The sequence below is a fragment of the Osmerus mordax genome, chromosome 2 (genome assembly GCF_038355195.1).
Source record: "Osmerus mordax isolate fOsmMor3 chromosome 2, fOsmMor3.pri, whole genome shotgun sequence".
NCBI lineage: Eukaryota > Metazoa > Chordata > Actinopteri > Osmeriformes > Osmeridae > Osmerus > Osmerus mordax.
The window spans coordinates 10102513-10174601 of NC_090051.1; the positions used below are offsets into that span (position 1 = coordinate 10102513).

Genomic DNA, 72089 nt, shown 5'->3' on the forward strand with positions numbered 1-72089 from the left:
TAAAGTTATGAACTTAGAAGTGTGCTCAGGCTTAAACATTGGGTCTCACACTGGGTGTGGGAAGCAGGCTGTTCTTTGTGTCTCTTCATTTTCAGAAACAACCTTGAAACCGGGTGGAGACGGCACCCGAGCAGGTGGGACGCGTAGGCAAGAACAACTCCCTGATGCACGAGAGAACAAGCTCAACCCTTTTTTAATACTTGTGTTTAAATTGCACTGTATAAATATATGCTGGGGAGGGACAGATAGCCAGTTGGACTTCGTGAACCAGCCCAAACTCTGTTGCGGGTAGGGAAACGTAGACAACCCCAGAGCTCTGTGCTTGTTGATTTCCAACTGCTGCATTAAAGCTGATATTATCGGACCTCTGCGACTCCAGACCACTCTTTCTAGAACACAGATGTGTGTCATTGAATACCATCATTACATATTGGAATAGACACATAGATTTTGAATCCTTCATAGTCTACTATTTCACTGAAGCATTAGCATCATGACATTAGCCTCTGTTGCCCGGGCAACACATACTACAGTGGTCTATGATGCATTTTTTTTCAATCGTTAAAATAAACATTCCTCACAAATAAATTTTCGTTGTAGGATTTATTATGACATTACATTACAAGTAAACGATTTGTGGGTGAAATTATCATTACCTGTGGTTTCAAACCAGTGTTGCTCACTGCAACGCTGTAGCCTATGTGAGACACTGCAAAAACATCTACACAGCTGTAGGAAGTCAAACGGCGACAGAACATGTTCGGCACTCCCCTTACTTAAATCAAAAGTCTATCTAACTACTAACCTTAACTTCATTACCACAGCCTAAACTTTGTCAATCTGTTCATGAAAATAAATAATTTCAGCCTAAACCGTACAACGGAATGTTAAATCCAATTCAACCAACGCAATCGCTACCAAGACGAACACAGCAGTAGTCTACTGTACTGTGGTAGTACAATTTAGCGGGGCAGCTTCTCCACACAGGGCTATATCGCACTTTGAGTTGTTACTGACAATGATCGCTACCAGTGAGCTTTTTATGAAAGCAATTTTCCACTAAATAAATGTCCAGCTTATTTACGTTTTTGGGGGCATATTTTCAGTTAGCAGATGGTACTGTTTGAATCGCGATTCCATCTTCTACTGCCGGTAACGTCGTAGAATAATCATCAAAGGGGGTTCTTTATTAATGAATGCAATATGAGTAGGCTAAATGCCTGAAAATATCACGAGAAGGGAAAAACTTTAAGGACGTTTAAGTCATAGAGATTAGGTCAATTTTTACACCGGTCTGCCAAATTTATTCCTTTTGATCCAACTATGGGGCTGCCTCTTGCAGGGGAAATGAGAAGACATCTATTTCATTCTACACTTCACTCGTATTTTGAGTTGTACTTGAGCAGCAAAAAAATATGCTTTTAAATCTATGTAATATTTATAAATAATAAGTATGCATTTTTATATAAAATATACAGAAATATCAGTTTCATAAAAAAACGGACCACCCTGTGCAACCGACGCAAGCCAGCACACCCTACAATTTCCCCAAAAATTGTACCCTCTCTAGTTCCCCATTGAAGTTCCACAAAAATCTTGTGTTTGCATTTTCAATGCGTTTTTAGGTGAATTTTCAGTGTAAGACAGAATTTTTTTTTTTTTTACATTTCGCACCCATGCAGTGCATGTTCTGAAATGAAAATAAACATTGCCCTGATGTACACACAGCGTTGTTTAGTTTTTTTTAGTCAGAGAAGCTACGTAGGCAGTGTATTTTCTTTTGTTCCGTTACCTCCAACCCCCGTTTTGAGTCGTCGGATCCACCCCCCCCTCTGCGCTCCGGGACCTCCCACTTTACAAATTAGGCATTGCTTATGAATATGTTCTAAACCATAGGACAGGCTTTTTTGTCAGTGACTTATAATATAGGTACTCATCAAGTTCAAGGCTTTAGCGAAGGCTTGGTCAAGTTTTTCAGAGATATTAGATTTGGACTGGTTGATCTTGTGTGTATTCGCCAGGTTCAGACAGGGTATCTTTTTTGGGTATACCAAAAGTGGTATGCATGGTTGTTGTCAAGGTAATTGAATAATTAAAACTGAGTAGCATAGAGATCTAGCCCAAAACACTCACCGCCATCACGTGAACCCATCTTTTCATTTATCATTAATAAAACTGTCATGTATAGAATTATTTTAAAAATTACATAAATTATTCACAAGTATGTTGAATGTAGTTTAACATACTTTGATCTGAAAACAGAAACTGTCCCCGAATAACTACCAGCTGCCATAAGACTAACTTCTGCCCAGCTTGCCCCACTCCCCTCCCCCCACATTTCTTTCCCTGGTTCTGTTACAACCTCACACACACTCTGTGTGTAACCCTAGCCCTGGTGAGACCTGATCACCCTGTGTCCTAGTGGCAGTGCTTATCAGGAGTCACCTGCTCAGGTGTCCCTATGTGCCTACGGGCAAGGCAAACACAGTAGAAGGGGTTATAAGATCTCAATTCATGTAGTCTAGGGGATCGGAAGAAAGCAGGGAGAAAGAAAAAGAGACAGACAGACAAAGAGTGGCAGGTGGACTTGCAAGGGACATGATTGGGGACCTGGCGCATGTAGGAGGAATTGGCCACAAACTGGACACACACTCCAAAAACGCATTGGATGCTTAAAGATGCTCCTCGTTGGCATCTAAGGAATTCTGTAAGGGCTACTCCTGATCTCAGGACCACCTTTCCTTGAATATCCACTTTTTAACTTCTCTCTTTCAAACCATCTTCTCTCTTCTCCATTCTCATCTCCTCTGGCCTACCCAACTCCATTCCCTTTATCTCTATGTCGTCCCTCTCCTTTCTCTCGCTCCTTTCTCTCGCTCCTTTCTATTCAGCGTCAGATGGCTGACCGGTTAGGGAATCGGGCTAGTAATCTGAAGGTTGCCAGTTTGATTCCCGGCTGTGTCAAATGATGTTGTGTCCTTGGGCAAGGCACTTCACCCTACTTGCCTCAGGGGGAATGTCCCTGTACTTACTGTAAGTCACTCTGGATAAGAGAGTCTGCTAAATGTATTCAATTTTGATTGCTGATGTGCTTTTCTTGGTATGGGTAGTAGATGACAGTGTGTGAGAGAGAGACATGGCTGCCCTAAGATCCACTGAGATCCAGGTAGCACCCACTGCTGAGAACACAGTAAGTCTAACATTGTTTTCCTGTTCTTCTAAAGAAAAAAAGCTTTCTCATAGTTGGATCTAGGTTCTCTGAACTGAACAGGTGAAAAAGACAGGGAACAATCCAAATTATTACTGTCAAAAAAAAAGTTGTGCTGTTTAATCATTTGGGCCTGTATAGTTAATTGAAAGTCATGGTCAAATATTATAGCTCCAATGCATCTTTATAACCTCACAGGAGCCTCAGGAAGACAAGACAGACCCAAGCAGAATAGAGGTGGTCTCTGTGACTGACGAGGACCTCCCAACGGTTGAGACCCCTACCACCATCAATGTCAGCCCCCTGACTAGCCGTAGTAACACTCCTCCACCTGACAGTAGTTTTGAAAAACACTCTGATCAAGTTCGAAACCCCATCTATGACCCCCAAACGCAAGTCCCACCAAGCCCAACCATGCCAATCACCAAGGTGCAGCCTTTCATGAATGGTAAAGTACAATAGAGCTTTTAATAGCACTGTTTGATTCATGTGAACAAGCATTAGTAAACCAAGGTAGCTAATCGATGAGAATATATACATAAATGTGTTAAGTAAGGATTATTATAGTACTCAATTAAATTGAAAGGGTTTTTTCCGAAGGGGTAAGTGAATAAATTGCAGGAAAATGTATTTTGTCTCAATACTACAGAAGTCGCAGAGGAAAAAACCTGGCATGGTAGGTTGTTTGCGTGCCGAATGGAGCTGCTGTTTGGAGGGTGCGTGCTAGTGGTAGTCACTCTCACGCTTGGTATCGGCCTGGGAGGTAAGTGCAAACTAGGCCATGTGGTCTATAGTAATTCAAGCGCTAACCAACTCTACTTCGAAATATTTTATGAGCCCTATCCAGTTTTACAATTTGGGCCTTCACGCTAGTGTAATTTCATTTCTCAAAAGCCTTTTATGCAGAGGACACAGCCTCACCTTGGTATGGTGTTAGTTTACAATACGTCGAATAGCACTAAGCTCATAGCTAACATGGGTGGCTGAAAAGATGATTAGGCTGTAACCTCTGATTCAGTAGGCTGTAACCAAATTATGCCATGTGTGGTCCCACACAAGCAATATATATTTTTTATGTGTTACACAGCTGTAGCGGGGTGTGGGTGTTAAGAATGAGATACTTACTTTAGAAGGACGTATCGTTTTAATAGGGCACCACCTTAATATTACCTTATGGCAAATTAAGGAAAACATATACCGTATTTCTTCAAATAAACGCTGCGGCAATTATTAAATAACGTTAATTTTTGGTGCAGCGTTTATTAGAGGGCAGCGTTTATTCGAGGGCGGCGTTTAATTAGTAAGGGTGATCTCGTGAATTGTAGCTGCAGTGCAGCCATAGACAACTTCGTTGCTGGCATTGTGACAAATGAATCATTCTGCTAACAATGCAGGTTTCATTTACTACCGCTGACCTCCTTGTCTATTCTTTGTTTGTCTATGAGTGCGGCAACTCCCTTTCTCATTGGCTATCAATTAGGTGTGCATTGGTAGTACAACTGTTTCAAATACAGGTGTTCTACATTGTGTAGAAATCTGAAGCAGCATGCCTAAATGTTCATACACGTTAGCTTTCAAACAGAAAGTTATGTACATGTGTAATAAATACTGGGGTTGAATTTAACCAATTAAATAACCGTTTTCAGATTTTTTTGGTGCAGCGTTTATTCAAGGGCGGCGTTTATTACACAACGTTCATTTTTGGTGCAGCGTTTATTCGAGGGCGGTGTTTATTCAAAGAAATACGGTATTTAATATGTACAAATCAGTCTTCCAAAGGAATTAATTATTATATAAGAGTAGGGCATATCATAGCAATGGTGAACACACACACATCAAATTTACATTTAGTCATTTAGCAGACGCTCTTATCCAGAGCGACTTACAGTAAGTACAGGGACATTCCCCCCGAAGCAAGTAGGGTGAAGTGCCTTGCCCAAGGACACAACGTCAGTTGGCACGGCCGGGAATCGAACTGGCAACCTTCAGATTACTAGCCCGACTCCCTCACCGCTCAGCCATCTGACTCCCAAATAATGTATCCAAAGAATTTATTAAAGTTAGATTTTAAATTTGGTAGGGGAGATGGTTTGGTTTCAATGAACAGAATGAAATGGTCTAACTTAAAGACAGAAAATGGGCTTAGGTCAAGACAACTGTTGAGTCTAGTATGGGAATCTAAATTCAGATTGTGTAGTCAAGGAAAAACTTCCTTTACAAAAGATGTACATAGCTCATGTCCAGGTTTTTTTTTACGATGTAGAAATCACATATAAAACATACAGTATAACAATCTCACCCACCCACAATCCTCAAGCCATATGTAGGCCTATATATTATTGCAAAACTAATACTATGGACTAATACTATCACTATGGACTTATAAAAGCTCAAAAGAACTGTATTTGTGCTCAAAATTATGCAAACATGTGGCATGCACACCCGAATTAACTATTGATGTCCCTACAAGAGCTGAAATCAAACCTACACCTTTGATTGCTTTTATTTTTATCTGGAAGTCTGTGCATGTCTGTTGACTCCTTGGATTCCTTCATGGTGGATTTCTGTAGACATTTTGTTTAGATATGATGGGGTTTTATGGTTCCATTACTTGGGAATGTAGTGTTTGTATGGACAAAGCGAATTATGCCATACCCTATGTTTTTGTGAATTGCCGCCACAGAAGAGAGCCTCCAAGTTGTCGCCTCGCCCGTCCTCCCAAAGCGCCCTTCTCCCCCCTCCTCTTTAGTACCCCGGACTCTTTCCGTCTCTCTTTCCCTGTGGCATCCTCCGCCTCCATACCTTCACTGGTTTCTCCCTTCCTCCGGGCGACCATCCTCCAAGGTAGTTAAGTCGACCTGGCTGACCTTCTGCCTTTCCAAACCTCCATACCCCGCACCATCGACGGGCCGGCATGCCCTGTCCAGCTCCGCCACCTGGAACCCTCACGGTGACCGGAAGTCAAGGCTCCCGAGTTCGTTTAAGTGTTCTTCCTGTACACGGCCGGGATTTGCTCCTCCTTTCCAGAGCACTGTGCAGAGCTGGATGTCTACCTCTTTCTCCTCCTCCAGCTCACCCTGCGGTTTGGGGGCACGGGCTTCTACACTTATCACGTGCTGTATCTTCGTTGCCTGCTCCGCCCTGCCCAGCTCTCTGTCCTCTCACTCCTCCCTAGCATTCACGGTTATGGCCCCCCAGCCTCTGGCCCTCGCCCCGCCTCTCCTCCTCTGCCCCACCTCTGGCAACACCTTCTGTCCAACTGGAAAGGCATCACCTTCTTCTACGAACACATTTCCAACCCCAGAGATCAAACTGTTCAGGCCTTCCTCCGGTTTTGGATGCTATTAAATTGGCCACTTTTTGTTCATAGTATTCTGTCATGGCTCAGTGTTCACTTGGCTGCAGTCTCACAATAAATTGCACTTGAATATTTTTGCACAACATGGTTTCATGTCTGATCTCTTTTGGACCCTATTGTACAGTATCCTACGACAGGCTTGCAGCGTTGAACAATTTCTGGTTGGTTGAGTAAGCAGCATTTCAATATTTCAGCCACCACTTTGAGACACCACAAACATCCATCAACATAAACATGCATATACAGTGGACAGAGTGACAATGAAGTCCAGGGGTCAAATGTACAAAGGTGTGTACGCATACAAATGGGTGCAGATATATGTGTATGTGTGTTTCTACACAGAGCTTTAGATTTATGAAAAACAATGTGGTGTGAGAATCTGCGTACATCTGTGCACATTAGAACTCTAACAGGTAAAAAAAACCTGCGACCATTTTGAAAATGACACTTCTAGAAGGGAGTCAGGTGGCTGAGCGGTTAGGGAATCGGGCTAGTAATCTGAAGGTGGCCGGTTTGATTCCCGGCCGTGCAAAATGACGTTGGGTCCTTGGGCAAAGCACTTCACCCTACTTGCCTCGGGGAATGTCCCTGTACTTACTGTAAGTCACTCTGGATAAGAGCGTCTGCTAAATGACTAAATGTAAATGTAAGTGCCAAACCGTTCAAGTTCGGTCAAGTTGACACGAGTCTACAGACAGAGACGTTATTACTGAAATGTACAGATTGCTATATGGTGCTTGTTGCACGGCGCAAAGGCACGGTCTTAAAATGAACTTGTCTGTCATTTATTTCTGTGTTGTTAGTCTGGGATTATTTTACAAGGATATTATAAACATTCAATGGTCTAATTAGATCCAGTTATACTGGCAAAACATGTCATGTTCTTCATTTATTGTCAGAACACAGTGCAAGTATTGCAAAAATGAGAGCGAATTGTTTGGGAATTCTAGGCTATAGACTTGATGTTAGCCTGTTGATGCTTAGCCTATTCAATTTAACAACTTTTGGAATGAAAATGGGTGGATAGTATGTCCGAAATAATATCATACTGTTTTAGAATGTGTATTTTGGTTTTATATAGATATTACTGTAACATTGGGACTCCAGTTTCTAGTGTAGATGACGTGTTACGCAAGGGCAGTAGCGCTTGTAAAACGAGAGTTGCATTTGATAAATCAATAGGCATCTACTACAACTAGCCTGACAGATCATTTAGAATAGCTTATGTTTTGTTCCCTTTACATCTACGGAATAAATAGACTAATCGTGGGTAGCCTACTGTATTTGTGGACAGAACTTCTTGTTTTTGTTGAGCTGGTAACCAGTGGATGCATCATTCAAAGATGCGATCCCATCTCCCCCTAATGATCAATCGCGTAGTGAATCTATGTATTTGGTCTCAACAGTTCCTTTCAACAGTGTACCTCTAGCTTACTCAAATGCAGTTTGTATTCCAATAATACATTTCATTTAGCTTACTGTATGTGGGGAACATAGACAGTAGACCAAGCAAACCGTCTCTTTAAAGAAACCTTTCTATGGAAAGTGCTCAGTAGCGCAGTGAGGCAAGCGAGAGCGCAAAACGGATCGCGCCATTTTCCCAGTTCCGGCTGTCCGGTCTTGCGCAGAACAGTGGCTCGCCATGCTCTTAGCTCCGAGGCTTGTACACGTTAGCAACTAGCTGTACACATCATACTTTGCGACAACCAGTCGTGAGCGTGGGAGCTAAGGCATTGCAGTCGAGTCAGAAAACTGGCAGAATGGGGTACAAATCCAATCACGAAGCAGATACATCATGTGAACTTTATGAAAAACAATGCTATTAGTACATTATAGTATTCCTTTCACTTGGTTTTTAGAAATATAATCCTAGATGGAACTCACCACATACATTGTTCTTTTTGCTTCGTGTTTTTAATATGACTTAAGTATTGTGTCGGATTAAATAAACTGTAAACTTCAATATCTGGCTCTGTCGTTGTTCTAGCTCGGTGAAGCAAGGGGGAAAAGGCCTACATATATTGTAGCGCCGGCTAGCGTTGAGAATTAAAGACAAGGAATATTGTTCACGACTGTTTATTAAACCCAGGAACACTTTCACGTTGGACAGCTTGGATAGCCATCTAACTAGATAACATTCACAATCAAGGTGAACGCTCGAATTATCCAAACTAACAGACCATAGGGTTACACATATCAAAACGGAACGAACACAACAATAGAACTCCAAACAATGCTTATTTAACTAAGCTAACCCTCTTAACTACGTTGCTTTTCAGCTTGCCGCGGGGCATTCTGGGTACCAAGAGCATTGTCGCTACAATATGTTACTATATGATGATGATGAGTGTTGCTTTATTATTACTATCTTACTGTTATTGTTAATGCCATCGTTGTGTTAATTGACTAACGTTACATAATCATATCATTATCATAGACTGTGAGATCGAGGATCTAACAAAAAAGGTGGAGGCGAGGAAATGTGTCCTGTTTCGCGGCCTGTCATCAGGTATTAGCAACAAAGGAAAGTCGGCGGAGTGGAAAACTGTCACTAGGGCCGTAAATGATTACCCCCGCAGCCCCCACAGGGATGGGGGGCCTCGCGTGGCAGGCCCCCCGTTTTTTTTTTTTTTTTTATCCAATTTGAATTACATGGGATGTCTTATTGTCTTGTCTGTGTTTCCAGAGTTGATATAAAAATAAAGGAAAGTATATTTAATTGTGCTTTCTTTGTTAGCTAGGTAAGTGACATGACGAAGGTCATATGATCACACAGACCGGCGAGCCCGCTGCAAATAGCTAACTGTAGTGTAGGAAAAATGAAACGCACATTTAAAAGCGGTGCCCAAAAGCGGCATTCAAAACAGAACATTTCTGAATTAAATGCCAAACTTCCCAAAATTACAAATTTCTTTTTCGACCAGCCTGTGAAGGATGCACTCATCTGCCAGAAGAGACAGGTATTGTACTGTTTGCTATAGCTAACATTACTGTACCACATAGCTTACGTTAGCACAAATATACAAATATGCAAATATACAACACAGACAGAGCAGTACGTACTGCTCTGTCTGTGTTGTGCTTCCTAGCGTTAACAGAGCCTCCTTTCCAAGAACCAGGAAAATTAGCCTTGCTCCTTTATTGACTTCCTATCAAGCTGACAACATTGAAATGGAGTGAAACTACAAAAAAAAGAGAAAGTAGAAAAAGTGCTTAATTATAAAATATATTAGGCTACATAACTGACATTATTAGCAAACATGATAACGTATGCGACAGTAGTATCGTGCAGTTGCAGCGATTGCGTTTGACTATTTAAACATACAAAAAACATAATCAAAGTTACAATAAGTCATTGTATTTCAGTTATATACATATTATGATCGTGTAAAACGTACAGTCATTGCTTTCTACAAGATTCACACGACAAAAAATGGCTCCATTTATGATTTAGCGAACACGCAAATAATAAACACAACTCCATACTATCAAGTGTGCCTGATGTAGCCACGGCCATCAAATTATTTCTGACAATACCCGTGACTGTTGCAAGCGCTGAAAGGTCATTTTCCAAGCTGAAACTGATCAAAACATATCTCAGAACAGTGGCGGCTGGGAAGCCCCCGCAGCCCCCGCAAGGCGGGGGGCCCCAACTTCCTAAGGGCCCCGCCCTGCATATCAAAAAACAGACTAGGCCTATATAAAAAAAACAAGGAAAACACTTTGAGGGCGCTCATTTAGAGCCCCAAGTTTCAACTGCCAGGTAAAGGAATTCCGTAATGTAGGCAACGTAACAGATCTAAATAGGCTAAATAGTCTCAAAATCCCTGAATCTGGCAACAATGGCTTTTGCGTATCTTACGTGCCTTTTGGGCCATTACGCCTATTGAGCGCGCACATTTAAAAAATGCTAATCATTAGGCTACGTTCTGCTAGATGACGGTAGAGACATGAGTAAAAGAAAATATGCACGCGGTGCTCAAAAGCGCAGCAATAAACTGTTGTCTGAATAAGCTCGAGCAAAACACCCGAAGATTACACACTTATTTAGACCAGCCAGAGAGGAATATTATCAACATCTCCAGACGAAACACTACCGCAGCCGCAGGTAGCTAGCAGCAGCACGTCTTCACCAGCAACCAACAATAAATATACTTGCCTAGCCTACTTATTGGCAAGAATAAATGTTTTCCTTTCCTCCATTGATTGTGTGTTATTTCGACGATGCTATCCTTGGTGCTGAACTATCAGAAGGCTAGTGCTGTCTTTGGTTTTGAACAATGACAAATGTGTGGCGGCCTGCGGAAACTCTTCACATCGTGAACATTTGGGTCTTTCTGGGTATTATACATATTTGGAAACTACAAACTATCCTGAATACAAATATGTTTAAATCACTCAGATATCTTTATCACAACTGAAGTTACATAATTTTAAAGTTGACCTGTGTCAATAAAGTGATAACCGAGAAAATTGCATTCCACTCCACTTTCATTCTAATTCTGTGGCGAATATGGAAAGTAAATCCTTTTGTTCGTAATCACGTTGTGAATGTAAATGTCAGTTTAAGTATAGGCTACATTAATAACTTCTCAGCAAGTTATTTTTAAGTTTAACAGCCTGACTTCATTGATCAGTTGTTTGGGGCTGCTGCAGCACACAAAAGAGCAAGCAAACTGAGCATTTGATTTGAAATGGCTTGGAAATCTTGCTAGCTGACATGTCCAAAAAACGTTGAAATTAACAGTTTTTCAGAAGCTATACTTTTTGTACATTACAATGACGTTTAGGGTGTTAACTATAGAAAACATCAAAAATCTAAATTTTGACAGAAAACTATTTTTGATCTTTTATGGCTTATAGCCAGCAATGACCGCGTGGCCGCGACATCCGCCGGGTTTCCGCAGAATGCCACACAAATACTGCTATTGTGCTTTTGTTATAAAAAAAATTATATATTTCTCTCACATTGGTGAATATAGGCTATATTTAAAGGTAGACAGCAATGTATAAGATAGGATGGAGATACATTTTGAGTGGATTTAGGGGAGGGGCTTCGAGCTCCAACTTTGCGGGGGGGCCTCTGCAAAGTCCCGGCCGCCACTGTCTCAGAAGCTCCATGTCACAAGAGAGGCTGTCAGGTCTGGCCATCCTTAGCATAGACAATGAATGTGCGCGCAGTTTAGATGTAAAGAGTGTGGTAAAAGACTGCACACAGATTTGCTAAAAGACGCGCACGTGTAGGCTATTCACCTGCAAACCATTTGAGCGTTTTTTTCTTATTGAATACATTTCTCTCACAAGACAAGCTTGAGTTTTAATATCTTGCATTTATTACACGGCCCTTCAGAATGTTCCAAAAAGTTCAGTTGATCGCGTCGGGGTCCTGTTCGTCCCGTCGGTATTTGTATTACATTGTCCGTTACATATGTGGTGGTGGTGGGGGGGGGGGGGGGGGGGCTCTCAGGCTTATTCTGCGGGGGGGGCCTCATATGTTTCCGTTACGGGCCTGGATGTGGTTTCGGAGAACCGGAACATGGCAGAAATTAAGAAGAAATGGTCATAGATGAGTCAGAGTCAGGCTCACAGAGACAATTTCATTTTCCCATGCCAATTTTGTAGTTGCACAGCACAGTGAGTATATATTTCATCTGTGGTAAATCATCCGTGCTGCGTGCAATATTAACCATATACAGAGGGTGACATGCTTTTCATGCAATTTGAATGATTTTGTTGTTCGTTTGACACCCTCAAGTTTAAAATAAGTTATTAAGTGGTGGTGGATTAAACAGTTAATAGCATTTCCCGTTTGGGTTTTGGCATTTTGATGTGAATCATCCACATCAATGATCAAACTTTTATTAGCTGAGGTATTTATGTTTTTTGAATAAGCTAGTCAACGTCACAGACGTATGACAGTAACTGTAGTGGAAACGTTATTTTGTAATGTTTGGTGAGTTTCGGCACTTTTCAGTTAGAATTCGCCACGTTACAGAGCCAGACAAGACTTTGCGGATGGCGCACACATTCTCACGTCAAGTTAATTTGTATACATCACACCGTGTGCATGAAAACCAGCGTACACAAGCTTTTCGTGCGTACGCAACATTTATACATGAGGCCCCAGCTCTCTAGCGCCCGTCGGCAACCCAAAGGATGTAAGTGAAGGTGCCTGTGTGCGCAGACATGGATGTTACATGAGGATGTGAAAACAAATGTGTCAGCGGAGCATCCGCCGTTCCCTGGGAGTCCAGGGCATCTCAACGAATATTCCCATGTAGACACTGTGGATTCTGATGGCTAATTTAGCACATCAGGCATGTCCCTGGTAATAGGGGCTCATCAGGTGTCGCGCAGGGACGGCATAGCAGGTACCGGCGCATGAAGAAGAGGGGACAAAAGGTAGTTAGTTTGGCCAATCACAATGGGGGTGCCTTTATATGTCACATCAGTTTTGCAGTGCTTCTGTATAACGGTGAACATCCCAGTTCCCATTATGAAATCGGACATGCATGGTGAGATCGTAAGACGGATAGAGAGTAGCGCATCTAGAGGGTCATGTAGACCTATTCACCGCACCACAGAAATCTGAGAAACACTGTATTGAGCTGGGTGTCGACATAAAGCCCGAAGCACCCCTGTCTCGGAGCGGACACTACTGTAGTTTGTGCAGTAAAGGGAGAGTGATAGGAAGACGTTATCTTTGCTTTCGGGCTGCTGCTTCCGTACACCGCTCATGAGAAGACAGATCGACGGGCTCTCCAGAAGGCTGCATGATGAAGGATCCGCACACCGAACGTACAACCGGACACCTGCCACCAATGCTTTGATGGACAACGGTTGCGGCTTGCAGGACCCAAATTGGTGCACCATGAAAGCGAACAGCACGGACATGTTTACAGGCAGAGGGCTCACAGAGAACGCACCACAGTATGTAAGCCTATAAGAATATTGAAGCCAGGCAAAGTCATAGGATTTTTATGTGGAAGTGCACACACCCGACTTCATGTAGTGACAGGCGGATAATAGGCTACGTGCTGCTGCAGAATCAGAATCTGCTTTATTCGTCAAGGAAGTTCACACAAACAAGAAATGTATTGTGGCAATAAGGTGCATACAATAACCATCTATGGATCTTAAAGATGAAAAGTAAAGCAGCACCGTGATGGAACCACCTGGCCCTAATCCAGAAATGCAACCGGAGGAGAACACGGAAAATCTGCCACTAAAATCGTCCAGCAAGTGTAGAACGCTCGTTCAACAAATCCAACCCAGCGCTCCCGACAGTGTGTCGAAGATGCGCGGACCACAGCATTGGGCCAACAGTGGACGACTTGTCCTCCTATACCGTCCTCCGCCCGCCCTTTATACGGCCTTGCGTGGTGCCTCATTGTTTTTAAAGGCCGACACATATATGCAGTTCTTGGACATGGGTTTACCGAGAGCCAGGGATTTCGCAAACGAAGAAGGAGGGCGGCCCGGTGTGCCTGGTAAACCCTGCTCAATCGAGGTCCCTCGCCGACCAGTCTAGCCGCACATTTATTCCTGGAGGTGCAGGCATGTATTCCGGCCTTCGCAGACAGGCATTGTGGTAGGCTGCTACTCTCAGAACACGTTCCGCCGTAGGCCATGTAGTATTGGAGTTTCAGATTAGTAATCAGGGCTCCAGACTAACTTTTTGCCTTGGTTGCACTGGTGTGCCTAACTTTTTTATTTAAGTGCACCAGCACAAAATTTAGGTGCACCCAAATTTTTCCTTGCGTCGCCACAATTTCAAGGTCAGGTTTTTATCACATTCCATATACATTCATATATATTATGTAAATGATCTTAAAGAAGAATAAGGTGTAGCTAAATATTTTTTTTATTTGAAGCACAATTATACTGTATATAGAAATAACAATCTTTTAAGTGCTTCACTGAGCTGCCAAACTAAAACATTTTAAGCAAAATAAAACATTTCAAAATAGAAAGTGCTACTGTTTAAAAGTGCTTCCCTGAACTGAGACCTAACATTTCATGGCTCAAAGTCTTATAGCAGGTCCCCCCTTGCTGTCGCATGCTCTTCAGATGGCCAACACCTGTAATTTGGCCTTCTTGCCCTTTGGCCTTGGCTAAACCAGCTTGCCACACTCTCCCTAGCATCAAAATCCTAGCTCCATGGGTTAGCTCCATGGCCCAGCTCCGTAACTCAGGGGTGGGCAATTAATTTTTACAAGGGGCCACATAAGAAACCTGAAATGTGTTGGAGGGCCGCATCAACAATAACTTGAACTTAATTCTGCTCACTATTCATTTTCTCCCATTGTAAAAAGCAGTAAAGTATATATTTTGATTAGCTGCTACTGGTTATGAGAAGAATAAGGATATTCTGTAAATATTTATATAAATATTACATTTTGGTGTAGGTCAAATAGGAAAAGACTATAGAAGTAATAAATAGTAAAAACAAAAACAATCATTACATCAGTGTTTCATTTTATTTATAACTAGTTAATCTTCACAAACACTGAAAAGTTGTTTTGCAGTATGTTAAAGATATGCAATTGATCAACTTTATACAAAAAGCAATACATTTTTTCAGTTCATTTTGTTCTGTGAGAGAAATCCAGTGGGCTTGAACAAGTGCATCGAAATCTGGCTGAATGTCTGAGGTGGATATGCGAAGGACAGCTGACAAGTGACGATCAGGGTCTGCAGTTTAACTAGCAAACCATCAGCCTGCGCCCACTGAATCAGTCAAGTTCTTATTATGTCCGCTTTAGTTTTTTCCTTTAGTCCCTTAGTGCCGATTCAAATTGTAATCCTTCAACACAGCGACCTGTTCTCCACAAACTATGAACACAGCTTTGACCACAGTAAACAGATACTTAGAAGTTCATGTCTTGTTAAAAACTTTCGTTTTTCATTTTCGAGGGCTAACCAACAGCTAACTCTTCTGTCGGTGAAGTTGCGCAAGCGCACATATGTAAATCGCCTGATCACTGTAGTCTTTCAAGACTACATATTTACTACCAGAGCCATAGAAAAAGAGAGTTGCGACATGCTTTGATCTTGCCGACACGTGATCACGTGGTTCATGTAGCTCGCTGTAGTTCCAAAAAAAAACACTGCTGTCAACCGGTTTGAATGGTTTTCAATGAAGCTGGCCAACGGAAGTCGCTTTCTCAGGCAAATGATGAATGAAACAGGCTCGGTTAAAGAAATCCGATATTCTGGCTATCTTCAGCAGACTCGTATCTACAAAAGGCAGTCCTCCCTGACGTGTTTGGTGTAGAATGGAGTGAAATACAACATTGTGAACACTCACTGCCAGTGAAACACAGGAAAAAAGCTAGAGCTCCCTGTAGTTAAACAAAACCCCCACTGCTGTCAACCTGTTTGAATGGTTTTCGGCGGGACGGACAGCAGCACCATCTCGATTCACAGACATTTTCGGTATATTAACACATAATGTCAATTGGTTACTTGTGTGTTGTATCATGTATGTCTGATACTTTATTAACATGTATGTATTACATGAACTTATACATAACACAATATTGTGAAGCAGAGCTAGAAATGGCTATGCTAGCTACCATACTGTACAAACTGTACTGTACCATACTGTACATACCAAACAGTAGCCTAATGAGGACTATATTGTTACACTTAACGTTTAACCTTGGACGGTTTAAGTAAATGGGTCTTGTTAAACGTTTTTTTATTCATCAGCCCACTTACAATTTAGCCTACAACATTAACAACACTTATATTTGTAGTACTTGATGCAAGTTGAATCTAACCATTATCACCAGCAACTGCTCAATTTAAGACAAGAAAGGAGTTTGGTAAATAGAACAGAATAAACAAGGCAACCAACTGCATTCAATAAAACATTTTATTGTACAATGTCCTGTGTTCTTCCACTCCTTTTGTTTGTAGTGATCCGGTGATCTTCTGGCTATGATACATGTACAGCTAGCTAGAGTCAAAGTGTTGCTTACGTAGACCTACAGTCTAGCTCCAACTGCATTTAGAATCTAACAAGCTTACGATAAACTTTAAATAAAGCTGGCTATATAAAATACTACTAATAACAATTGATATGTGGTGGTCGAAATATGAAAAAATGCAGGATTTTCGTGAATTTACCAGCTAACTTGCTTCGGACCACTTAATTTGCAATTCATTGTTGCTAGCTCTACTAACTAGGCTAATAAGAGCTATTTATAGAAGACTTACTTTGTATGCCAATGAACACCAATAATTAGAACTAATTTGACAGACTATAAGCCACTGACTTCTGGTTATGATACACATGCTCTCTAGCTAGCTTCAGTAAAAGTGTTGCTTATGTTAGATACTAGCTAGACCTACAGTCAAGCTCTAACTGCGTTTCGAATCAAACAAGCTATAATCTTACAATAAACTTTATCTAAAGCTAGCTATATGAAATACTACTAATAACAATTGATATGTGGTGGTAAAAATATGAAAAAATGAAGGATTTTCATCAATTTACCAGCTAACTTGCTTCGGAGACACTGAAAATGAATGGGGTTGAACGGTGGAAAATGCAATGTTTGGAACTACAGGTCGCATGTGACACGCTTTACTTCCGCATTCCTCGATAACAATGGGAGTCTATGGAAGTGTCGCAACTCTCTTTTTCTATGGCTCTGTTTACTACCACTCAACACATTTATTGGGTGTGCTCAAGCCTTCGGCGAGAGCACAACCTTTGTTCTCTCACATATATATTATTATTCTTTTTGCCCCCCTAAAACTCAGTCAATATTTGGCCTACATAGACAACCTAGGTGTCAAAAGTTTTGTCTTGGTAGCGATTGAGTTGCTTGTATTGGGATTTACGTTCCGTTGCATGGTTTAGGCTCAAGTTACGTTTTTGTGGCGAAAAGTGAAGCTAACGGTGGCTAATTTGCTAGCCACAGTCACTGACGTTTCTAACGTCACGAAAACACGCGTGACTACCTGTAGCAGAACATTCGTTTCGCATCTGTTAATTTGGGGGATAGCTAGGCTAACTATAGCTTTACTGCAAGGCAGCTGCAGAAACGCCACAAGCAAAGAGGCCAGGGTGATAACTATTTACTTATTTTACTTTGTGATGTGAAACACAATTGTAAAATGTAATGTACAATATTAGCTGATATTATTAAGGAAGTAGGCCCACATCTACTTTCGGAAACGGTAGTCTACTATTTCACTGAGGCATTAGCATGACATTAGCCTCTGTTACCCGGGCAACACAGACCACTGTAGTATATGATGCATCTGTTTTCAATCATTAAAATAAACGTTCCTCACAAATACATTTTCGTTGTAGGATTTATTATGACATTACATTACAAGTAAACGATTTGTTGGTGAAATTATCATTACCTGTGGTTTCAAACCAGTGTTGCTCACTGCAACGCTGTAGCCTACACGAGACACACTACAAAAACATCTACACAGCTGTTTAGGAAATCAAACGGCGACAGAGCATGTTTGGCACTCCCTTTACTTAAATCAAAAGTCTTTCAATAGGTGAAACTATCTGACTACTAACCTGAACTTCATTGCCAGAGCCTAAACTTTGTCAATCTGTTCATGAAAATAATTAATTTCAGCCTAAACCGTACAACGGAACGTTAAATCGAATTCAACCAACGCAACCGCTACCAAGACGAACACAGCAGTAGTCTAGTACTGTACTGTAGTAGTAGAATTTACCGGGGCAGCTTCTCCACACAGGGCTATATCGCATTTTGCGTTGTTACTGACAATGATCGCTACCAGTGAGCTTTTTATGAATGAGCGATTTTCCACTAAATAAATGTCAAGCTTATTTACGTTTTTGGGGGCATATTTTCAGTTAGCAGATGGTACTGTTTGAATCGCGATTCTATCTTCTGCCGGTAACGTCGTAGAATAATCTTCAAAGGGGGTTCTTTATTAATGAATGAATGCAATATGAGTAGGCTAAATGCCTGAAAATATCACGAGAAGGGAAAACTTAAAAGGACCTTTAAGTCATAGAGATTAGGTCCATTTTTACACCGGTCTGCCAAATTTATTCATTTTGATTCAGCTATGAGGCTGCCTTTTGCAGGGGAAATGAGAAGACATCATATGTCATTCTACACTTCACTCGTATTTTGAGTTGTAAATGAGCAGCAAAAAAAAGATGCTTTTAAATCTATGTAATCTTTATAAATAATAAGTAGGCCCTATGCATTTTTATATAAAATATACAGACCCCTGTGCAACCGACGCAAGCACACCCTACAATTTCCCCAGAAATTGTACCCTCTCTAGTTGATTTTTGATTTACCTCACACAGGCCCGATTGGGCCAGCCCGTGGGCCGGTTGTGCAATGCCCAGGTCTGCCATAACTGATTCTCTGGTGCTCAGGTCGTAATTTCCTGTGACATCAAAGAACTGTGGGGCACTTGGTATGGAGTTTTATTGTCTTAAACTGTCACTGAGTAGAGTTAGCCAATCACAGAGACCACTATATTAATTGATTGAACCTTTAGAAGATCCTTTGTTCGAAGTTTATATAAGGCAGTGCTTATGGATGTTCTTTACCTCTCTTGAGAACGACCTGTAGCTTACAGTTTACATGTCCTCCGTTATGACGGGTCACAGAGTACTCTGTTAATCTGAAGTTTTGTACAAACTAAATAAATTTTATTTGAACCGCCATCTTGACTATTCAGATTACACAGTGCCACTATAATTTTCCTTCACAAGACCCCTTTGAGGGCAGCACAACAGCAGCATGGGAAATGGAGCAATGCTTAGCCAGAGCCATCCCCGGGGAAGCAAGCAGGGGGCGCGGATGGAACGGCCTCGCCACACTCGAGAAACAAACAGGAACAGCTCCTCGTGGTTGAACCCCAGGGCTGTAATGCCCTGTCATACAGGGCCTCCGAGATCTTGTACAATGGACAATCCTTAATGTTGGGCGATTCACGGCCAAACGGGAACTGCGCCTGACTTGGCGCCCAGAGTTTTCACCGACCCCATCGATGCAGGGCTCCTCGGACGGAGAACCATCAGGGAGCAGCTCAAAACCTTCGTCCAGATCCCCAAAAATGCACATGCCGGTAGGCTTGTGCATGCCGTGAAACTCACTCCTCAGGTATGTAAGAGGCCACCCGCGTCAAAGAAGAGCTAGCTTTTATTTGGCGTAGTTGGTAGTGGTCGCACTTGGCAAGTCGGAGGCCGAGCGTTCGAATCCCGTGAGTGGGGAACTACCTTGTCAGACGGAGCGTGGCTACGGCTCTTACAGACCCGTCGCATTGGTGCCGTGACCCGGATTCACGAGGTTAGCGTCAGCTGACCGCCGGAGTGAGTTTCAGAGGGGTGATGGTAACGGAATGAGAACCGTGAGACTCACTCCTCAGGTATGTAAGAGGCCACCCGCGTCAAAGAAGAGCTAGCTTTTCTTTGGCGTAGTTGGTAGTGGTCGCGCTTGGCAAGTCGGAGGCCGAGCGTTCGAATCCCGTGAGTGGCGAACTACCTTGTCAGACGGAGCGTGGCTACGGCTGTTACATACCCGTCACACGTGTGCTAAATGACAAAAAATATCCGACGCCATCACCCAGGTGTGCCAATCACTGGAACGAGACAAAAAAAACTGTCCAACTTCTGCTACCTATAGTGCTTAACCAGCCTTTAGATACACAGACAAATAGGGCCCAAAAAATCACTGACGCAATCGGAATTTACATGTCATCTTCAATGCGCCCATATTCACTCGTAGAGGAACCTGGTTTGTTTTGCTTTTCCCTCCGTTGTACCGAACTCGTACCGAACCGTGATGTCTGAACCGCGGTATGAACCGAACCGTGACTTCAGTGTACCGTTCCACCCCTATTGCTGACCAGGATAATGTGTCACAATGCTCAAATCATCTCAAACTGGTTTCTTGAACAAGACAATGAGTTCACTGTACTCCAATGGCCTCTACAGTCACCAGATCTCAATCCAATAGAGCACACTGGGATGTGGTGGAACGGGAGATTTGCATGATGGATGTGCAGCTGACAAATGTAGCGTGATGCTATCATGTCAATATGAACCAAAATCTCTGAGGAATGTTTCCAACACCTTGTTGAAAGTATGCCACGAAAAATTAAGGCAAAAGGGGGTCCGACCCGGTACTAGCGATAAAGTGGCCAGTGAGTGTATGTATAAATGTATAAACTATACATATTGGGTATATTTATACACTATATATTAAACTTTGGATATATGGGAACCCTTGTGACATCTGCTGATAGAAAAGAAAATCGCAGCCTTGGAATAAGCTGGGCCCCGTTCGTCGTAAGGGTTGAAGCTAAGTTAATCAATTGTCCCTTTAGCCCGTTAACATTAGCGAGATGAGTGAGAATAGCAAATATCGGTTCGTCAACGGCTGATCCGCATCCAAATCATGTGGTTAATTTCAATCAGGCTAAACTTATCAGGGAAATTGCACGTGCACGTCCTACTTCAAAAGGCAGGAAAGGTCGATCACCAAAACCGTGATTTTCTAACGGTATGATGGCGGAAAATACGAAAGAGAGAGCGGTGATAGGCTATTCTCGCCATCCGAGCAAACAATTATAATGAGTCTCTATAAGACAATAAGCATATATTATCATGGCTAAGTCAAACACCGCCACCGCTGCCAGAGCAAGACAAGCAGCTTGGCAAAAAATTGCCAATAAGCTAAATGCGAAAGTTTTGGGGAAATGTATAGGCTCATTTTAAGTGCCTCATTACCCCAATCAATCAGATCACATTTCTTTAAATGTGCCTGCTGGTATAGGCTTAATGGAAATTAATAATCGAATGAGATCTTGCTAGCGAAAATAATGATCTCAACTCTCCTCAGAATAAGTAGGCTAGATAAAAACAAGGCCAAAGAGTATCTAATTGATACGAATTCATAGACAATTATGAGGATATACTGCGCTTATATCATGTAGGCCTACTATATATGTGCATGTAGGCCTATGTGTAAATCCCTCTTTGATTTAATTGACTGGGACATGGCCAGGGAATATGATGAATTGATTCATCAGCTGGTTAAGCGCCAAGTACACTTTTCTTACAGCAACGCATGCTGCGGCTTTGCCAATGTTTTCTGCATCGCCTATACTGTATAAAAATGTAGCCTATAGCCTACCTGACGCAAAAAACCTCAAGGCTATGCAGTCTGAAGAACAGTTAAAGTTTCAAGTAGCTTTATTGTCAATTTCTTCACATGTCAAGACATAAAAAGGAATCGATATGACTTTTCCCACTCTCCCACAGTGAAACATAAAAAGCACAGGCACAACAGATAAGACAAGACATTTCGTAAAACATAGCGTTACATATTCACATACATCAGCATAACCTCATAATAAAGCATAAAGCTTGCTGCGGCGTGTGATATTTGCAATGTACGGCCCGAGAAGGTCTTGCAAATAAATGAGTCCTTGTCGGCTGAATCGATATCGCTCAAACAAGAACTCATCCGTGTGAAATAAAGGATCTTGGCAATCGCGAAGAACTCTATTTGTATGGAAAGCTAATCGAACTAAAATATAGCTCCTTGGTCAACTGGGTCTCTCAAAAAGGGAGCTGCCATGTTATTTTCCGGGGGTGTGGCAAGCTTATCCAGCTACACTTACGTTAGCTTGCTCTGGAGCAGGTTAGTGCTAATTGATATGTTACTATGGTGATTTATCGAAAGTTGCTTCCACGAACCAAAAAGAGGGGCGTTTTTTATCTTAGCCTGAAAATTAGCTCGCTAAACTGCTCAGCGAGCTACGACGAATACCCCCAGGAGTGAAATAGCCTTAAATTAGCTTTTCCCAGTAGGATTTTGAAAATATAAAATTACTGGGGGATAAAACACACATATCTAGGAAAAGAAACATATTAAAGCTAGAACGTAATGTGTATGCTACTCAGGTTGAAGGCAGGGGAGAAAATCTTATATATACTTTGGGGGGACCAATTACATGACATTTTCTCAAGAGGGGAGACACCAAAGGTTGACATGTAACACATTACCTACATTGTAATGTATATTGGGGGGGGACAAATTGTATTTTGCCTAGGATTGGGGGGCCCCTGGGATTTCCACCAATGGTTGAAGGCACAATCCCACAAATTTAATTAAAGGGGTGATTGACTGTTTTTTGGGGGTATTTCACACTGTTCCTTAAGGTCTCCGAATAGGGTATGTAACATTGGTTGGGCTGGAAATGGCCCGGGTGCTGTTCTATGCCCCCTGATGCTTCCAGTGAATTCGTCCCGGGAAAAAACGCTAGGGTTTCTCCATTTCTGGTATTCTCATGCATATATAGATGAGCTGCACGCTGATTGGTTGGTCTACAACGAGTGAAGCAGCGGAGCAAAGACGCAACACGGCCAAAAGCACTCACTTGAAATAAAAACGTACAAATAAATCTATTGTGTCTACACAACACTGTTTTGAACAGATTGACTAGATATCATTTGAAATGATTACGTTCGTTGTTTCCACTTCTGTTGTCGAAGCAAACAGGATCGATTTAGGTGGGTAACGTTAGCACTACAGCTAAGCAAACAAACTATCGTGATTCAACTCAGCTTCAGTTAGCTCTAGCTATCTTGCTGAAAAATAGATCTGGACAAACATGCATCTTGAATTGTAGATTTACATGACAACATGGGTTATTTATTTGAATGAAACACAGTCAGGAACATGAAATAACGTTAGCCCCATTGCCAGTAAACTAAATCATCACACATTCTACTAATGCTAAATACAGGCAGGATACGTTAGCATTGCTAATAACTGTTAGCGACAACATCATACTACAGCTTGCGGCTGTGATGAACATAATGTCGGAACAGCACCTCTTTTCAGCAACAGCTTCATAGCAAATCCTGCTTTACATTGTCCCAGGTTTTCAAAACTGTCCTCTGTGAAATGGTTCGAGAAAATGTGTAATTGAGGGTCAAACTGCACAGGGATCTTCTCATAGACAAACATCACAGCCCGTCGAGTGTTTGATTCCTTTGGAAGACTCTGAAAGGTGTCAGCATTCCCTGTACAGGCTGGAACACTGCATTTACAACCGTAAATTTTCAATATCCTTGAAAAACTTTCTTCTTTGTAATTCCGTGGAAGTACACAGAGCAGCGTGCAGCAAATTTTGGGGCGTGGCAAAGGTACAGACCAGAGCCAAAAAAGGTGGAGTTTTTTTTTTTACAGCTACATAAAAAAATGTAGCTGTAAAACGGCAGGTTTTGAAAAAGCCACCGAGCTTTTTCAAAACCTACCGTTTTACAGCTACATTTTTTAAATTGTGAGATTTGCATAGGAAAGAGGTGTCAATGGACTTTGGGGTTCACTGTATGTCCATTTTACCCACTGAACTGTCGTTATTCAACTGTGACAAGGTAAATTCGGTTCTGCAATCAATGACCCCTTTAAATATCCTGACCTAGTGAAATTGGCAAAACTAGCCTGGCTAACGTAGGTTGCTTTCTCAGGGCATATGACGAATGAAACAGGCTCGCCTTGAAAAATCCGAGATACTGGCCATCTTTAGCAGGCTCTTGTCTACAAAAAGCAGTCATCTCTGACGTTTTTGGAGTAGAATTGAGTGAAATACCAAATTGTTTACACACTGCCAGTGAGCGAGCCGAGTCTGACTCTGAGGCTAACGTCAAAACAATGTACCCCCGGGACGCAGTCTCACTCCAATTGCAATGTTTCCACAAATCACAAAAATAATCGGAGCATCTGGCTAAAAGCACAATTCCCACATCTCTTGAAGGCTGCCCTGCTCGACTTGGTGGTTGGTGTAGAATTGACCGAACTGTAAAATGGTGAACTTATGAACATGACGCGACCAAAACATGGCTGCCGCCTAAGCCTATGCAGTTTCCCTGGCGTCAGAAATTAATCCAATTACAAAGACTTTCACGACCCAAATCTGAATTCTGAGCCGACAGGTCTGTGGGCGATCGCTTTTTCTCCTACAGTCTGCCCTCCTCAACCTTTTTGGTGAAGAATTCGCAGAGATGCAAAATGATTCACTAATTATAAACACAGAGGGAAAAATCTAGCTACTTTTCGAGTTTGGTTTTCCGTCACTTCAGACTCACGGTTAGACTAAATGTCTAAAAGTGCTCAAACCTTCACCATAATTCAAGAGTAGTGTACTTTCACAAACCCAATCATTGATTCTAGCCTAAAATGTGTAAAAATAGGTGACATGACTTACCGAACGTGGCTGCCTCCAACACGGCTATGAGGCGATTCCAGTTGAAAACAACAATGGCCGTCGAAAAAGAAATTATATTCGTAACAGCGAGCTGCGATTGGAAGCAAAATGAAACAGAAGCTAAAAACCGAGGGTGGGGGCTTGGTCAGCAGACAATTCCCAGAAAGGCTGTGTGTGCGCCTCGCCTTATTGACTCAAAGATATTGAGGCAATGTGGACATTTACATAAATACAGCCCTTTCAGCCATTTTGTATTGCCTTTCTTATTCCATGTCACCCTATATAAAGACATGTATTCTACACATCTGTAACAACTTTCAAGTCGATTGGATCTATGGTTCATGAGGAGAAGGGTTTTGAAGGTTGTACCAAATTTGGAAAGTACAGCTAAATCTATCATGGCGGACCTTATGGGTTCTTGAGGCTTTTTTGTTCCCCATGAGAAATAAGGCATGTATACAAATTTTCAGGCATTTTTTAATAATGGGGCGCTGGAGAAATCACACTTTGGGCGTGGTTTAAAGCACCACCTATGGGCGTACGTGGGCCACTAGCCGTCTGGGAGTAGTGAGTGACCTGTGTATCATGGGACCAAATTTGAAAAAATCAGGTCAAGGACTTTTTGAGCTATTGAGCCATTTCACGGAGAAGAAGAAAGTAATAATACCAACAAAAACAATAGGTTCCCCTTCTACCGGAAGAACCCTAATAATAAGAATACTAACAAAAACAATACATGTAGTCCTCCTACCGGAGGAACCCTAATCAATCTACAATAAGACTGAAGAGTGTTGGTGTAGTGTTTGCAGTCATTTGTTGCCTGCCGAATGAGGCATGTAAGGTTCAAAAGCAGTAACAAGCATGTTACGATGGGCCAGGTCAGATTTGTTTGAATGAAGAAGATGGGTTGCTAGATCTGCCGGAGAAAATAAAAGATGACCTAACAGATTCATCTGGTTCCCATCTCAATTCTCTCACAAACATCCTAGCATACCCTTGTAACCTGTGCTTGAAAATATGAGTGTAAGAGGATGTGAGTATCAGTATTACTTAGTATTACTGGATCTTAGTGCTGCATTCGACATGGTCGATCATGACATACTACTAGACAGACTCAAAATATGGATAGGACTCTCTGGCGCAGCACTTAACTGGTTTGCATCTTACTTGAAGGACCGACAATACTTTGTGTCTGTAGCTAATTACAGATCAGAGCTGACGAGGATGACATGTGAAGGCTCAATACTGGGGCCTCTTCTGTTCAACATCTACATGCTTCCACTGGCTCAGATTATGAAAAACAACAAAGTGTGTTATCATAATTATGCAGACGACACACAAATCTACATAACTTCATCACCTGGGGACTATAATCCCATACGAGGGCTAGGGAAATGAATTGAAGAAATCAACAACTGGATGTGCCTGAATTTTCTTCAATTAAATAAAGATAAAACAGAAGTAATTGTTTTTGGTCCCAAGGACGAACGATTGAAATTCAGCGCTCAGCTTCAATCGCTGATGTTAAACACCGCAAACCAAGCAAGAAATCTGGGTGTAATTATGGATTCAGACCTCAACCTGAACAGCCATTTCAAGACAATTACAAAATCAGCCTACTATCACCTGAAGAATGTATCAAGGGTTAGAGGCAGGGATGTAATGGGGGCTAAACGCACGTAAACGCCGTTTACGCACCTCCCGAAATTCGGAAATAGCGTTTATCCACCTCTAAATTGCAGAAATTGCGTTTATCCACCTCTAAATAGCGTTTATGCGCGTTTACGCACTTCTAAATTCCCTGCGCCTCGTATTCTGCCGTTGGAATAATCCGAAATAAATTTGGTGTAATTTTAAAACACCAAAAACAAAATTTCATATTGTTTAACATATAAACGCTGTAGTCTGAATCCTTTCATCTGCGCTGTAGGGTCTGTGACCCTCCAATCAATGCGTTGCGGCTGCGGTGGCGACACCAATCAGGATCTTGGTGTGCACAACATCGCATTAAGACAGGGACAAACGGCTAGCCTACTATTATTAACGTTCTCTTAATTACGATGATGCAGATACAAGCCAACCTTACCGGCTCCATCCAAGTAGGCCTAATGAAACGTAAAAAAGAATAAATTAACAGGGTTGTCAAGCCTCTATGAAGGGGCTGAAACGCGTGTGTCTCACGGTCCGGTCAATGCGTGGGGGTGGGGGGGGGGGGTTGAAACAGATGTGAAAGCTTGTCTCGGGGATGGGGGGGGGGGGGTTGACGACCCTGTAAATAAATAAATAATAAAATTCTTAGTTTACTCACCTCTATTTTTACCACTACACCACTGGTTAGAGGACTTATATCTCAACAGGATGCATTTAGCTTCAGTAGACTCGACTACTGTAACGGTGTGTTCACAGGTCTCTGTAAAAAGTCTATCAGAAAGCTGCAGCTCGAGTCCTCACTAAGACCAAGAAAGTGGATCAAATCACTCCAGTTCTGAGGTCTTTGCATTGGCTTCCTGTCCAACAAAGAATTGATTTTAAAATCTTGCTGTTGGTTTATAAAGCATTGAATGGTTATGGACGAAATACATTTGTGATCTGCTGCTACCTTATGAACCGACCCCTCAGGTCATCTGGGACTGGTCTACTTTGTGTTCCAAGAGTCAGAACTAAACATGGAGAAGCAGCGTTCAGTTTTTCTGCTCCACATATCTGGAACAAGGTCCCTGAAAGCTGCATGTCTGCTGAGACCCTCAGCTCCTTTAAATCCAGATTGAAGACTTTATTGTTTGCTGTTGCCTTTAATTGAACCAGATTCAAGGATATCAATTTCAGCATCCCACTCCTGCATTTTATTTCTTAAACTACACTGCAACTTTTATTTTATTTCTTGCTTTTTGACTGTTTTTAATGTTTTATTGAATGTTCTTAATCTTGTTTTCTTTTGCATTATGTTTTGATGATTTTAATGGTTTTATGTGAAGCACTTTGAATTGCCTTGCTGTTGAATGTGCTACACACATAATCTTGCCTTGCCTATCAGTGGAGTGCACCCAATGTTGTGTCACCCATGTTGTCACAAAGTCCATAGACTTTGTTGTTTCTCATTTATGTGGTTTATCTGCATCCCCATAATGTCCCCCCAGTGGGTCTGAGCTGTGAGGGGAAGTTCCGCTGTGGAACATCATCCCGCTGCATCAGCATCTCGGCTCAGTGTGATGGAATTGTGGACTGTGAGGAAGGCGAGGACGAGCTCAGCTGTGGTACGCGCACACGTGCACACACATAGTAGACTTACCAAAAGCTCACAATATTCTCCCTCACTATTTTTATCATTTTATCAGTTTACCTTTTAAAGGCATGTTCTTCATTAAGACTGTGGCTATACAGTGTTAATGTTTCTCTCTGTTGCCTATTTATACAGTGAGGTTGAGTGGGAAGAGTTCTGTGCTGCAGGTACGTAGTGAAGGGGAGTGGAAGACGGTGTGCTCTGATGAATGGAACTCTGCCCTTGGCGTTTCCGCCTGCAAACAACTGGGCTATGCCAGGTAGGACAAGGATGCATGGAACTATAGTAGACGTCGTATGGAGATTCAATTCCGTCTAACTTCACATACTTTACCATTTTGTACTGCATACTGTACCACGTTGGGTGGATATATCTCAACTGGTCAAAATTGTCTCCTCACCTTGCTTATAATAAGCACTTATTTTGACCCGGCCACCTTCACCGTGTTGACAAATGAAACAGGGAGGACGGGTCTCACTTTGGACAATTGAGCCGTAGCCACAGTATAACTGACTTCTCTTGATCTGGTCCCACAGATACGTGGAGTCCAGCTCCCTTCCCTGTTCCTCCATAGAGCAGGACTTCCAGAACAATCTGATCTCCATCAACATAAACCGTTCTGGATTGCAGCAGGCCATTAAGATCCATAATGCCAGCCACCTCAGGTACAGTAGTCTGATGTAAAAGTATTTGTAAAATTGTCATGATTTTACTTGAAATTATGAGATGTGGTTTAACAGGGCAGGCAAATACAACTGCCCCCCATCACTTCGACTAGCATTTAAAAAATGCTAACAAACAACCTGAATTATTTCAGAATCTATATGGGGGATTTGAAAATATTTTGGATAAAGCAGGAAACCAAGTTTACATGAGGGTGATATTTTCTTGTCCTCCCTCTCCTAACTCTCTCTCCAGTAAGACCCAATGCAGCTCAGGCAGGGTGACCACAATAAAATGTCTAGGTGAAGTAAACTATAATTGATTAATGCATTTCTGCATAAATAATTTAAACATTCCAGTGAATGTCATAATGTATCATATAATCATAAACTGTACTTTGTGTGTCTGTGAACAGACTGTGGCACCAGGCCTCGCTTTAGCAGACGTATTGTAGGGGGTAACGTCTCTGCATCAGGTCAGTTCCCCTGGCAGGTGAGCCTGCACTTCCAGAATGAACATTTGTGTGGAGGTTCAATCATAACGTCTCGTTGGATCCTAACTGCTGCTCACTGTGTGTACGGGTGAGTCAAGAAGAAAAAAAAACATAGTACACATACACGTACGTACATGCAATCACATGCACACAACACACACATGCGTACATACAATGACCTACAAGCACAAACATATCCATACAAATATACCAAAAAAGACAAACAACAAACAAACTTTTTTTGGCCATGTCTAGTCACCTTATTTGCCATGTCTTTTATGTTGAAATTCCCACCAGTGTGTTTGTCGTCCCTGATCTGATTAGTTTCTCCTGTGTGTGGTTGTCTATATCTTAGTTTCAGTTTGCTTATTAGTTGAGTTGTTAGGTTTGTTAGTTTCAGCTGTCTTGTCTATAATTTGGTTATTTAAGTCCCTCCCTGCGTCTCACATATCATACTTCTTCTTTTAGTACATACTGCACCTGCATATAGTCCTACTATTGCAACAGTATACATACAATTGGGAAATACTACTTCATTATAACATTGCGTTATGTGACGTATTGTCTGCTACACTGAAGATTGTGGGTCATAATAGCCAGAAAAGCATGCTGGCTTGCATACTACAAAAAGCGATCGGATTCCGTAAGACATTGGTAATTTTGGCATACTGCATTGGACATACTATGTATTGGGACATTCTAAATCTTCTTCTGGGATACTTTCTAGTATCGTAGTATGGGTATTAGGATGTGCCCCATGTTTACCCCAATCATGGTGAAGTCAATTGTTGTCTGTTGGCATGTTAAATTTAGGGATGCACCGAATCCAGGCTTTGGTTTCGGATTCGGCCGAATATTGTTTTTTTTGACGGGGTTCGGTTTCGGCCGAACCTTAGAATTTTTTTCCACCGAACCCTATGCCGCCGTTAATTATGGGAAGGTGTATATGTATGTGGACCGTTCAATGCAGTAGGCTGAGAGAAAGTGAAAATGGAACTTGTGAGCAGAAAAAGTGTTGTTTGGCAGTACTTTCAGTCAAAAGAAGGCGATTCAAGTCGAGCTATATGTTCAATTTGCAATGCCGATTTTTCTCGTTGTGGCAAGGACCATAAACATTTGCTTATGAAACATCAGAAAAAAATCTAGAAATCAAAAAGGCTAATATTTTGGATATTGATTGGATCTTGAGATAGGGTAAACATAGGCATATGGCAGTTGTCAAAATAGTTTTTCCCACTTGTCTTCCTGGCATAATGTTGCCTATTCTTTTTTTTACAGTTAAAATAAAGTAAAATGAAAAATACACTGCTATGGACATTGTTTACTTCATTAATATGTTTACTGTGTTAATGGACTGAGAATGGGAGTAGGATTCGGTATTCGGTTTTGGATTCGGAAGGAGGACCAGTGGATTCGGTATTCGGCTGAACCCCAGAAATCTGGATTTGGTGCATCCGTAGTTAAATTATAGTTCTGTCTGAATGGTTTTTCATCTAGTCTAGTCCATATATGTCTTAGCCTCATACCCAGTGAATAAATTGAACCTACCCTCTACTGAGCATCATTACACTTACCTTCTCAGGTTTGCATACCCTACCCTGTGGGCACTGCATGTAGGATTGATAGAGCAACCAGTCAACGGAGCTCAGGCTTTGGCTGTGGAGAAGATAATCTACCACGATCGCTACCGCCCAAAAGGCCTGGACTATGACATTGCTCTGATGAAATTGGCAGAACCACTGATATTTAACGGTATGGGACAGTTAATAATTGTATTAATGACCATGCCAGCATCTCTGAAATAAATTGCTGTCTGTCTCCACGAGAACTTTATCACTAAATCCAAATTATGTGATTAAGTATAAAGACAACCATATGATTTGAGAGTGTACACACTTTTACAAGAATAATGATCAGGGGCCTGTACTACGAATCAAGATTTGGCGTTAGCGAGGTAACTTCAGGTTCAACCCAGGGTTTTCTGTACTACAACGGAGGATCACTTGTTACCGGGGTAGATCGCCATGGTAACACATGCTGAACGGCTAACCTGGTCGGGAGCAGGTTAAGTTGGAGATCAGAGATCAACCGGTATAAAAGCCCCGCCCACTAACTCATTCTTGAGGATAATGGCGTCTCCGTTCATAGAAGATCCTGTGGAGCTTGGTGCGCGGATAGTGAGAGGTGCGCTCAGAAGAGCCAGAACATTTAGAGACCGACAAAACTCTTTCGCATTCCCTCATGAGTATCTTTATGAAAGATATAGATTCTCAGCAGAGGGAATTACGTATCTTTGCCAGCTTCTTGAGCCGTATGTTGCCAATGGGACACATCGAAGCCGTGCGCTCACAGTCCCACAGACTATATAGGCCTATACCGTTTCGTTATTTCGCTACCTACTTTTATAGTGTGGGTGATGCGGAGAACCTGAGCAAGAACACGGTCTGCCGCGCAATTTGCAAATAATTTTCTTCAATGGCTGTTGCCACCATATTCTGATTAATGGAGTGATGAAAAAGAGATATCCAAAGTGCCCTTTGTAAAAACTTTGGACTCTAATATGTTGACAAAATGAAACAAGGATTTTCATTCTGTCTTGTATTGGGTAGAGTGAAAGGGTCCCCCAAAGAAGCTAGGAAAGCTTATAGGAGGGGGCCGATGATTCATGTAAGGGTAGTGGTACAGACTATAGGATACACAATACCACAGATGACGCACAAGTACATGCATAACATAAATAACATGGTACAGACTACTACTAAATCTAGGGTTCAGTCTGTTAACAATTTGGAACATAAGGCAGGCATTATGATATTCATTTAACTCAGTCAGTCTTAATAACTTAAAACTGTGGAATAGAGGTTGGGTGGGAGAATTTATCTCTGACCAAGACAGAGCCCGTATGACTTTCTTTCGCAGGGAAATACGTTTTTTAAGATGGCTGGTGAAAGTGTTGCACCATATCACATTACAATAGTTAAGATGTGGTTCAAACAGAGTTTTATACAGCGTGAGAAGGACAGATAGACGAAGAAAATGTCTGATCTTATAGAACAAGCCAACATATTTGGACAGTTTGTTTACGAGATAGTCGATATGACTTTTAAAGTTAAGCGACTCGTCAATGAGGACCCCCAGGAATTTAGTGGAGTACACTCTTTTTATCGCCTGCCCATTTATTTTAATCAGGCAAGGGTCAGTGTTGATACATTTTTTACATGATTTGGATAAAATGAAATTTGTTTTGCTGACATTTAATGATAGCTTATTGCATTTAAACCATGAATCCACTTTGGTTAACTCTGAGTTTACTATATCTTGTAAAATAAGTGGGTCCTTGTGTGATGTAAACACATTTTTATCGTCTGCAAAGATAATTTTATGAAATATTTTTGAAGAATTTATAAAATCATTTATGTATAGAATGAATAAGAGTGGCCCTAAAATGGAACCCTGGGGGACCCCAAAGATCATGGGCTGACAAGTAGAGTTATGATCATTGACATGGACATACTGTTCCCTCTCATATAAATAACTTCTGAACCATTTAAGTGCTAAACCTCTGATACCATAGTGATGCAATTTATACAATAGAATATCAAAGGGAGTCAGGTGGCTGAGCGGTGAGGGAATCGGGCTCGTAATCCGAAGGTTTCCAGTTCGATTCCCGGTCATGCGAACTGACGTTGTGTCCTTGGGCAAGGCACTTCACCCTACTTGCCTCGAGGGAATGTCCCTGTACTTACTGTAAGTCGCTCTGGATAAGAGCGTCTGCTAAATGACTAAATGTAAATGTAAAGTCAATGGTATCAAAGGCTTTTGATAAGTCCAAGAAAATACCAACACCACATTTTCCCTCTTCAATGCAGTCATTTATTTGTTCTATTAGGTCAAGTATTGCCATAGTGGTTGTACTCTTTTTCCTGAAACCGTATTGAGAGGCAACAAGAATATCCAGTTTTTGAAGATAGCCACTGAGTCTGGTGTATACTACTTTCTCCATTACTTTGGAGAAAGTGGGTAGGATTGATATGGGCCGGTAATTGCTCATATCATTTCTGTCGCCCGATTTGAAAATAGGAATTATTTTAGCAATTTTTGTCATTTTAGGTACAGTGCCAGTAAGTAAAGAAAGGTTGATGCAGTGAGCCAGTGGCTCTACAATGACATTTGCAATGGCTTTCATGATCTTACTACATATTCCATCTTCATGCAATGTTCTGATTTCCGTTCTGGAAATGTATGCACATTATATCATCTTTTACAACTTAATGCATCATTTGCTCTTCACAAGTTAAATAAATGATAATTTCACTACTTTCATTGAATTTTGATATTTCATTCACTTTTATAGCATTTTTCAAAAAGAATAAATAGGACATTGAAAGAAAGAAATGGTGAAAACCCCCACAAAAGACTCAAAATGCACAACAAAAAAGCCACAAAAAGGTATAAAAAGACCAAAACGTAGAAAAAAGTTTAACAAATACATCCTTATGTGTTCTCCCTTCCTATAGGAACACAGAAAAGCCAGCCTTGTTTTTTTCATTAAAAGCCTCTTATACTCTATATTGAGCTCCAGGGTTCTTTTATACAGGGCCCTCGCATTGTCTGCTCCAACCTGAAACAAATAAAGAACATTGTCCCTTTGCAGGGCACACTTGGAGAAAGTTGAAGGGGACCATTTGACTACTGTGTTTCAAGGTTCATTGCTTATAATTTGTGTCTTTGTCTTGGCCTTGAAGTGGAGGCCCTAGGCTCAGGGGGAGGAAGACGTTCCTCTTCCAGCTGAGTTTAACACCATAGCAATTTAATCAATTGAGTCATATTTGAAATGAGCACTGTAAGGACTTGTGTCTCATGTTCAGACCACCACCATTAGCAAGTCATTACAGACACTTCAATCACAGCCACACGTTCATTCTGATAGCTGGAGAGGGCCAGCTCCTCAGCAGGAGTGAAGTCCCGTGGAGGAGGGGCCCCCCAGTTTTCTTTGCCTTATTTTTCTTCCTGTTGGCTGCAAGCAATTTCATTGTTCTATAGGCCCTTTGTAGCTATACCAATATCCTACAAAAGGGACTGACTCAGGCAATTCAGCCTTGTACTTGTTGGCCTTAAAATATGTGCAAGTATTGCCTACTGCTACTTACCGTTTTGAATTATGGTTTTATATTAATTTTGTATTTGCTCCCACGATCGTTTGCCACTGCCAGGGTTGCAACTAAAATAATACAGCAACACAAGTTTAAGGTTATGGAATGCACACGTGTAATTATGGTCACACAAGATATCAATAAGTCATGTAGCTTACGCATTTACAGCGTCTGCTATTTTCTGCCAGCTTGGCAGCAGCGACTTTGTTGATTTTTGCCTGTATTATATGTCTGTATTCCTGATATGTTTGTATTACAATATTTCTCGCAGGAGGAGTAGACAAAGTTTGGAAGATTATTGTCGGCTCCTCCTGCGTGAAATATGCGGCTCTTGTTTTGTCCATGTTTGCGATTGGACATACGGTGCAAACACCGCCCCTTTATGTGAACGCGCACGTCTCTAGATTGGAAAGATCTGGGTTGAGTTAGAGAGTTGATAACCGCCGTCGTGATACCACTTATCGTGATTGCGATTGTTACGCTTCGCGTAGCCGGGTAACTGAAAGTGATCCAGAGCATGTTGATCTTGATTCGTAGTACAGGCCCCAGGTCAGACATGTTCTACCTAAGTCTCTTTGAGGCATGGTCAGAGGACAAAATGTATAGTGATGAGAAAAACAGAACACACAGCCAAAAGGTGTTTGTTATAGACACTGACTATTACTGTATACACAACATACACTCACCGGCCACTTTATTAGGTACACCTCTTCAATTGCTTGTTAGCACAAATAGTTAATCACATGCCAGCAACTCAATGCATTTAGGCATGTAGACGTGGTCAAGACAACTTGCTGAAGTTCAAACCGAGCATCAGCCTACCCAAGTATTGTTGCTGACCATGTCCATCCCTTTATGACCACAGTGTACCCATCTTCTGATGGCTACTTCCAGCAGGATAATGCACCATGTCACAATGCTCAAATCATCTCAAACTGGTTTCTTGAACATGACAATGAGTTCATTGTACTCCAATGGCCTTCCACAAATCTGCAGCAACTGCATGATGCTATCATGTCAATATGGAGCAAAATCTCAGAGGAATGTTTCCAACACCTTGTTGAAAGTATGCCACAAAGAATTAAGGCAGTTCTGAAGGCAAAAGGGGGTCCAACCCAGTACTAGCGAGGTATACCTAATAAAGTGGCCAGTGAGTTTACAATAGGAACACATACAGTAAATAGTAATGAAAACTGAGATCAAGTACAAGACAAATAAATACGGCAAAGCAGATCTACCCATTGTGATTGACATTAGCACATAGGAAATCCTTGATTTCTCCCACAATTCTCTGCAGGCCTACCTCCCTTCTTTTCTTGGGAACATTCCCTCTCCTCCAAAAATGAGTGTGTATATGTAACCAGACCAACTCAGGATCCAAGTGCAGAAGGTTTATTGAATAACAGGGTCGTCCAGGAATAGGCAGATGCACTGTGCACAGTAGGGCACTTGGTCTAACTTTTGCCACTCTAGAGGGCATTTTAGAAACACTTTTTCAACCCTGGGGGCACCAGGCAGTCACCCCCTGAGTCTTCCAGTGGGCCTGGATATACCCATGGGGACAGTATATTGCACCTATAACATTGGGGAAGCCAGAAGGAGAGGGTGAAGTAATATAGAGGCTACTTTAAACAATGAACAGACTTTATACAATTGAATAAAAAGTCTCCTTGATTCTTTGTGTTTCAAGATGACCTGGTAAACTGATGATAATATTCAGGTATTGCTTTGGAGCAGGGTATACCTTGCTCCAAAGCAATATTCATATTCAATTCATATTTACATTTACATTACATTTACATGTATTCATTTAGCAGAAGCTTTTATCCAAAGCGACTTCAAAGAGAGAGCTTTACAAAAGATCATAGGTCACTGATCATAACAACGAGATAGCCCCAAAACATTGCGAGTAGCCAAACATGAAGCATACATTGTGAAAAGCAAATAAGTGCCAATGGGGAGAACCATAAGAGCATGTAGTTAAACAAGTTACAAATTAAACAACATGAACCTCAAAAGTGCAAGAGTGTACCTGTAGAAAAAAATCAAGCAACAATAATATAATATAATTCACAGCGAGTACAAAAAGTTAAATCAGTTACAACTAACCAACAAGAGCAACAAGTCCCTCAGTAAGAGTCATTGTGTTCCTGGAGGAAGCTAACATCAGGTCCAGAAAATCATTCCTAAGTACCGTTGTACTCCCGGAAACAAGTGCGTCTTAAGCCTTTTCTTGAAGGTGGGGAGACAGTCAGTGTCTCTGATGGAGGTGGGGAGTTGATTCCACCATTGGGGGGCCAGACAGGAGAAGAGCTTGGGTTGGGAGCGGGCGCTCGAGAGGTGGGACCACCAGACGGTTGTCAGAAGACGACCATAGGTGGCGGGTGGGGGTGTAAGGCTGGAGAAGAGACTTGATGTAGTTGGGAGCAGTCCCGTTCACTGCTCGGAAGGTCAGTACCAGGGTCTTGAATCTTATACGGGCCATGATGGGAAGCCAGTGGAGGGAGATGAAGAGCAGGGTAACATGGGAGCGTATTTCCTGGCATAGTTGCCTTTGCTAAACCTTTTTAAGTCACCAACCCTGTTCAAGAATGTCCCACATGCAAAGACACACAGAGATGCAGACAGACTGAACAGTGGTCAAGGCTTGGCTACAGTGAGTTTGCTTCCTTGTGTGTGATTCCAGCAGACTACATAGTCTCAGGGTTTTTCTTGCATAGAGAACAATTAGGCGCGCGCCAAAGCCGATTTCCCAAGCGCCTATGACAAATCCCGAGGGCCTAAGGCAAAAAAAAGTATGCGATAAAAAAAGAAGAAGCTGTGAAGCAGTGGCGGCTGCTGGTCTTTCAAACAGGGGAAGCTCATTTTCGGCTTACATCATATACATTTTCAGTTCACTGGCTAGTTCACCCCTACGACACTAGCCTAGCCTACTGTATGAATGAATGAACGAACGATCTAACAAAAAAAATATTAAACCCGAAGGAAATATGGGAGTTAGGTTAAACTGAAACAAGGAATGTGATGTATAATTGTATGAAATGTATGATGAAAATTGGTTAGCAATTTCGCCAAGCAAATACCAAGAAATAGGTTGCAGCAGTTTGTCTTTCAACTACAGTTGCAAAATCCGTGATGGGACTGAGCTTGAATAGCTTCGGCGACTTTTTATAGTACAAAATCACTGTCAATCAAAAGGAGATGCAGTCTTTCGACAGGACCTTTAATCATCACGCGGAAGCCCAGCGTCCAGGCCAATTCAACCCCAGAGACGCTGAGCGTCCGAGGCGGGACATAATCGCAGCATTTATCCAATGACCTATAGTTAGCACTGAAAAAAACTGTTCAACGCAGCCCCATTGAAGTCCATGGAAGCTGAGCTTCAACAGGGAAATGCACTGTGGCGCTACGGGAATGTATGAGATGGAAATCAGTCAGTCGACCTGCTAATATATGTAGCTGATTCTTAACGAACTCGTCTTCGATATGAACGTGTTCTAACGCATTTAAAATGTTAACACAATAGTAAATATTTGACCATGAATTTTTTGAAATGTTAGGGGAAGCTGAGCTTCCCTTGCAGTCTTAAAGAAATCGCCACTGCTGTGAAGCTGTGTTCATCACGCGTGCAATGCATGTCAGCGAATATGTTCTCAATAGTATGTTTCAAGTAGGTTACAGCCGAACCCTCGTTCTGTTTTGATCAATAGTAATCGAGTTGATAAGCTGTCTTGTCTGATCAATACGCAACTGTGAGGTGCGCGAATGGACAGAGCGGCCAGTAAACTGTCGTTCCGTTGCGAGGGCCAGCCCGACGTGCACGTATACACCTGTACAAATGCAAATGAAATTTCCACTCAAAATGCTGACAAAAGTTTGATTAAAGATCCTGTAAAGTAAATGCCATGTTTTGCTTCTAAGTATTTAAGTTAAGCTTCTAAGTACATTTCACGGCGGACAGTTTTAACATGGACCAGATACAGACGGGGTTCACCAACACACGGCTTCTCTTGCAGCGCGGAACCGTACAGAGCATCGCCCCCCCGGCCGTTCATCCTCCGATCGCACCTGGACCATCCACCGCCGCCAGCAGTTCATCACTCAGTTCTGTGTGCTTGTTATAATTATAATAGATAACTTTTCCAGAGGTATCTCTGCTATAATTAGTGCAAACCGCTAACTTGATATTAGGCTACTCGGTGTAGAATGATGGTATTTTGGTGAAACGGTAACCTAGCTAATGTGCTAGAAGTAGTTGGAGAGCTCACTGTCTGCTGTCTCTGCTGTAAATGTTTACTCCTGTGTTACAGCTCAGGGGAATATTTCATTTATATGCATCTGTATGTTTCACTCATTGAACAAATACATTCGAATTCTATACTGTTTTGTTCGGCTTGACGTAGCGTTCATTATCTGGGTCGTAGGTAGCTTACTTGAGAGAGGCGGCGCCTTCCAACGAGGGGGCCGAGCTTCAGCTCCTTCAAGCGACATGCCCCCCCAGTCTCGAACAGAGAAGACTGCTGATTTTATTACGATTTCAAAGCCTAATTTAACATACTTGTTGGTGTTTTTTTTCATTCGAGTTTGGATGGGTGGTTAATAATACATTATTCTGTGGTGTGGTGAACTTGAAACTCGTTTTTAATTCCACTTTACAGGATCTTTAACGATTTCCAACGCACCCTCCATTGGTAGGCTATTTTTAACCTGGAATGATAATATATAGTGTAGGCACGAAGAAGGAAATTGCAAAACACCTGGGAATAAATACATTGATTAGAAAATATATATAAAGTTATATGTGCTTGCTATAACTTCTATTAGAGCCGTCATCGCAATTAATCACTCGTGCAGTGCATGTCCGCGAATATGTTTAATAGTAGGTACAGCCAAACCCTCGTTCTGTTTTGATCAATAGTAATCGCGTTGATAGAAAGATCGAGTGTCTTCTTGTCTGATCAAGACGCAACTGTGATGTGCGCGAACAATAGCTTGCTTCTAAGCAAGCGCCCAATTATCAACCTGCGGAATCCTGACTTCATCAGTTGGCGGTTAGATAGTTAGATAAACAGTTAGATAAACTTCAATTTCATAATTTGTTTGTTCCATTTCTGACCACTGGTTAGTTTTAGATTCTATTGATATACATTTCAGTAGTTTGCATATGTATGTAAAGAGGTAAACCTTGATAATCTTTGAACCATACATGATAGCACCATGGGGCTTGGACTATTGTCAATCTATTAGCCTATCTATTTGAATCTAAAGTGAAAGCAAAATGATTTCCTCCAGCATAGCCTCCATTATTTATGAAATGGTAATAAATAAATACATAGATGTCTGCTAATAAGGTGACGCGGCAATACGTTTTTTTGTTTTTTTTGAGCACCAAAGACCTATTTTGACCCAGCAAAAACCCTGCAGTCTAGACTCTAGGCTACATAGACTGCAGTCTACTACCCTCCTTTCTACTATTATAGTCTACTACTAGCCTTTCTACTAAGGATGGTAGGCTGCTCTTATGTGTTCATTGCCATTCTTATGAGTTGCTAAAGTGTTTTTCTCTCTCTATATTTTTTAAGAATGACAATTAAATCTATCTAGATAAACTATGCAGGGCTTGCTGAACCTATACCTCTTCCACAGATACTGGTCAGAGAAGCATTACTTCTGTCTCTGAAGACCCTTGGGGCTGGTGGGATAAACGCTCTTTTGTATAGTCTGAGCACCTTCATCCACAGGGTTGTCAAAGAAAGGATATGCCATAATTGATTGTAACTTGTCTAACAGCTCTGCTTATTTTCTAAGGCCTTATTTTATGTCAATTAACCAATTGCTTTTGAAAACAGTTAAAGTGACATTATTTCTTAACTTGTTTATTTAAATTAATACATTCTTTGGAGATTAAGTAAACACGTAAATTCTTTAACGTCTGCACTTCACAGTCTGCACTTATGTTTCCGAACATGGACTAAAGTGCTTTGTGCACTGGAATTTACTTGACGGAACTGTCTTTTGAGATTATTTTTCCGCCTGTTTTAAATGATTTGCAACACATCTTTATTTAGCTTGACTTTTAGCCTAACACGGAGCAGGCTAGTTCAGAAGTATAAGTTACCTTGGTTACGTAGCTAGAACTAGAATAAGCCACCTTAACAGAACTCTCACTGAAGTAAACAAGACGTTGATGGAACACCCCCCTGTTCTCTTCATGGAATATGGTGTTGTTTCTGTCACAGACCATAAAACAAACATCCTGATGAATAAACACTTACTATATATGATAATATAGTTGCACAGGTCAAAGACACATAGCTATAAAAAACAAATGTTTTGAATCATAAAACTATTTCTCAATGTATATTTAAATATAAAAATATTTAAAGATTTCAAGGGCAACAATTCATAGTTTTCACGTGACGTCACGTTGGCCCCCTTGGAACGCTCAAGTAAAGTTAAACACAAGAATATACAGGTATATTAATTACGGTATTTTTTCGATATTCAACTGAATGTAAAACAAAGACAATGTGTGAGGCTTGTGTTAAGACTGGTTTTTCATACTCATTTGGTCCTTTGTTTTTATTTACTTTTTTCACAGCATCCCAAAATGTAAGAAAAAGTTGACTTTCCGTTTGAATAGTTAGTAGTTGTTTAAGAGAGAGAGGGGTTAGCTAGTTTACTGTAATGATATCACATAGTCATCACATATATAAAAACCTTGCGGTTTTTAAGGGCAGACATACGGCAGTGGGTGCTGTATATGGATCGCAAGTGCCCAACACTTGAAATTTGTGTCCATATCTTTCCTTTTCTTTAGCTAAGAGGTGATCCAAAGAAACGTGGGAAAATAAATTTGCCGGCTTTTGCTACGTCTCAACAGTGTGAGCCGCCATTGCCAGCAGCTTTCTGCTCTCCAGGTCACCGCGGATGTCACGTGACTGAAAACTATGAATAACAAGGAGTCTTTGATAGGGTGATGCAGGTTCTGCTAGGGTGATTCAGGTTCTGCTAGGGTGATGCAGGTTCTGCTCGAGAAAACAGTCTTGTTTCTGGTTTCACCCATCTACCTTCTCTCCACCAGGTTATGTTGAGCCTATCTGTCTGCCCAACTTTGGGGAGAATTTTGAAGATGGATTGATATGCTGGATCTCAGGATGGGGGGCCTCGGAGGATGGAGGTGAGTCCAGACATTCCTAAAACAGGCGTCGTTGTACACTTGTTTTTAAGAGGTTTATGTTTGTCAAACCAAGGTTTTCAGGTTCTTTCAGGTTTAATCGAGTGTGCTGTGTGTGTGTCAAGTGAGTTTTTTTTGTTTTTGTGTTGACCAGGCGAGGGCAGTGTTTTGATGCACTCTGCCCGGGTCCCCCTCATCTCCACTAAAGTGTGTAGTCAGCCAGGTGTCTACCAAGGCTTCATCTCCTCCTGGATGATTTGTGCTGGCTATCTTGAGGGAGGAACAGATTCCTGCCAGGTCGGTAAAAAAGCTCTAGGCTTAAGGTGGACATTTCAGGTTGTAATTATGTAGGATTCTAAATACATTTAAATTCTAGATTGTAATTAGTGCAAAAGTACCCAAAATAATTTGTTCGAATCAAAACAATGTGTTTTTGAAGCACACAATCAATTTGGATGATTTTCAAGAGCCACTGTGTTTCACCAGTGTTTGTTACCTGTGTGTGTTAACAGTGCGTGTGTTTCTGTAGGGGGACAGCGGTGGTCCTCTGGCCTGTGAAGATATGGCAGTGTGGAAGCTAGTGGGTGCCACTAGCTGGGGGCAGGGCTGTGCGGAGAGGAACAAGCCAGGGGTATACACCCGCATTACTCAGTCCCTATACTGGATCCATCTACAGATGGAGGTGAGTCGGGAAGGGGAGACTTAATTTCAAATTTTTACTTAATTTTGACAGTGGACAGAAACATGTAGTGATGGTCACAATGTGCCACAATTCATACATAGTACTCTGCAAAAGTCTAAGGCACCCAAGATTTTTTACATTAATATCGACCAGTGTTGGGTGTAAAACATTACAATGTAACGCGTTACTGTAGTCAGACTACCTTTGTTAGGTAACGAGTAACTTTACTTTACATTACTAGTGGCACGCTCATTGGGGACAATCCCCTGCTCCAATTCACAAAGTTTCATGTCTCATACTTGGGCACTCTAGCACCACCAATGGGTCAAAGTTGGAGTTGCGTTTACATAAGTTACTTTTGAACCGCATGTCCGATTGTCAAAAATGAGGTACCGTTGGATTCCTTGGATCAAGCCGAATTCAACGCACACCATGGCGTCAATTTCCGGTTATATAGATTTTCCGCCATTTCCGGTTTTATCAAAAACCTTTGAAAGCCTACTCCTCCTACAATTTTTGTCAAATCTTCTTCAAAATTACCAGATATGCTCTTCAGACCAAGCCTTACAAAAGTTATGGTAAAGAATTTTGATCCCCACAACCGTTTGTCCGTGACAGCCAATCAACTTCAGCAGAAAAGACACCAAACAGGAAGTTAAGTCATACCTCAGTAGATCTTTGAGGCAGTGACACCAAATTTGGTACGCCTACTCGGAACCTAATTCTGAGGATGTCCTCCAAAAATTGTGTCATGTGACTAAAAGGGGGCGTGGCCGGAAGCTTAAACGTGTTTTGGCTAATAACTGTTGAAGTGTTTGTTGAAGTAATTTATTTGTCTCTTGATGTCTTGTGAGATATCAAGCCTGACCATTGACAACCTTTCATAATAACCGAATTGACGCGGCCGTATAGTACTAGACTGTGCTCGTCTTGGTAGCGATTGCGTTGGTTGAATTCGATTTAACGTTCCGTTGTACGGTTTAGGCTGAAATGAATAATTTTCATGAACAGATTGACAAAGTTTAGGCTGTGGCAATGGAGTTCAGGTTAGTAGTCACTAGTCAGATAGTTTCACCTATTGAAAGACTTTTGATTTAAGTAAGGGTAGTGCCGAACATGTGCCGCCGTTTGACTTCCTACTGTAAACAGCTGTGGAGATGTTTTTGTTAGCTACTAGATTAGGCTACAGCGTTGCAGTGAGCTACACTGGTTTGACACCACAGGTAATGATAATTTCACCCACAAATCGTTTACTTGTAATCTAATGTCATGATAATCCTACAACGAAAATGTATTTGTGAGGAATGTTTATTTTAACGATTGAAAACAGATACGCTATGTTTTAGGAAATGTCTTGTCTTATCTGTTGTGCCTATGCTTTTTATGTTTCACTGTGGGAGAGTGGGAAACGTCATATCGATTCCTTCGCAGTGACAAAGAGGATATACAATTTACAACATGAAGAAAAGTGGTTCGGGAACGACGTGTGCGGTAGTTGGTTGCAAACACTCGAGAAAGCACCTGAACGAGTGGTTAGATAGTGCTACGACCACCAGTTTTAAAACCTAGAATCGCCTCTAGCCTGTTACAGTTATACTATGCTTATTGTTTGTAGGCTATTCACATTTTGTTGGTGTTCCTTTGTCCTATTGTTGCAGTGGATTTAATAATTATACATTGATATGTGGATATAATAATTCAAACCTTTCAAAGTGCCAATACACACATCTGTAAAAGCCCGGCATGAGGTGTGTAGCCAACCGGTGCTTGTTTAAAGCAGTCATAACCGGGTTCATAGGAAGAATAGATAAGTAGGCACTTCAGGCAGTGACAAGCCACTTAAATAAGGATAACAGTGTACTGCCTGTCTTGTCCTTCTGAAGTTGTTAATAGGCTGAACATCAACATGTAACATCAATAGCCTAGAAATTCCAAACGAATTAGCTTTCAATGTTATGTATACCTAGGCTACTTGGACCGTGTCCTGGCAATAAATAAAGAACATTATGCTACATGTTTTACCAGGATAACTGGCAAGACCATTGAATGTTCATGATGTTCCTGTGTGTTTATTCCTTTGACTGGGTACAACAACGCGATCAGTCAACCGACTATAAATGTTTTTAATGTCGGGCTAAGAATTTATAGAACAACTTCTGTCTGATACGTGTGGCATCCTTTAGCCAAATAATTAGCCTACATTTTGCTGAGAGATTGAAGAGCTAGACAACAAATGTTCTAATGAATCACCGACTAAAGTCATCTTCTGACATTGCCTTTGCTCCATGTTAAAAGCTACAAAATGATGGACTGGCAAAAGCTTTATAACTATAAATCTACTCTAAAATGTACTTAAAAGTATGGCGACGACGTTGGCAACTTATCCAGTAGTAGAACCGTGATCCCAAGCTAGCATCAACATCGCTGTGTTCACACCGGCAGACGCTTTGCAAACCACTTCCGGCGGAAATGAAAGGCAGAGTTATGGCGGCCCCCTGGGATTTGGCGCGTAAACCTGTCTATAGGCGATGTAGAAAACATTGGCAAAGCCGCAGCATGCGTTGCTGTAAGAAAAGTGTACTTGGCGCTTAACCAGCTGATGAATCAATTAATCATATTCCCTCCTATGTCCCAGTCAATAAAATCAAAGAGGGATTTACACATAGGCCTACATGCATATAGTACATGATATAAGCGCTTTCAGTACATATATCCTCATAAGTGTCTATGAATTCGTATCATTTAGATAGGCTCCTCTTTGGCCTTGTTTTTATCTACTTATTCTTAAAGAGTTGAGATCATTATTTTCGCTAGCAAGATCTCATTCGATTATTAATTTCCATTAAGCCTACTGCCAGCAGGCACATTTAAAGAAATGTGATCTGATTGATTGGGGTAATGAGGCACTTAAGATGAGCCTATACATTTTCCCAAAACTTACGCATTTAGCTTATCGTACATTTTTTGCCAAGATGCTTGTCTTGCTCTGGCAGCGGTGGCTGTGTTTGACTTAGCCATGATAATATGCTTATTGTCTTCGTAGAGACTCATTATAATAGTTTGTTCGGATGGCGAGAATATCACCGCTCTCTCTTTCGTCTTTTCCGCCATCATACCGTTAGAAAATCACGGTTTTGGTGATCGACCTTTCCTGCCTTTTGAAGTAGGACATGCACATACAATTTCCCTGATAAGTTTAGCCTGATTGAAATTAACCACATGATGTGGATGCGGATTAGCCGTTGACGAACCGATATTTGCTGTTCTCAATCAGCTCGCTAATGTTAACGGGCTAAAGGGACAATTGATTAACTTAGCTTCAACCCTTACAGTTATGTATTATGTTTCTCGCTGACATCCGTGGTACAACCCCCGCATTGCATCAGGGGAAATGTATGTATACTGTGTTGTATGCAAGCGAGTGAAGTAAAGAGACAATGAATCCAACTCTGACTCTACCTGGTCTGATTACCACGACCGAACACTTACGACGAACGGGGCCCTGCACCGCTTCGAACCGCAACTCTGCAGAGGATAGTGAGGACAGCCGAGAAGATAGTCGGGGTCTCTCTTCCCTCCCTCACAAACATTTATAACGCTGCATCCGCAAAGCCACACGCATTGTGGACAAACCCATGCACCCCACACGCACCTGTACATCATCAGACTCCACTCAATATTTTTGCATAAGGCTGCTACCTCAATAACTGATGTTCACATATGGTATTAGTATGTTATGTTTACATTCACATATTGTATATTATCTGTATATTTAGGAGGTTCCCTATATTTTAGCTTATCATAGATGTAATCTATGTTCTGTGTACTTATATGTTATGTTATGCCAGGTTGCCTTGTGTTGTCTTGTCCTAAGAATTTCAGTGCCCAGTCTGACCTTGTGGTGTTCTGTGCATCTGACAATAAAATACTTGAACTTGAAGTATCCCCACCTCTTTGTGTCTTGGGGAATTTGTCACAAATTTCATCTTGTCTTGTTGGACCAATTTTATTTACCTAATTCTACTTAGTTGTTGTAGTTGTCTAGGTTATGTCTAGGTCCTGGAAGAATGTTGTTTCGTTTCATTGTGTAATGTAAGTGTATGATGACAATAAATGCCAGTTGACTTGTCAAGACAACAGACCCAGATATCCCAAGCCCATCATGATCCTGGATGTCCATAGTGGATCCTGTGTAAAGGTCCTAAATATAGCAAGTACATCACACAACTCAAACATGCTGTACATGTTTGAGTTGTGATGTTTTATGGCTCAATGTTTGTGCTAATGATATTCCTTGATATGTAACGTGAGAGTGACGTGATTGTACCCTTTCCTGGACATGTACCTGAAAACGCCTGAAACAAATTTGGTAATACTGTGGTAAAAATTAAGAAACGTGTTTGTGTGGGTTTTTTATAGGTTGTTGCGAATTAGGGTTATAACTTATTACTGTCATTACTGTTCCGAATTTGAAATATTCATATAAGTGAATCCACAGTGATCGGATATGGTATAGGATCGTATGTAGGAGGGGAGTCAGGTGGCTGAGCGGTTAGGGAATCGGGCTAGTAATCTGAAGGTTGCCAGTTCGATTCCTGGCCATGTCAAATGACGTTGTGTCCTCGGGCAAGGCACTTCACCCTACTTGCCTCAGGGGGAATGTCCCTGTACTTACTGTAAGTCGCTCTGGATAAGAGCGTCTACTAAATGACTAAATGTAAATGTAATGTAAATGTAGCTGTTGACAAGCTAACTTGGCTATAACCGATCATGTGGGCAGCCATGTTTTTTGTTTTGATCAGTACTCAATGCATTGTGGGTGTCAAAGGGTCAACGAGATAACCTACTCTTCTCACAAGAAAAAACGGAGGTGTACGGGGTCAAGTGGTACATCATCAAAGTTCATCTTTGTTGCCGGAACGCAAAAAAAATCTAAGATGGCCGCAAGTAAATACGAGACGAAAGACAGACGAATGTCGGATGTTTTAGATGCATATTTGTGAATGGATATCTATTATTTTCGATCTATGGTTGGTTGTACAATATTAAAATATGTTGAAAGTGATAGCCAAGTCAAGGAATACGGATAATATTATGGTTTACTAGGTGGCGTGAGTAAAAGCGTGAGTTATTTTTGGTTAGCTGTTAGCTAATATTAGCTAAAACTACATTGTCTGAACTTTTTCATATAGATAATAAAGGTAAAGTTTCTCAAAATACACAGTAAATTGAGTCTTATGTTCATAATATACACGTAGGCTAATGTTTGACTCTCTATTGTGACGTTTATAAACAAAACTGGACGTTCTAAGGTGATCGTACGCTCCTGGGCCCAGCCAGAACTGATCACACAGGTGTGATCGTACGCGTCAAAGGGTTAAACTTGGGCCAAATCTGATAACTGCTTGCCACAGGAAAAACTGCTTATATTGTTACACAGTAACTGAACACAGTAATTTCCAACATTGAGAATAGGATAAGTTGGTGTCCTGGCAAGGGCAACGTAAGAGGTTCGAATCCAGCCAAAGCCAACGAGCCTGTCATGTCACTGATTATCTGTTTATACTATCAAACCTCACTTCAAACTATGAAAATTATTTGAGATTTTCAAAACCGTTTGTCCGGTACAGCCAGGCTCTGCTGCCGAAATCGGCAGCAGAGCCTCCAAACAGAAAGTTGTGCCGTATCTCAGCAAATCTTTGATGGATTCACACCAAACTTGCTGCGTGTACTCGGAACCCTCCTCTGAGGATGTCTAAAGTTTATTTTGGGTCATCTGACCTGCTTGGCCACCCCATTGCTGCTTGCAGCTATATTTCTTATCATTTTTCTTCTTCTCCATTAAATGACTCAATAGCTCAAAAAGTCCTTGGCCACATTTTTTCAAATTTGGCCAATGATACAACAGGTCACTCACTACTCCCCGACCGCTAATTGTCCACGTACGCCCATAGGTGGTGCTATACGCCACACCCAAAGTCTACATGATTCCCCATGCGCCGATTACTCCAAAATGCCTGAAAATTGGTAAACATGCCTTATTTATCATTGGGAACAAAAAAGCCTCAAGGACCCATAAGGTTCGCCATGATAGATTTAGCTATACAGTGAAAATTTGGGTAAACCTACAAAAATCTTCTTCTCTTGACCCGTAATCCGATTGTGTTCAAACTTGGTATACAAGTGTAGAACATATGTATTTATATAGTTTGCAAAGGAATAAGGAATGCAGGCTGAAAGGGGTGTATTTATGTAAATGTACACATTGCCTCAATATCTTTGTGTCAATAAGTCAAATATAATTTTGACTGATGGTTTTTCAAACCTAATATGCTTCAAGATGACATCCCCAAAATTTCACCTTGTTATGTCAAAATATGATTGAATTACAGCTGTTTAAACTTGGGCCGAATCTAACAATGCTTGCCACAGGAGAAACGGCTTACTTTTTTTAAACAGTAACTGACCACAGCATTTCCCAACACCAAGAAATGCCTTGTCTCAATGGGCTGAGAGGGTGTACTGCAAAGTGCAAGGTCATAGGTTCAAATCCTGACACAGCCATTGAGCCTGTCATGATACTGATTATCTATTTAGTGAAACAGGTACACCACAGTAACTGTTTAGCTGCACAATCATATTGGTAACGTTGTTTCATTCTGAGGGGATTACTACACCAGGGCCCCGTTCGTCGTAAGGGTTGAAGCTAAGTTAATCAATTGTCCCTTTAGCCATTAGCGAGATGAGTGAGAACAGCAAATATCGGTTCGTCAACGGCTGATCCGCATCCAAATCATGTGGTTAATTTCAATCAGGCTAAACTTATCAGGGAAATTGCACGTGCACGTCCTACTTCAAAAGGCAGGAAAGGTCGATCACCAAAACCGTGATTTTCTAACGGTATGATGGCGGGAAAGACGAAAGAGAGAGCGGTGATCGGCTATTCTCGCCATCCGAGCAAACTATTATAATGAGTCTCTAGACAATAAGCATATAATCATGGCTAAGTCAAACACCGCCACCGCTGCCAGAGCAAAACAAGCAGCTTGGGAAACAATTGCCGATAAGCTAAATGCGAAAGTTTTGGGGAAATGTATAGGCTCATCTTAAGTGCCTCATTACCCCAATCAATCAGATCACATTTCTTTAATTGTGCCTGCTGGTATAGGCTTAATGGAAATTAATAATCGAATGAGATCTTGCTAGCGAAAATAATGATCTCAACTCTTTCAGAATAAGTAGGCTAAATAAAAACAAGGCCAAAGAGTATCTAATTGATACGAATTCATAGACAATTATGAGGATATATGTAAGCTACTGCGCTTATATCATGTACTATATATGTGTATATGCATGTAGGCATATGTGTAAATCCCTCTTTGATGTCATTGACTGGGACATGGCCAGGGAATATGATGAATTGATTCATCAGCTGGTTAAGCGCCAAGTACACTTTTCTTACAGCAACGCATGCTGCGGCTTTGCCAATGTTTTCTGCATCGCCTATACTGTATAAAAATGTAGCCTATAGGCCTACCTGATGCAAAAAACCTCAAGGCTATGCAGTCTGAAGCACAGTTAAAGTTTCAAGTAGCTTTATTGTCAATTCTTCACATGTAAAGATATAAAAAGGAATCGATATGACGTTTCCCACTCTCCCACAGTGAAACATATAAAAAGCACAGGCACAACAGATAAGACAAGACATTTCGTAAAACATAGCGTTACATATTCACATACAGCAGCATAAGCTCATAATAAAGCATAAAGCTTGCTGCGGCGTGTGATATTTGCAATGTATGGCCCGAGAAGGTCTTGTAAATAAATGAGTCCATGTCGGCTGAATCGATATCGCTCAAACAAGAACTCATCCGTGTGAAATAAAGGATCTTGGCAATCGCGAAGAACTCTATTAGTATGGAAAGCTAATCGAACTAAATTATAGCTCCTTGGTCAACTGGGTCTCTCAAAAAGGGAGCTGCCATGTTATTTTCTGGGGGTGTGGCAAGCTTATCCAGCTACACTTACGTTAGCCTGCTCTGGAACAGGTTAGTGCTAATTGATATGTAAATAAGGTGATTTATCGAAAGTTGCTTCCACGAACCAAAAAGAGGGGCGTTTTTTATCTTAGCCTGAAAATTAGCTCGCTAAACCGCTTAGCGAGCTACGACGAATACCCCCCAGAAGAGCCAGTTTTAACTTGTGCTTTGTAAACAAGATCCCGCTTCATCTAGACAGCGCATTGGATTTCTTCCATCATGTGTGTAGAAAAACTACATTTGTTGTAGATGTGTAGGATACATGTCTTTCAAAGCAATATTTAGCAAAAATGTATACAAGACAATATGGCTGAATTAAATGTCCACATTGTCTGTGTCAATAACGCAAATATCCTTTTCACTGATGATTTTTCAAACCTGTATAGGCTTCCAGATTACATCATTCTGAAGTACCATGTGCAATTTCACATTTACATTTAGTCATTTAGCAGACGCTCTTATCCAGAGCGACTTACAGTAAGTACAGGGACATTCCCCCGAGGCAAGTAGGGTGAAGTGCCTTGCCCAAGGACACAACGTCAGTTGGCATGACCGGGAATCGAACTGGCAACCTTCAGATTACTAGCCCGATTCCCTCACCGCTCAGCCATCTGACTCCCTATTTCACCTTGAAATGTCAAAAAATGGCTGAATTACAGCTGCTTAAACTTTGTCCAAAGCTGACCAAAGCTAATATTCTGCTCTTTCTATTCATAAAAACGTATAAGTTGATGTGTAGCAGAGAGGATAGAGAGGCTGACTTGTAAGACACATGCTCTTGAGTTCGAATCTCCATTCAGCCTGTTGTTGTTTGCCAAGCGGGAATAAATCTTTCTCTCTTCTTGTCCAACTTGACCTTCTACAATGTACATTTTTATAATATTTTGCCATTTTGAGGAGGAACATGCATCGCTACTTGCAGCAATATTTATCTATGTATTTTTTATTCTTATCTATGTATTTTTTAAGTCTTATCTATGTATTTTTTAATTCTTATCTATGTCTGATGTGCTGTGTACTGGAAGCTCCTGTCACTAAGGCCAATTCATTGTATGTGTAGGCATTAGTGCTGTCAAACGATTAAGATATTTAATCGCGATTAATCGCATTAATGTCAGTTAACTTGCGATTAATCGCACATTTTTATCTATTGTCCCATTATTTCTTTCTCATTTTAATGCTCTTATCAACATGGAAAAGTGGATTGGATTGCTTAGTTAGTGCAAATGTTTTTTTTATTGAAAACAACATTGCAAAATTGCCTGGCTTTGACGAGGGGGCGGAGAATTCGCATCAGCTGTGTGCTTGGCCATCAAGTGGTATTTCAGACTGGACGTGCTGCGATGATAGCTCAGTTCACAACGACAAAACACACAGATCAATTTGGTCTTGTCAATGGAACCATTTGGCAACTCTTTAAAAGTAACCTTTCCATTCAGAATCTTATTGGCATCCATTTCGGGGGTCTCGCGCTCGCTATCCACTCAAAATGTAACGTTAGCCTACTACTCTTTAGCCGGCTCGCAAGCCCAAAAAAGTGTGTGCGTTTCTGTTGTTTTGTTTCCGGTCTAGCTAGATCCGGTGTGGTGTTGTAGTTAGTAGTTGTTGCAACAGCATGTTAAAAAAACTACAAAGTTTGCTAGACCAAAAATGTATTAATTAAAAAAATTTACGCCAGTAAAATGGGTTTGCGTTAACGCCGTTAATAACGCGTTTAACTGACAGCACTAGTAGGCATATTTGGCAATAAAGTTGATTCAGATTCAGAAATATCTGGAAGACTGAAACAGGTTTCCCTCAAAAATGTCCTTGTATTTAGCGCAATCCATCATTCATCAAAAACATCCCCACAGCATTATGCTGCCACCACCATGCTTCCCTGTGTGTATGGTATTCTCTGGCTGATGAGAGGTGTTGGGTTTACACCACACGTAACGATTTCCTTGAATGGCAAAAAAGCTCTTTAATTTCAGTAAATGTCTTTTCATGAAAGTCCACATTGTATGCTTTCAAATTAGGCATTTTACATTGCAATCTGAAAGTATTTTAAGGAGATATGCTTATTTAAATGTTGGTAAATCAACTAATGGAGAAAATTAAATTTTATACATTTGGAACTTTTTCACACTTTCTACTGGTACAATGGTATATTAGGGCCATTGTAGGTAAAAATTAATTGAATTCGCAAGAAAAATCTTGGATATTGTCTGAGATTCTAAAGTCCCAAACTCTTTTTTTTCAGTCAAGAAACCACATCACTTTACTTTGCAAGGTCAACCTCCTCACATTACAGACACCACAGCTGGCGGTGTATTATACAAATTATACTCAGTGTGATTTTAGCCCAGAATCCACATATTGTCATGAACATCCAGAGTTAGGATAATGCACAGTAAGTGGACTCGAGATTTACTAGTTTTTTTCTCGCAAATTTACGATTTTCGTGGAATATAACCAGGTATCATAAATAACTATATGACAATGTTTAGCCTGTGTTCTGCACCTCTCTTTCACCAACCGTCTCTGGAGGAGGGGATCCCTCACTGAATTGCTCCTCCCAAGGTTTCTTCAATTTGTTCTCCTCTAGTGAATTTTTCTTTGACTTTTTTTTTTGTCTTCCCTAAGGGTTTAGGTTGGTTGAGGGGCAGTTCTATGGCAATTGTGAAGCCCTCTGTGACATTGCTTGTAAAAAGGGCTATACAAATACATTTTGATTTGATTAAAGTTAAGATACGTATTCACACTGTGCCTATTACATCTAATTGTATTAGAGTACAAACTAACCCTTGACACATTTTTTCTATCTCATTTTCTCCCTTAGAAAGAAGAGGCATCAAGGCCTTCAACAGTTAGTACTGACAACTGAATCCCAAAGTTTTCATATTTTTTGCAGCTATGAGACTGAGTTTGAGTGTGAAGCTGTTGTAACAGGGATTTTGTAATATTAGCCCTTACAGGGTAAGGTCAAGCAAATAGCTTCCTTAGATGAAGTATCATACTTTAATATATAAACTCAAGTGTCAGGGTTGTGACCCTTTGTTGGCCACCAGAGGCCCTCGTTGTGTTTTCTTGGTTTTGGTTCTGTTAATCTGTTCTCGTTAGGACATGTAGTTTTCACCTGTGCCTTGTTTGTTGTATGTGCTATTTCAGTGGCTTGGTTTCTTAGTTCTGTGCTTAGTTAGTCACATGCCACAGTGTACGTTACAGTGCTTCCTTGGTTGTGCTTTGCATCTGCTTTTCGTGTATTTCTGACCGCCAATAAAATAAGGAAAAACACCTATTTTGAGCTTCAGAGGAGTCTGCTTTTGGGTCCACATTGGTTTCCCAAACTAAGCCACTATGGACCAGGGGCCTCATTTATCAACCGTTCGTACGCACTAAAATGCGCGTACTAATGAATCCACGCAAAAGTAGCGATTTATCATGCCAAGAGATTTCTTGGAAGTGTGCGTAAATCTAAGAATGGTCAATACTATGCGTAGCTGAGTACGAACAATTCCAAGTGGTGAAACAAGGCAATTGCATCGTGAACACGGGAACTATATAGGCCTATAAGATTGAAATCAATAATGAAAGCATTTTGCAAGGATTTCCATGAAATAAAATTTAAAAATCATGAAATATTGTAATGATATAGCCTAATTGAACACCATAAGGGGAGTTGTTAATATTGTCGAATTGATGTAATGTAGTGTAATGTTACAATATGCTTGTGGACCACTATAAAAGACAGTCAATTAACACGGAATATCTAAGAGAAGATGGCAGATCTAGCTGTGTTGGAAGATTTAGCACACGCCGCATTTCGCCGAGAGCGCATTTTCAGAGACAGATATGACTTCTTTGCAGAAAGTAATGAGTGGCTCATTAGTAGAGTCAGTTGGCTGAGCGGTGAGGGAATTGGGCTAGTAATCCGAAGGTTGCCAGTTCGATTCCCCGTCATGCCAACTGACGTTGTATCCTTGGGCAAGGCACTTCACTCTACTTGCCTCGGGGGAATGTCCCCGTACTTACTGTAAGTCGCTCTGGATAAGAGCGTCTGCTAAATGACTAAATGTAAATGTAGATATTGTTTCCCTAAACCCATTTTAGTGGAATTATGCGAGGATCTAAGACCAACTCTACAAAGACCAACAAGGAGAACGAATGCCATTCCAGTGCACATTCAGGTGCTATCCACCTTGGGTATCTTGGCGACGGGCACTTTTCAGCGTGAGCTTGCTGATCGGTCTGGCATCTCACAACCCTCCATCGGCCTAATGATGCCTGCTGTTTTAAATGCAATAATCAGTAGATCCCGTCAGTACATACTTTTCCCATATACAGTAGCACAACAGGTAGAAGTCAAACAAGGCTTCTTTGCGGTCGACGGCTTCCCAAACACAATTGGAGCGGTGGACTGCACCCACATTGCAATTAAAGCACCATCCCTGAACGAGTTCAATTACGTGAACAGAAAAGGCTCCACTCAATTAACCTGTTTATGTTCCTGTTTCGCCCGCGTTACAAAAATGCTGTGCAAATCATCTCGGATGCGCAAAAGAACTTGTTGAATGTAGTGGCGAGATGGCCGGGGGGAACGCACGACTCATTCATTTTGCAGAACAGCAACGTTGGCCTTCGCTTAGAGGAGGGAGCTGTTCAGGATGGATGGCTTATTGGTATGTATTGCCCAGGCATCAAGTACTTGCCATTAGTGTATTCTATTTACCTATTGGTTTCCCTGTAGGAGACAGAGGTTATCCATTGAAACCGTGGCTGATGACTCCTTTGACTCCTGTGACGGCACAGGAGAGAGCCTATAATGCTGCACACAGTCGCACAAGGTCGATCGTGGAGCGCACAATAGGAACTCTGAAAGGCCGGTGGCTCTGTTTGTCATCTGCTGGGGGTGCTTTGCAGTATACACCGGAAAAGGCTTGCAACATAGTCATGGCCTGTTGTGTACTACATAACATGGCCATCAAGCATGGCATTCCACTTGTTCAGGAAGACAACCTGACGAAACAATGCCAGACGCACCACCTTTCCAACCTCCAAATGCCTTGGCAGTTCAAAGGAGGATGGAGATTATTCAAATTTTTCGAGTAAGTACCTCCCCAAGAAGAGAACAGCCCACATGCCTTCAGCTCATTTATTTAACATTTGACTGGCACAGTTAACCAGTTGTTGTAGGGATTTGTTAATGTCATTGAGTGCAGTGCAGATGCCAGTTAATTTCTTATTTATATCTTTGATGGAGTTGATGATTTCGTCTTGTTTCTGTAGGACTGAGTCTGTCAGGACCCTTGGTTCACAGCTTGATGTGGCGCGGGAGCGTGGTGCCTCACTGTGGGTCGCAGCGGGGGAATAATTGCCTCTCCCAGGATGACTCCGGAACTGTCTCCACTCACTGCAATTTATGGAATTATTTGATTACTGCATCAGAGCAGATTATAATTTCCTGTCAAATAAAGTGGTGACCACAATATTGACAACACTGTTGAAAATCAAATTATTCTACTTACCTTCAACCTGACCACGAGTAGACACCGGTGAATTGGACACGGTAGGACCTGCGACTAGGTCACTGTCTCCACCTGACACAATTCCAGACAGCGATGTTTCTCCAATAATTGCTGCAATTCTTAATTGCATGGGAGAAACGCTCATCTCAACTCCAGTTGCAGCAATGTCTCGCCTGTGTGCGGCTACAGCCTTTTTTGCACTTGATTTTAAATCAAACCACTTTTTTTTTATATCTGCCAATGAGCGCCTCTGAGAAGATGCTGCGTTAACAGCAATCGCTACCTTTTCCCAAAGCATATTCTTTTTTTTGTTGGTCAAAACACCGCTAAGTGTTCCAAATAAAACTTTGTGGTTGCACTCAACCTCCGACACTAAAACCTCAATTTCGTTTTGCGAAAAATTCTTTTTCTTTCCTTTCTTTTCTTGCTCCATTTTCATTAGCAATTTCTAGTTGAACTTGTTAGCTCCCTTTTTATTGGTGGTGATTCAGCTAATTTAGATAATATGGGGCGTTTCGTATGCAAATGCTTGTGTTCGTGCACGAGTTTATAGACTAAGAACAGGAGATTTATCAAGGATAATCTCCTTGAAGTGTGCGTACGGCGCTCGTACGAATGTTTGATAAATCGCACCTTCAACTGTTCGTGGGAATATTCCAAACCTCCACGTAAGAACAATTTCTACGCACGCTTGATAAATGAGGCCCCAGGGCTGGCCTGGGACAAAAAAAAGGCCCTGGTATTTTTGCTCAGACCGGCCCACCACAATCGGTCGGACACCTACAGCCAGTCGCGGAGCCAGAGGGGTGGCCGGGGTGGCACTGGACCCCCCTGATATCGGACTGGCCACCCCAGGTGCCACCCCAAAATGTCATTCATTATCGCTGGCAATTGGATGCTGATTGACATTTAATTTATCTTCTTAAAAGAAGCGTTTATTTTGACATCTGGCAGCGCATTTTTTCAATAGAGGATATTTCCACAGTTCATCAATCAGTCACAAATCACTACGCCAGCGTCTGATACAGCGCCTGCGACGGAAGACAAGAGCATCATATTACAGTTATCGTTTTAAGGTTTAGCATTGGGGTTGAAGCTTCCTGAACAAAATGTTATGAAAGTTGAGTTGCTGGGCCGCAGAGCCATAGAAATGCATATGGAATATTGGTTCCATAACAGATTCAGATAAGAGAAATGTCTCTGTTTTTGTTTAGCACGTAGCACTACCTTAGTAGCTAACAGCGTAGTTGTCGTACGGTGGTGTAGTTGATTACATTTCGTTTTTTTCATTTTCATTTATATAGCACACTTTTAAAACAACAACAGTATCATTTAGCCATTTGAAATCTATTGTAATGACCTAGGGCTGGGCGATATTTACATTACATTTACATTTAGTCATTTAGCAGACGCTCTTATCCAGAGCGACTTACAGTGAATACAGGGACATTCCACCGACGCAATTTTGCTTCAACTGGTAAAAAAGGTTTCTTATATACTAGTATTATAATTGGACCAATACGCTGTTCTTATTGGTCCAGAGACATTCTAAGAAGTCCGCAAAACCAGACCTCTCCAGAGCTCCGCAAACGATTTACGGACCTAGCAAGCGGTAGCCTTGGAGATGTTGACAACATGGTGTCTGCTCCATATTCGTCGGGTTTGATTTTGGATTTTCCCACGTATTGTTGTAGTATATAAGAAACCAAATATGTACTTTGACAGGTCTGCAAATGCTTTAACTAATCTCTGCTTACAAAGGCGTTTGTAGACCACATTTGCAGTTTGTAGTATTACCAGACTTGGTAGCCACCTGTTTGTTTACTACACAATTTGCACCGAACATTGCTCTGCTCTTTGTCGGATTTCAAAAAGCCAAACCACTTCCAAATAACTGAAGAAGACGAACCCTTTTATCAATAATTTCTTCATTGGAAGTTGCTCCCTATTGGCTATTGCTGCCACTGTTTTCGGCAATAAGACTCATTTTCCGCGGTTAACATTAGCTACTCCACTCGAGGTCCTCAGTATATTTTAGTGAGCGTAGGCTACCATTTCTCCGCAACTTCCTGCTGCATCACAGAAATTAATGTAAATAAGTAAGTAAGTAAGACTTTATTTATATAGCACATTTCATACAAGAATTGTAGCTCAAGGTGCTTTACATAAAATCAATAAAAACAATAATACAAGTGATAAACAATTCAAACAAAAATAAAAATCCCAATAAGATCTCTGTTCAAGAGAGAAAACAACTTTAAAAGTAGGAAAACCCTTTTGAGATAAAATTACTTAAATGCTTCGGTAAAAAGGTAGGTTTTAAGCTGTCTTTTCAAAATGTCTAGAGTGTTTGCTTCCCTAATATTTATGGGTAATTTGTTCCATAGTTTTGGGGCGTAATTGACAAAGGCCGAATCACCAATCTTCTTATGACTGCTTCTAGTGACCTCTAATAGGCCTGCATTTGATGATCGCAGTGTTCTAGCTGGTGTGTAGTTTATAAAGGAGTTAGCAATGTAGCTAGGTCCTTGTCCGTGTAGAGCTTTGTATGTGAGGAAAAGGACCTTAAAGTCAATTCTGAAGGTAACAGGGATACATTGTAAAGTAGCTAGGACAGGACTAATGTGTTCTCTCCTTTTAGTTTTGGTTAATAATCTAGCTGCAGAATTTTGAATGAGCTGTAGTCTTTCAGTGGTTTTCTTGGGAAGACCAGTGAAAAGTGCGTTACAGTAGTCCAGCCGGCTGGATATAAAAGCATGAATTAACTTCTCTGCATCATTTTGGTTTAAGAATGGTCGTACCTTTGCTATATTCCTCAGGTGAAAGAAAGCTGTTTTGGTCACTTTATTAATGTGAGAGTTGAAATTCAAATCTGAGTCCAGGATTACACAGAGACTCGTCACCTCTGGTTTAAGACAGGGGGTTAAGCCTCCAAGATTCTTAATAAGCATCTCTCTTTTGGATTTGGGGCCACATAGTAGGGCTTCGTTTTGGCTTCATTTAATTTAAGAAAGTTATCATTCATTCATTTGTTTATTGCCAACAGGCAGTTGGTAATGGAATTGATGGCCGTTGCATCGTTGGGTTCAGTGGATATATATAGTTGTGTGTCATCCGCATAGCTATGGAAATCTATGTTATGTTCTCTGATTATGTCGCCGAGTGGTAACATATAAAGAGAAAAAAGTAATGGACCTAAGCAGCTTCCTTGAGCAACCCCGTAGCAGTTCTCATGTTTCTTGGACCTATGGTCACCTAAACTAACATAAAACTTCCTTCCTGTGATATATGATTTCAGCCAGTTCAATACACTATCCGTGAACCCAATAAGCTTTTCCAGTCTATTGATTAGGATGTCGTGATCAATTGTATCAAATGCTGCACTGAGATCTAACAGGATAAGGATAGAGACTTTATTTGCATCAGAGTTTAGTCTGAGGTAGCTAATTATTTTGGTGAGAGCAGTTTCAGTACTGTGATATTTCCTGAAACCTGACTGCGAGACTTCCAGGATGTTATTTTCTTCAAGAAAATAATTTAATTGGACTAAAACTATCTTTTCCAGTACTTTACTAATAAATGGAAGGTTTGATATTGGTCTGTAATTTGCAAGTAGACTGTTATCCAATTTGGGTTTCTTCCTTAATGGACTGTTGTTCCTAATTATTCTCTATCGACATTATCGATATTATTGAAACTGAATTACTGTTACAATATCTTTATTGAGGGAAGTCATTACTTCGATATTTATTTTTATCGATTTATCGGCCAGCCCTATAATGACCTGACTAGCTCGGTCAGAAAGGAACAATCGTCCAGGCATAAGATGAAGTTCCCAAATTGACGTTTATTAACCACACGGTACACAGGCTACTAGTAAGACAGCTGTTTGGCCCTAGCCCACGCAAAATAAAAGAAAGGTAGCCCCACAAAACAATAGTGCCCGTCTCTTGTGAAACCCAGACGTAAGTAACAGAAAGAACAGACGTTTAACCTGGTCTCAACTTTGGATGCTCCACCCCAACCCCCCTCCAGTCCCCTTCACCAACCACCAGGATGCCCGGCATCCGAACATTCTTGGCATTCCCGTGATTAGCAGACAGCAGGTTGATTTGCATGTCGGACCCTGCAAACACTACTGGTGAACAATCAACTAACAGCCTAACATATAACACACGTCTTTCGGTGTGGGTCGCTACATTATTTTTGTACTTTAACTGCTAAGATTCCTTGATGAGATGCCTTATCAATCTATAAACGTTACAAAAAGATTAACACTGCTGTCAGATAGCTACCCTGTTGTATAATGCCTGTTTGAAATAGGGCTAGCCATGATCTAGTAACTTAAAGGCTGGTAGTTGATTGAATATAATAATGGAAAAGGACTAAAGGAAAAAATGAAAATGACTTAACTCTACATATCCAGAATTCTCCTGATTGAGGAACGTTTTTAATGTTTTTAACTCTTCCCTCAGTCGTGCCAAAACCTTGCCGCGTGATAACCATCGAACGGCCGTATGTAATAACAAGCTCTGATGTTCCGCTCCCATTTCCTTGCATAAAATCGAAAATAGACCGCTCTTCAGTGGGCGTGACTTGATGAAATTAACTATATCTACTGCTGTCCAGTACATCAGAGTTCCTTCGGGAGCGTCTTTGCTACCAGTGCCTCCCTATGTAAAAAGCAATGAGTGGCTTTCACATGTTCGTACTCCCCATCATGGCAGCGGCCCCATCAGTACATGTGACAGTCCTTCCAATTCAACACCCCCTGTTCAAGATACCCTGTTGTCACACAATATATTTATTCTCCCGTTGTTTTGTCAGGCATTGATTTACAAAATAAAAAAGTTTCTCTAATGCTGTCATCACGACCGTGACACAGACGGACAAGGACGGATAGACTGCGTTTATGGTTCTCCGTAGGCTGTGGGTGCTGAAAACAATTCACCGCCAGAAGAGTAGGTGGCACAACGTTTTTTTGTAAGTCGTCGTCGAGTGTTTATTTACCTAGGTTATCGAGAAGTCGGAGCAAATTTACAAATTAGCCGTTTCATCAATAAAATACGCACATTTTCAGCAACTACACTGCCCATTTCGCGTCACTTTTTAATTCAGATGCTGATTTACATGTACTGTTTAGCTGAAATATGAATTGTAAAAACTTACAGCAATGGTGGTCAAAGGATTCTGTTCGTCCTGTTTATCACGGCCACCCCGCCCCTGACGCAAGCGGTTCTTAATACTGACCAATCACAGCCAAGGGGGTATCCGTAACTATCCGAAATTACGACGGATAGTTAGAAAATTCATGAGGTGCACGTCGAGCTCTCCGGGGCTCTCCGAGGGCTCTCTGAGAGCTCGGAGAGGGCGTTCCCCATAGAGGAGGGCGTTCCCATGTGTCCGTTTTTTGGAAAACGGAGAAGCATATATCGGCCTTTAGCCCCAGAGTTCAGGAGCCGAAACAAGAATGGCAGAGCGCTTAGGACGTCTTTTGAGGGATGGAGGTATGCACATTACTTTGTATTAGTTGCGTGAAAGGACAAAAACGTAACTGTACAATGTACATTGTGCCCACGCCAAAAACACCTCTCCACCACCGCGAACACAACCTCTAATCTGTCAAAGCATCTTCAACGGCAACATGCTAACTCAAGACTATAGCTAAGGATCCCCGAACCCTGAGTGACACTGACGCCGATAAAAGGTTGCCGTTGCCATTGTTGCCGACACCAGCCAAGCAGCCATGACTTGACTTTCAACATCAGCAGGTTACCAAAGCAGCAATCAACAGGCTTGTAGCAGCATACATAGTAGAGGAAATGTTGCCATTTAAAGTTTTAAGCATTATTTTGAGACATTTTTCTTACTGCCAGTACTGTAGCCTTGTTATGCTTGACAACTTTTAGGTTGATGTTCTCAACTTTTTTGTCAGCTTTGTGGTATTAAAAAGCATAAAAGATAGATCTGTCCTCATTATAATAAGTATCAGTTGATTTGGGCATATATATTGTTATTTGGAAAGTGCATCTCAGGTGATGTCATGGAGTAATCCAAAAGTAATGTAACTATTAGTGTAACTAGTTACTTTCAGCAGTGAGTAATCTAGTAAAGTAAAGCATTACTTTTTTTTAAGTAACTAGTAATGTGTAATCTATTACTTTTTTTGAGTAACTACCCCAACATTGGTGCCCACTAATGTCAGTCGACTCATCCAGCTACAAGGAAAATTTGTTGAAGGCGGGACGGACTGGGAGTAAAAATAGGCCCTGGACTTTTATCCAGACTGGCCCACCAGAACCGGTCCCCGTATACGCCACCACAGCTGCCCTGTCAATGCATCCACATTCTGTGTTTGATGTAATGCAAGTTAGGGAGTTTCACAGTTCAAGCGAGCGTGCACGGCGCAAAATAGTTTTTTGAGTTTTATGTAAAATAAACATAGCCGTTTTTCAATTGGTCTTTACTAGCTAGCTTTCGATCTCAGTGTCACTGTCGAGTGTAAGCGAGACAAAGGGGGTGGGGTAAGGGCTGCACAGACGTTGATTTGGAATCGACCAACCGGCCTTGGGGAAAGGGGGGACGGCCAACCGTGTCGCTCAATCTTCTGCCGACATTTTATTAGTAGTTAAAGAAAGTATAAGGCACAGACGTGTCTCGGCCCACCGGGAATTCTCCCGGTGCTCCCGATGGCCAGTCCGCTACTGGTTGAAGGGCTTTTACATGGCACCCCTGCTCTCATCAGACGGCACCCCAGGGTGCCGCGGCACCCCGGTTGGGAAACACTGGCCTACAGTACAGTGTGTGTAAGAAAGAAATTCGTTGCAATTCAGATGTAGATTCTATTCATAGTAAATGTAGAATTTGATTAAAGTAACCCTAGTGGACCATACTAGACCACACTGAAGAACTCAGGCTTAAGTGAATTAGAATTTCTATTTCTCATCAGCAATCATATGAATAATTTACACTGCTTAGATGCCAGGCTAAGGGTTACACACACATTTTCAGTCTTGGTCTGTGGACCCCCTGAAGTAGCCCTGGCCACCCCTTGGCCACCCCATATATAAAAGTCTGGTTCCGCCACTGCCTACAGCCCTAAATATGTTAGTTATTTTTGCACATGTTGAAGCATCAACATCCAGATTTTTTCTTTTTTTGGCCCGCAATTTCTCCGCACCCCCCTTGACCTTGCGTTTTGTTTCTCCATCCTAATCCACAGATTTTTGGCTCTGAGCCACTGCATCTGACACAAGAAACAGAGAGGGAGGGGTGGAGCCTGTTAAAGGGGTAATTTACTGATTTTAAAGGGTATTTCACAGTTCCAGAAGGTCTCAGAATAGGGTATGTAACATTGGTTTGGCTGAAAATGGCCCGGGTGCTGTTTTATGTGCCCTAATGCAACCCTGTGAAATAGCCCTAGAATAAAACCTGAGGTTTTCTCTCTCTCTCTCTCTTTTTTTTTTTTTTTTTTTTTAACAGACGCTCTTATCCAGAGCGACTTACAGTAAGTAATGGGACATTCCCCCGAGGCAAGTAGGGTGAAGTGCCTTGCCCAAGGACACAACGTCATTTTGCACGGCCAGGAATCGAACCGGCAACCTTCAGATTACTAGCCGCTCAGCCATCTGACTCCCTTTTATGGTATGCTCATAAATATTTAGAAGAGCTGCGCGCTGATTGGTTGGTTTACAACGTGCAAAGCTGCGGAGCAAAGACGCAGCTTAGCCTAACATGCTTCGTGAACTGCAGATTTACATGACAACACAGGTTATTTATTCGAATGAAACACAGTCAGGAAAATGAATATAACGCCCCATTGCCAATAAACTAAATCATCACACATTCTACCTATGCTAGATACAGGAGATGTTAGCATTGCTAATAATTTTTACATTTTTAGTCATTTAGCAGACGCTCTTATCCAGAGCGACTTACAGTAAGTACAGGGACATTCCCCCGAGGCAAGTAGGGTGAAGTGCCTTGCCCAAGGACACAACGTCAGTTAGCATGACCAGGAATCGAACTGGCAACCTAATAACTGTTAGAGACAAAATCATACTTGCAGCTTGCGGTTCTGATGACCACACGGAACAGCACCTCATTTCAGCAACAGCTTCTTAGCAAATTCTGCTTTAAATTGTCCAAGGTTTTCAAAACTGTCTTTAGTGAAATGGTTCAAGCAAATTAATAATTGAGTGTCAAACTTCACAGGGATCTTCTCATAGACAAACATCAGCCATGCCCGTTGGTTCCTTGGGAAGACTATGAAAAGTGTCAGCGTTCCCTGTACACCCTGGAACACTGCATTTACGACCATGGTCCATTTTCAATATCCTTGAAAAACGTTCAAACTTTCTTCTTTGTAATTCCCGTGGAAGTACAGAGAGCAGCATGCAGCTAAACTAGTGTCTGAGATCTATGTGTAGCACCCTGCTAAAGTGTTAAATATATTGTTCTATTGTTTTTATGTAAAAGACAAACGTGGGCTGGTTCAGTTGTCCCTGGTGTTTAATAACTTTTCTTTGCTTCTGTATTGGGTGCGGTCATGTGTCAATTTTGTGACTAGCCAATCAGTGCCAATCAGAGTTGGTAAGATATTGTTTGTTGGGAGGGGGCGTAAATGAGAAGAACAAGAGAAGACAGATCGATATCGAGAGGAGAAAGAGAGACGCTGAGAGTTGGGAGCGAGTTCATTTTTTTTCTATTGGATTGCAGTTGGAAAACGGGGGATTTTGTATTGTGGTGTGGCTCTGCTGAAGTGGGGGAGTGAACTGTGGTCGAGAGTGGATTCACTGGGTAACGCTGGGTTTTGCTGAGGTGGAGCTAGCGGCGTGGCTGCAGGAGCTAGCGGCGTGGCTGCAGGTGGACTGTTGCTAACTTCCCGCTGAGGGTGGACGAGACTGCTAGCTAACGGCTTTCTGGGTTGCCGAAGAACAGTGAGTAACGACATTCTCTCTACAGAGCTCCAACAAGCGCGCCAACGTTGTGGTACCACACAGAGTAACAATAGAAAACCCTGGGTATATTTTGTTTCTCTGTCATAATACAATTGAAAAGGCTTTGTCTCTGTAATAAACCTGTTATAATGTGTTCAGTGGTGGTGATGTTAATGTGTTTCATGTATCAAATAATCGTATAGCTATATCGTAAGCTAACCAGGCCTCTCTGCACCCTAGGCAGTCATATGCCCGAGTTGTGGCTACTGTAAATAAATATTATTTGTACATTTTAGTTACCCTTCACCAATTCCTCTCCCATGCTGCGGATCTATTAGGGTGATTAGAATTGAGTGAGAGGGCTACATATGTGAACCCTGAGATTGGGGTGTGACAAAGGTACAGACCAGAGCCAAATAGGGTGGATTTTTTTAAACCAACCGTCTTACAGCAGCAGTTTCAAATTGTGAGATTTGCATAGGAAAGAGGTGTCAATGGACTTTGAGGTTCACTGTATGTCCATTTTACCCACGAACTGTCATTATTCAACTATGACAAGGTAAACTCGGTTTTGCAGTCAATGACCCCTTTAAGAGATGTGATTGGGCCAGCCCAGTGTCAGTATGGAAAATGATCCAATGGGCCGCTGTCCCTGCTTTATGGGCCGGTCTTTGGCCAATATATATTTTTTTTATTTATAAAAAAAATATATATTTTTTTTATTTATAAAAAAATATATATATATTAAATATCATATCGGCCCCAAGAGGTTTTCCAGCGATTGCCAACTACTCCGGGCATGTACCCAGCCCAAGTCCACCAGCCAGCGTCCTCTAACCCTGTGGCCTAACCCTGGCTGCCTCCACCGCAGAATTTCTCAGGAGAGCCCAGTGCCTGCAATGGTTTCCTAATGCAAGTGGCCTGTCTTTTGAATTATAACTAGGGCTGCAACAACGAATCGATTAAAATCGATTATTAAAAGCGTTGGCAACGAATTTCATTATCGATTTGTTGTGTCGCGCGATTATTACGCCACTCAATATGTCGCGGAGATGTTTGTGTATAAAAAAAAAAAAGGTTTAGTTGAGCGCGGAGCGGAGGTAGAGGAAAGGCCATCGGAGAGACGTTGTTGAGTAACGTTGTTCTGAAACACATGGCGGAGGCAGATAAATCAGTACGACCCAAGTCATCCAAGGTGTGGGAGCATTTCACACTAAATACATCGAAACTGTGTTCATTGACCGAGGTGAAGTTAGTTTCATATTCGACATTCGTCTCACATTCGGAAGACGCTACTTTGCAGCATCGCGTTAGGGACCGGGTGAAAACAACCCATACCATTTTGAAAATGTAGACTTTTATAATATTTTTTGGAATATAAAACCTCAAACAGACACCAGAGTATCTTAACAATGTCTGGTATACTTCCACAGCCTTTACTTTTTCAATTAAGTTTCAAATAAAATGATAGAAAATCACTCATCTTTGAAAATAACTTAATCCTCACAAATCTTAACTTTTTTCAAAATTGTGTCATAAAATCTTAAATATACACCAGATTAGTCTAATAAAGTCTGGCCTACTTCCACAACCTTTCAATTTTCAATAAAGTTTTAAATAAAACTAAAATAAATTGCTCATCTTGGAAAATAGCATTAAATCCACGCTAATATGAATAACTTTTTCAAAATTGTGTGCCTGTTTGTGCACATTCTGAAGATTTTTTGCACTGTGAATTTGCACTGTCAGTTCTGTTTTTGAATAAAGGGTTGGAAACTAATGCTTTTTTGTTTTTGTTTTTTTATCCGATTCATCGATTAATCGAAAAAAGAATTGACAGATGAATCGATTAGTAAAATAATCGTTAGTTGCAGCCCTAATTATAACCATCCTTCCCTTCTAACATGGCCAAGGTCGCCTATATTATCACCCTCCCTGTCTTGGGCAACAGCCATCATGGAGGCCCGCAGCTCCTTCTGTGCCAGCTACTCGGCCTTTGTGGAGGAGTTCAGACGGGTCTTCAATCATCCCTTCCGAGGAAGGGAGGCCTCAAAGAAACTTTTGTCCATTCGTCAAGGCAATCGCAGTATGGCGGATTATGCTATACACATTATTGCAGCCACTAGCGGCCGGGACCAAGAGACTCTCATCGTATGCTTCCACAGCGGTCTCTCAGAGGATATCCAGGATGAGCTTGCCACCAAAGATCCCACCGGCACCCTCGAGGCTCTTATTGACGTGGCGATCCGCTTGGACAATAGACTGAGAGAGACAATGGGGCCGTAAATCTACCTGCCTGTATCCCCAATAATGCCAGTGCCCCAAGACAGTTCTGAGCCCATGCAGTTGAGCAGGATCAAGCTTTCACTTGCCGAACATGACTGTTGCATGCGGGAGCGGTGCTGCCTGTACTGCGGTCTGCCTGGACACTTTCGAGATGCCTGTCCCATATTTCCAGGAAACGCTGTGACCCCTCTCCAGTCGAGGTGTCTGTGAGAGGTATCACCAAGACCTCTCTCCTTACCGACACAAGTTTACTTCTGCCAGTCACACTCTCCTGGGGCACATAACCACATTCCCAGCAGGCTTGGGTTGATTCCGGTGCAGCTGGGAATTTCATGGACGCCTCCTTAGCCATGAGGCTAAACCTTCCCTCTGAGCCCCTTTCTTCTCCCCTGGTTGTTACCGCTATGGATGGGCATCCTCTGGGACATGGTGAGGTCACCCGTCAAACTCCACCACCAACACTATCCTTGAGTGGGGACCCACCTGCCACGCTTCCCCTGTTCCTCAGAAGTCTCTCCCGAGTCCCAAGAGCCCCTTGACCTCTATCGAGTTCTCCCTGTGTATCATCCACTAAAGGAGGTTTTCAATAGACACAAGGCGACCACGCTACCGCCACATCGATCCTATGACTGTTCCATCGGTCTTTGTCAGGTGATGTCAGAGTTGCAAGAACCGAAGGGCATTATGGGAGTAGCCGCCATCTTGCAGGTATGAATGCAGTGGTGTTCTGTTGTTGGAGAGTTTGTTATTGATTTATTTCATTTAGGTCTCAAATTGTTGTGGGATAGGCTGCAATAGAAAATCTCACAACAGCAATGGTCAAAAACCTAACTACGGGGATAGTTTTTTTAGCTTTTCCTCTTTGAAGAAAGGACAGAGACAGCATGTAGCGGACGTTACGAAGAGGCGTCTGATCGCTGAGGTTGCAGGTGCGGCGCTAAAACATCACCTTTGAAAACATATCGTTTTATGTATGTTTGCTCTCGACATTTTACTAAAGGTAAGAGATTAAGTGATGTTGACAAATGTGAAATATCTAACGTTACATCCACGTTTCATTTTGGACGAATTATGTGTGGCACAGATAAATCAAAACAATGCATGGTTGATTATGTTCAAGTTCAAGTATTTTATCATGGGCGAAACATCTTCTGTTTATACCATTAAATGTCATGCAATCATCTTATACACGGCTGTAACATATGTACTCTTACTTTAGTATAATTTCTGACTAATAGTAACACAACTGGTCACGAGTTATAAAGCTATAACCTTTTTCGTGTTATTGCAGGTCAACCTGCATATGAGATGATGGAGACTGACCCAGACTGGGCACCCTCCCTCCATCTGGGTCACACAGAAATCCTTCTCACCAACACTGCACGCTCTGCAAGGCGAAGGAAAGGGAGCAAAGAAAAAACACAGCCAGCTGAAGCCTGTCAGCAAAACACAGAGGATGAGACACACAAGGCTGGAGATGGTGAGCAACACACTGAGGAAGAGACCCACAACACACAGGAGGCGGCAGTGACACAAACAGAATGTAACTTTTGTGTGCACAGATGTGCAGAAGTAAACCGCATGTTGGAAGAAAACAGACAACTGCGACGTGAACTTGATGAGTACAAGATGTCTGATAGTTTTTTTATATGATATTGAAAGTACTACACAGGGCTGCCAAACCTGGGAACCTTTATGGCCTTATGTTTCGGTGCCTCTCATGCCAGACCAAAAAAAGAAAGTTCTCAGTCTGTTTCAAATGTTTCTTTTTAATATTAAATTAAATTAATATTGTGCTGATGCTTTATCCTGCTTGACCAGCCTTGCATTAACAATAAAACATGTATGAAAATTTTTTCAGAAATGTGTTGTTTATTCTTTTCTTTTGATTTACTTTGACAGCTAAATGGAAACAAACACATGGGTAAGATTTAATACTTGAGGTTTATTAAAAGTCATATTTTGACAATTACAATAGTGCAAACTGCAAATCAGTGATCTATCTGAACAGAAAATGTATTAAATTGTTTAAATAAATGTCATTGTAAATTTCATGTAAATGTATATATTTGTGCATGTACTGACATTAAAGTCATTTGGTTGGAATGTATGTAAATCCTGTACCCAGCCATTGCTGAAATGTCTGTGGGCTTCAAGGGATTTATACCATAAACAAGATAGTTTACTATATCCAAGTATGAGGATTGAGGTAGCAATGCGGGGTCAGTACTCCAACGTACTGCAGTCAGCTCGTATTGATCTATGTCTTGAATGGATGACAATTTCTCAAAATAACGGTGCTTAGCATTTTTGGTGAGTTTATCGCAGTATGGCCTTTTCTCCATTTTCTTGTGCTTCTCCAGTTTTGCGAATTATTTGCTTGTTATGTCTTGTCAATTCTCTTCAGTGCTCACAGTCAGTAAGTTAGCTATACCTAAAAAATTGTGCCACGGTGACGTCACACACAACAAACCCACGTGACTGACAAAGACCGATGGACTTGCTCCCAGGCTCTGTTCCCCCTAGAGGCCGCATTTTTTCACCGTCCCTTCCAAAGCAGGTGACTATGGATGGTTACATCAAGGAGGCCCTTGCCTCGGGCTTTGTCAAAACCTCTACCTCTCCTGCTGGGGCAGGGTTTCTTGTTTGTGGGCAAGAAGGACGGCGGCCTCCGCCCGTGCATTGACTACAGGGGCCTCAACAAGATCACGGTCCGAAATTGCTACCCCCTACCCCTCATGTCCACTGCCTTCCAGTTGCTTCAAGGGGCCTCGATGTTCACCACACTCAATCTGCGTAGCGCTTACCACCTGGTGCGCATAAGGCAGGGGGATGAGTGGAAAACGGCGTTCAACACCCCAACAGGACATGAGTATCAGGTTATGCCCTTCGGCCTTACCAACTGTTGTTTTTCAGGCAACGATGTCCTCTGGGACATGCTGAACGAATCCCAAACAGTCTCTGTATTGATGAAATGTTAGTGCACATTAATGAGAGTAATGTGTGCAAGATATCCATTGTTTCTTGACTGCTATTACTATGTGAATTATTTCATTGTCCGATAACTACCAATGTCATTTTTAGGTCAGTGCCCCATGATTGTGTTATAAACAGTGTATTGGATTGTGCACTTGAAAGAGTGATGTCTATACTATCATACTAAACATTTTAAACATGACTGTAATGGCACTCCGTTAAATCTTATGTTCTGTGCCACTCTTTTGAGGTCAGTCTAACGACAGTGTAAATGAAACCAGAGTGAGTCGACCAAATCTTCGTTCAAATGTTTACTTATAGAATATATAATTTACAAGGTTCACACGGTCAAAAAACAATGTCGCTTCCAACTTCTCTGAGCTCAAAATCTAACTTAAAGGTACTACGCAGGTGTATATATACTGACGTAGCGCTGACGCAGTTTCTGATTGGAAGCTTACATTCAAAAAATATACTAAATTACTAAACTATACGTTTTAACATTCTGCAACTATTATTACCTTTTTAATTCTTAACAAAATCATTAAACCCTAACTTTGGCTCTTACATTACCCGGCCCCAATTGGTTAGGCAGGAGGACTAAGCAATTAAACATTATAACAACAAACAAGAGCCACAATACTTCACATATCTATAAACCTATTTTCTTTCCTCAGGTATTGGCACAGCTTTTTCACAGGCCTTTCCAGTGTGCTGGTTTTAGTCTTTATTTTTACTCTTCTCACTGTTCTATCCGAGTCTGGCCATGTTTCCACAACCTTCCCCATGAGCCAGGAGTTGCGTGGGGAGGAACTGTCCACTAGAAGCATGACATCTCCGGTCATGAAGTTTGTTCTAGGCCTCAGCCATTTCTGGCGCTCCTGAAGAAGTGGAAGATATTCACGTGTCCATCTGGCCCAGAATAAATCCACAAGGTATTAGACTTGTTTCCATCGTTTTCTTGTGTATGTGTCATCTTTGCTGAAGATGCCAGGAGGCATGCTGGGTTGATACTTCAGCAACAACAAGTGGTTTGGTGTCAGTGGCTCGACGTCGTTCACATCATCTGAGACGCTTGTGAGCGGCCTGCCATTTATGATACTTTCAGCCTCACAATTGCCTACACACACATTAGTGTGTGTAGGCAATCATCATTCACAGTTTGTTCTTTCAATAACGAATTAAGGATCCTTCGTACAGTCCGGATTTGTCTTTCCCAAACCCCACCTTGGTGAGAGGCGGCTGGGCTGTTGGACTTTATCCCCTTTGGTTGCAGGGCCTTTTCAATCTTGATGTTGGATGGCTTCTCTCAGTTCTCTTTCAGCGGATACAAAATTAGTGCCATTATCCGACCTCATGATGGTAACAGTTTCTTCCCTTCCGCTGTTGGCCTCTTCAACAAGGCCAAGGGACCACACTGACTCTAATGACTTCTTGCTTAAAACACACTGCTTTTTGCACTGCATTACAATAATGGTATCTTGTACATTTGTATTTTTTGTAATATTTGTATTTTTATATTGTAATTTACGGCAACTTATATTTTATTGTATATTTAATTGTATTCTAATCCCACTTAGTACTGCTAGTTTATGTACCCTTAGTATAGATAGACCAAATTTTAGGTATATGTTTATTGTATGCACCTTCCTGCCAAAGCAAATTCCTTGTCTGTGCAAACTTTCATGGCGAATAAATCCCATTCTGATTCTGATTCTGAGAACTACTATCAGAGACGTTTCAATAAAACGTTAGATAGGCATTTCAGGCTGACAATGGTAAGAAATTATTCTTTAACCTTTATATGCGTGAGTTCTAAATATTTCCGACGCATACCACCAGAGTTTGTTTTCCAAAACGGAAGCTAGCTAGCTTTAGTTAGCTTCCGTTACCTAGCAACCTAGCATAATACTCGTAGCAATGCTACTACCTGCTAGTGTTACATGTTAGCCTCTAATTGTACATTTTTAAGCCATACTATAGCGTTTGTCATAGTTTTTGCCTATCGGAAAATAGTCGGTTGGAATTTTCAGAATCGCACATGTGCGATGTTACTCTGTGAGACCCGCATTCGAACAA

The 72089-nt window shown here is 41.5% G+C and overlaps 1 protein-coding gene across 1 annotated transcript; it reads left to right on the forward strand.

The window, feature by feature from the left end:
- The first annotated feature begins 3136 nt into the window (after positions 1 to 3136).
- On the forward strand, positions 3137 to 42287 carry tmprss3a (transmembrane serine protease 3a). Its single transcript, XM_067255084.1, has 12 exons — positions 3137 to 3190; positions 3407 to 3656; positions 3867 to 3971; positions 27953 to 28069; positions 28231 to 28354; positions 28632 to 28760; positions 29014 to 29060; positions 29174 to 29339; positions 30834 to 31003; positions 41489 to 41584; positions 41736 to 41878; positions 42111 to 42287. Exons 1-12 carry the CDS (start codon positions 3137 to 3139, stop codon positions 42285 to 42287), a joined length of 1578 nt encoding a protein of 525 aa, XP_067111185.1.
- Positions 42288 to 72089: the final 29802 nt, after the last annotated feature.

What these genes read in the sequence shown, in the direction of transcription:
- tmprss3a (XM_067255084.1), top strand. Translation starts at nt 3,137, where the DNA reads ATGGCTGCCCTAAGATCCACTGAGATCCAGGTAGCACCCACTGCTGAG. An exon ending in AGAACCACTGATATTTAACG is followed by an intron (nt 31,004 to 41,488) that starts GTATGGGACAGT and finishes TCTCTCCACCAG; the next exon opens with GTTATGTTGAGCCTATCTGT. An exon ending in GGGGGCCTCGGAGGATGGAG is followed by an intron (nt 41,585 to 41,735) that starts GTGAGTCCAGAC and finishes TGTGTTGACCAG; the next exon opens with GCGAGGGCAGTGTTTTGATG.